This window comes from Bidens hawaiensis, unplaced genomic scaffold, assembly GCF_021521415.1.
Source record: "Bidens hawaiensis isolate Kalapana, Puna unplaced genomic scaffold, B.hawaiensis_p1.1 tig00005307_1, whole genome shotgun sequence".
NCBI classification, from domain to species: Eukaryota; Viridiplantae; Streptophyta; class Magnoliopsida; order Asterales; family Asteraceae; genus Bidens; species Bidens hawaiensis.
The window spans coordinates 1,185,892-1,257,980 of record NW_027491338.1 but is presented as its reverse complement, the minus strand read 5'-3'; the positions used below and the strand labels follow the sequence as shown (position 1 = coordinate 1,257,980).

The window sequence follows — 72,089 nt, the reverse complement described above, 5'->3', positions numbered from 1 at the left end:
TAGGAATAAATATTGCGGTTTAACAATACTTGTACCTTTTGTGGTTTTATATTTGTACATTAATATAGTAAACAATATATTATATTAGGTTTGTTATGCTGACGGGAAATAATTGTAAGTTAACAGTTTGATTATGTGGTATATATGTATATTTTTTGTTTGTAAGATGTACGCCAAAGCAGTTGTGTAGGTAGATTGTAGACATAAGTATGCATGTGTAGGATGTTTATGCGAACTTCAGTATGTTGTATTCAACTGCGTAGTCATTACTTTTGGTTTTCCCTTACAAGGTTTTGTGAATATATAACTGTGTAAGGGTTTAGTTTACTAAAAAGGTTATTTTTATGTTAGTGTGTGGTATGTTATATTCCATTGCTTGTGAGTGTGCTACTGTTTAGGTTGGTAAAGTTAATGTGTAAGTTGTTAAGGTTAATGTGTAGGTTGTTAATATTACAATGTAGCATGTTATAATCTATTGTTATATTACTGTGCAGGCTTATAGGTTATTATGTAGGTTTTTAATTTTTTTGTTTGCTATTAAATCAAAGGAAAACAAATTTGGCTTTACAAAATATTACCGATAAAACAAGGGAGTATGTGATTAGAAACAGGATTATACGCGTTGTGAAGGGCGAAAAATGAAAGAAGCAGTCTAAGAACATTTGCTATGATTTTTTTCCAATTAAGTTGGTTGACCATTATTATCTCATATTTTCGATTGTAGTTCTCGGCAGTGTTGATCCAGAAAAGAAAAAAAAGAAGGCCGTAAGCAGAGAATTCAAAAAATACCAAGTATTTAAAGACTTTCATGTGTAGGTTGTTTTCTATTTAATGTAGATGAATGTTTTACGTTGGTTGTTTTTAGTTATTACACTTTGTCAATCTTATAATCGTGTACGCGATGAAATACATATTTATATTTAATACCTGGTAGTTATAAAATTATGAGCAAAAAAAAAAGGTCTTCACAAACGTGTATAATGAATGTGAATTTTAAATATTTGTATAATCGTACGCCTCATTACAACACACATATAAAATGGATGTGCAATTTTAATGTGTTATTATTTTGAAAAAAAAAAGGTTGGTATTGACACATGATTAATATTAATCGATATAATTGTAACCATATTTAATTTTAAATTTAATGTATAAATAATTTAGAACAATTTTGATTTTTCATTTAACTAATATTAAAACAAAAATAAAATAAAAACATAATCCGATATAAATTATCATGCATAAAACCAAGCAAGTGTTAATTTTGGGGATCTTTTTCGATAGTTCACCCCGACATGTTTTTTATTTTATTTTTGTACTTAATTAACAAATAGATAAATTAATAATAAAAATAAAGTTAAAACTTCCAATTAAAAACATTAATAGTTATCATATATAAAAATTATAACATTTACCATTATGCCCTTGTATTTAATTAAATGGAAAAAGAAAAAGAAAAATCTGATTGGTTTGAATTATTTTCTCACACTAATATGACTTCTCACAAAGTATAGGGGATGATTCAGTGGAGAAGTCATCTTAGTACGAGAAGTGTGAGAAATGAATTTGTGTCATTGGTTATATTTGATCTATAGTCATTATTAAAAATGACAATACTGCAAATTTGAGTTCTTTATTTTAATTGATTTTAATGCTTAAACTATAGTTTTGTATTTTGTTTAGATAATCAAGTTAGGAAACTTCATAAATTTTAGCTCTTCATTTAATTGACTTTAACACTTAAAGGTTAATTTTATCTTTTGTCTATAGAAAAAACAATGTGTTTACTAGTTTTTTTTAATCCATGTGCGTTTGGATTATTTTGTATGGATAAATTCTGTTGTTTGATTCTACCTACATTATTTTATATAATCCTACACACATGATTAAATATGTGTAGAGGTTCGGTTATATATGGATGTTTTCCTACACAAACTAGATAACTTCCTGTACTTACTAGTATATTGAAGAAACAATTTTTCCTACACATCTATTGTTATTACTGAAAAAAATTAATAACTACATGGATTTAACAACCAAACTATGTAGATAAATTTTTAGTTGAGTAGGCTGCTAAAAGTTTGTGTAGGTATATGTTAATATGGTTCTCCAAATACATATTGGTTGAGTAGGGTGCTTAAAGTTTGTGAAGGTATATTTTAATATGGTTCTCGAAATACATATTGGTTGTGTAGGATGTTAAAAGCTTTTGTAGGTACATAAATGTAACATTTCGGGTTTTACCATTTTCGTATTGGTTTCATTTTATCGTTTTACAAACTTTGTTCGGATCCTAAACCCTAATTATACTTTGCATTTATGAATAATCAAGTTGTCATATGTTCAATTTAAACCCCTCATGTTTTATGTAGTGTTTATTCTTATTTATCTCATCAAAAGTTCATTAAATGACCAAGATTCAAACCATAAGGACTAAAAATGAAAAATTGTGAAACACCACACCCTCACCCACCAGAGCACCGCGCAGCGCGATGGCTTACCTGCACAGCTTATGTTGGCCGATTTCGTTTCCTAGTTCGTTTATGGTATAAAATCGGTTATTTTAAGTATCTTTGAGAGAAGTAAGGACCAAGTAATCATAATATAACTAAAATACAATTCCTAAATCGTTTATTACAGACCAAGATCAAATCTTTATGAATATTTCGATGATTCTTTCCTTTAAATTATATATTCTTACTTAATCGAGTAAAAAGCCCATAATTAGTTCGTTATTGCTTTTGCTATATAAACAATCCCTAATCTCCTGCCATAACACTTTATGCAAACCCTAGAGGAGCCTTCTCAGCCATCCTACATCTGTTCATCATCATTCTTCTTGGTTTTTGCTTATTTGGTTGAAAACATACTCTTAGATGTTTGACTTTGCAGGCGTGTGGACCGTTGACTCGTCATATCTCTTTATTCTTTCACTTTTCGGGTAAGTTGTAAAATGTAAAATCATTCATATATATTCTCTGGTCAATAAACTTCAATCAATTTTGGTGGTTGAAGGGTGTTGACTGGTCAATTCGCTTAAAACTCGTTAAAGGGCAAAATAGTCAACAAGTTTAACTATCTGTTTTCTCATACTTCTGGTCATATTCAATATTCGGTCTAGAAGACTTTTATTCTCGTAACGTAATTTTAATGATACTGACCAAAACCCAACTTCCAACTCGCTGTTCGGATTCTGGTCAGTACCAACTCGCTTAAATCTTAAAACAAACATAACTAAAGTTCTAAACGTTCGTTTGGATTGATTCCAGCGGCCACAAGTTCGTTTTTAATTGTATTATCTTATCTCACAGATTCATATTCTGATCGTTTATAGCATTTGACGTGTAGTGGACGACTCGCTTATTCATATTTATATTCGTTTGTCATTAATCTAAGGTGAGTTTGATCATTCCCCTTTTTATATACTATTTTCAAACGCTTAGGGGACGTGTGCGTACTTATCATATTTTTCTATCATATATATATACACAAATTCGCAAACATAATGTTTGTGTGTATATCAATTAAATGCTATTTGCTAATTGCTATTTGATTATGTGTATATTCTATCATTGTCGGAGAGGTCCAACGTATTCCCTAGTATAGGGTGCTCATTAGTATGATAATACGATCGTCTTAGTAACCGGAGCCTGATTCACTTGGCGAAGGTAAAACGACAACTTTAGTCATCGTAATCAATGCCTGATTCGCTTGGCAAATATTCATTGGCATACTAGCAAGACTTGGGTTAGTCTTTGGTTGTGTTTATGGTTGATATATGCTTTGTTATGATTTGATTGATTACTATCACATGTGTTGTTTGCGTATTTAATATTTATCATTTATTAATTATTTATTATATAATTATTTGTTGTGCCAAAATTGGTGATCATCTCACTCAACTTTATGTTGACAAACTCCATTTTCTACGCATATGCAGGATGCTTCATATTGAAGATTGAAGTTAGACACTTAGACAAGACCTTAGAATATAAACAAGATAATCATTATTTGAACTTACATTCATGTGTTTAAATTGTTTGTTATATTTGGATATTGTGTGTATTCTTTCAATAAAATAATTAATTAGATATTGTCACCTTTTATGTATGATAGTATATTCGAGCTGTGAGCAATCAGATCACGCCCCGACATTTCCACCTTAGGTTGGGGTGTGACAATAAATAATTAAAACTAGAATTAGAGAACGAAACCAATTTATGATCCCATACATTAGAATCAGTTAGATTAATTTTGCTGAGACACAAATTTCAACGTGGAAGTACAAATTAAAAGAATATGCATATGCTTGGTAAAATAAAATAAAAATCAATTTAATAAATAATATATTGAATGTAACTTACTATTAATTATAAATAGTTACCAAAAAAAGCTTGATATTTTACTAACATACCCTTCTATTTAATTAATTAGAAAATAAAAGGAAATTATATAATTGGTTATGTTTTCTTCTCACACTTCTCATACTAAGATCATTTATCAAATGAACTTAGCCAGATATATACACACACACATGCATGCGTGTTTGTGGATGTGGAAAGAAGGATGAGATAACAAAGTTTAAAATCACGAGAACGATAAAAAAAACAAGTTGTTGATCAAGTCTAATTAATTACAAAGATATGTTACAATTTTGTGGTTAAATACTGGTTACTAGGATAATAACCCGTGTTACACACGGGTGGAAAACATATCAAGAAGCAATATAAAATGTAAAAAACATATTCAATCAACACAAATATTTGACATAAGTTTTTTACCAGCAGATATTACAAAAGATGTTAAACTATGTCTATAACATAAAAAGAATAAATAAATAATTCAGTAAATAAGGAATAATATAACATAAATGAACCGTTATACCTTAAAAATAAAAAAAAACACATTAGTAACAAATTTTGTAATACTATTTGAAAACTAAGCTTACAAATACATACCAGGTTTAAACTTATATTTTCACCCGTGTAGAGTTTTCGCTCAAAAACCTTTTGAAACAAAAAATGTTGGGGTTTAAAAATCGTAGCTTGCATTCGATTCTCCTGTCATGAAATAATAATAATAATAATAATAATAATAATAATAATAAGAATAATAATAATAATAATGATAATCATCATCATAAGAAACATGTGTAGATAATTAATGAAAAGAGTAGTATAGAGAAAGGAAAATATAAAATAATAAAAAACTTACAGATTGATCCATGAGGACCATCTCCATCAAGAAGTCCTCGTTTGGAGTGTTTGTTATCCTTGACGGTCCATACTCTCAAAACACTAACCTTAACTGTGGATGGAGAGGTTTTGAGAACATCAATTTCATCCAACATTGTAGAGCTTTGACCTTCATTGTAATCTGTTTTAAATCAAACGATAAAAGACTTTACTGAAATAATTCGTTTAAATATAAAATTTATAATTAACAGTTGAAGAACTAACTTTGTAAAAGCTTCAAAGACAGAAGATTGTTTTAATGTGGACAATGCATCTATGAGCGGATGTTATATACTACATATGGAGATGTTTATATTTGATAAACACCGTAAGTTCAGAAACCGTTGTAATTAAATAATAAATACAATAAATCGAATTCAATATATATAATATACATCCTATAAATAAAACCCTATAAATAAGCCTATAAATGACGCATATAATTTCTAATAAAATCCGGGGCTTGATTTTTGGAACTACCAAAAATTACACATCTAACTATAATAATAAACTAATTTGACCTGCTGACTAATTTGGAAACCGTTTTAATTAACCCATTTTATTTTCTTTTATTTTTATTGAAATGTTTGTCGGGGATCCATCCCCTTTAAAAAAAATTCCTAGTGTGCATTTTGTAAAATTATTTTAATTGTTTTTTTTAAGATTGTTGTTGCAGGATTGTTTTAATTAAAAATAATAATTTTTGTAAGCTTGTGAATTTCTAGTCAATATATAACTAATTGATTAACTATATTAAAAAAGATTTTAGTTTCCAAAAATAACAGTTAATGTTACCAAAAATTAATTGTGAATATGTGGAAAATAATTATATGAAAATGTGATGATGTGGAGTCCTATGTGGACATCCTAGATTAATGACACGTAAATAGAATTGAGTTGCTTTATTATATTAGTTATATTAGATTATAAAAGTTAGGTTCCTATCCATATATAATAAGATTTTCAAATTTTAAATTGATCGGTCATAAAAATAAATTAATATTAGTCAAACTTGGAAAAAGGCGTATTATGAACAAAAAAATCACAGTATATAAACATAATTTTAAGTAACAAACATATTAAACATCATATCGATTAATCGATAATTTAAAAAAAAGTAACATATCTTTAAACCCTAAATAGATTAAAACATAAATCGATTAGTAAGAATAGATTAAATATCAAATCTATTAACCGTTAGTATAAAAAAATCATGCGGTTAAACCCTAAATCCAATAACAGTGAATCAATTTGATGTTGTTCTTCACAAAAATCGATTAAACACTAAAATATAAATCATACCTGATAATTGCAAACGATGAACATATTTAATGTTGTTTTGTTTATGAAACCGACAAATCATGAAGAACCGGTTATAGGTGAGGCGAAGAATCTGGTTACAAACGATGGGGAGCGTTATGATTTTTGAATGAAGCATGTACCTTTTAAAGAAGAAACAATAAACAATTTAAACCTACTAAATTTAATAAGTTTTTTAATTCTAACAATAATTAGAGTAATTAATATCATAATTACATTAATAAGTTATAAAAATATAAAAGTCAATATCATTGACAAAAATTTTATTGTGAATATGTGGAAAATAGATTTATGGAAGGTTGATAACATGGAAGCCTATGTAGACAACCTTGATGAAGGACATGTGGACAAAATTGTGTTGCCTTAATATATTAGTTAGATGTTGTTCTTCACAAAAATCAATTAAACACTTAAATATAAATCATACCTGGCAATTGCAAATGATGAACATATTTGATGTTTTTGGATTATGAAACCGATAAATCATGAAGAACCGGTTATAGATGAGGCGAAGAATCTGGTTATAAACGATGGGGAGCGTTATGATTTTTGAACGAAGCATGTGCCTTTTAAAGAAGAAACGATGAACAATTTAAACCTAGTAAATTTAATAAGTTTTTTAAATCTAACAATAATTAGAATAATTAATATCATAAATTAATAAGTTACAAAAATATAAAAGTCAATATCATTGGTTAAAATTTTATTGTGAATATGTGGAAAATAGATTTATGGAAGGTTGATGACATGGAAGACTATGTGGATAACTTAGGTGAAGGACATGTGGATAAAAATTGTGTTGCTTTAATACATTAGTTAGATTAGATTTTATTCTTCACAAAAATCGATTAAACACTAAAATATAAATCATACCTAGTAATTGCAAACGATGAACATATTTGATGTTGTTTGGATTATGAAACCGACAAATCATGAAGAACCGGCTATATATGAGGCGAAGAATCTGGTTACAAACGATGGGGAGCGTTATGATTTTTGAACGAAGCATGTGTCTTTTAAAGAATAAACGATGAACAATTTAAACCTAGTAAATATAATAAGTTTTTTTTTTAATTCTAACAATAATTAGAATAATTAATATCATAATTACATTAATAAGTTACAAAAATATAAAAGTCAATATCATTGATTAAAATTTTATTGTGAATATGTGGAAAATAGATTTATGGAAAGTTGATGACATGGAAGCCTATGTGGATAACCTAGGTGAAGAACATGTGGACAAACTTGTGTTGCTTCAATACATTAGTTAGATTTTGGCTAGGATGGGAAAGTAAATGAGAAAGGGAAAATTCCAAAAATAAATATTTTTAAAAGAGAGAAACAAAACAATAGCCTAAATACCTTAGAAGGTTCTCAAAATAACCCAAAAAATTCTGACCCTCAGGGCTTAGTAGACAACGATAGTGTCCAATCAATCAATCGATTTCACATTCAAACGACTTCATCAATTTACTTGCTTGCTTCTCAGCTTCTGTTTTGACTTCTGTGCTGAACCTCATAATTCACACAATGGGCATCGCACAATGGAACCACCATTTGTTGTGTTCAAACATTAACCATATGATAGGATTGCATTTTAGGCTTAATGTTTAGTTTTTTTGTGAAGTGTATTTGGGTTTGGGGTTGGTGTTATGGAGTTTTATTTCTTAGCCTTCCTTTCTTTATCTTTACGTTTATTTCGTAAACAATTTCTGATCTTCGGCTTCAAACAAACTTTACATTTATAAAAATTTAAGCCTGGCCCGGTGTAACATCTCGGATATTTCGTACCCATATTCGTTTATATAAAATCCGATCCGGATGCATTTTCGGATCTTTGATAGTAATCAAATTAAACAAATTTAAGTAATAAAGATTTATATTTACAATTAATACCCTTTAAGTTCTTTAAGTTGTTTGTGTTTTGCTTAAACTTTAAAATAAACAAGAAATGGATTTATACAAAGTACAGGGATTAATAATGTCAAAAACCCAAACATGCCCTCCCTTGGCTAGAGCACCGCGCTTTGGGTGGCCTAGGCCCACTGCGCGCCACCGTGGATGTGCTGTACAGATTTCAAGCTCCGAACTTCCTTCCTAGTTCGTTTCTGGCCTGAAATCGCCTATTTTAGAACACAATCGAGTGTTTTAAGACCCAAGAAGACTAATATAGCTTAGATACATGTCCATACTCATTAACCGTTGTTCAATAACGAAATTTACTAGTTATAATGTTGATTTGATCATTAAAAACCCATCTAGTTCTAAAACAAGTAAGTTACCATATTTAGTTTGTTTTAATGAATCCTATATAAACATATCATATATTCTCTACCAAAAATCATCCCTAAACCCTAACTCACCTACTCCAGCCGTCCTTCGTCTGTTCATCACCAATCTTCTTCGGTTTTTGCGTTATTGTTGAAGATACACTCATAAAACGGTTGACTTTGCATACATGTGGACCTTTGACTCTTGTTTCTCTTGATTATTTCACTTTTCGAGTAAGTTGTAAACATAGAAATTGTTCATATACATTCCCTAGTCAATAAACTTCATTCAATTTCGTTGGTTGAATGGTGTTGACTGGTCAATTCGTCTAAAACTTGTTAAAGGGCAAATCAGTCAACAAGTTTGACTTAACGTTTTCTCATACTCCTGGTCGGATTCAACGTTCGGTCCAGAAGACTTTTATTCTCTAACATAATTTTAAGTCTACTGACCAAAACCTGACTTCGGACTCGCTGTTCGGATTCTAGTCAGTGCCAGCTCGCTTAAATCTTAAAACAAACATAACTTGAATTCTAAATGTTCGTTTGGATTGATTCTTGCGGCAAAGAGTTTGTTTATATTTATATTATCATATCCTTAAGTCTCACATTCTGAATTGGTTATATCATTTGACGTGTAGTGGACGACTCGCTTATTCGTTAGCTCGCTTATTTGTATTTATATTCGTTTGACTTTAATCTAAGGTGAGTTTATCATTCCCCTATTTTACCAACTTTTCTAAACGTTTTGGGGACATATGCGTACCTATCTGTATTTCATACTATATATATATATATATATATATATATATATATATATATTCAAACAAATACATACATGTAATTGTGAGTGACTTAATCAAATATACGTGCTACATGCTTACTTGTGTTAATATTCATTCATTCGTGTATTGTGTTAATACTCATTCATTCGTATATGGTGTTAATATTCATTCATTCATATATTGTGTTGATATTTATTCATTTGTATATTCGGAGAGGTCCAACGTATTCCCATATTTTTGGGTGCTCATGCTATTGACCAACGCCTGATTCGCTTGGCAAGGGTCTACATACTTGTTTATGGTTTGATTATATTTACCGCATTTACTACGTTATGCTAAATTCTTTTATTAAATTTTATCATATACTATATATACATACACTATTATTACTTTCATGAAAATTGGTGGTAAACTCACTCAACATGTGTTGTTGACAAACTCTGTTTTCTACGCATATGCAGGTTGTTTGAAGTTGAAGCAAACACATAGAAAGACCTTAGGGTTTTAACGAAGACAAATATGGATTTAAACTTATTGTATTTATTTACTTGAATTGTTTTGTTGAATTTGGATATTGTGTGTAATCTTTGAATAAAATAATTAAATATATATTGTCATGTTTATATTATGATAGTATCTTCGAGCTGTGAGAAATCGGATCACGCCCCTGCATTTCCGCCTTAGGTTGGGGTGTGACAGATTGGTATAACAGCCGAAGGTTATAAGATAGGTTGTTAGAAATTGTCCTAGAAATATGCTTTGGACCCTATACGTGCTTATCTAAACTGCCTTATATGCTATTTAATTGTTTACAGCTTAATTAGATTAATTATTTTATTGTATTGTATTCTATTATTTATTGCACACACACACAAATTCCGAGGCTATGCCTCACATTCAAAATATTTTTCTAAATCTCTAGTAGATTATCTTTTATTGTGGGAAATTCCTTAAGAATTCCCGTGTTTTGTTTTGCTCCTTTGTCACACCACGGCTCAGAGCCTAGGCGTGTGACCCAACGTTGGTACCTATTTTGTAAATATATAAGAGTTTAAGGTTGTAAAGCGGAAGACTTTAATAAAATATTATTATATTTAAAAGACGGGACTATAAAACACCCATTAATTTGTACATAAGTGTTTGGATTACAAAACCATGTTTCACATTATTTTAATAATAAAACATCCACTGAGCCATCAGATCGTCTAACGGCTATCCATCTTCTCCAAACACCTATTCTCTATTACCTGTAAAACAGTTATAAAATACGTCAGCAACACATGCTGGTGAACACGCTGACACAAAACATTTAAGTTACTTAGTTATCCCCTCGGGTATCTTATGACCCGGCCCATCGTGGCTTAGGAAACAACCAAGTTAAATTTACTATTATAAACCTCCAGTTATACTTGAAACCTCTCAGCGATACCGCAGCATCAAGCTCTTAGCAACTATCAATATACACGAGATAATCCCCTCTCGGATATTACTTAGGTCCGGCCCAACGTGGCGGAGGCATTAGCAAGTGTGGTGCGGTGTGCCCACTGTCTACCCACATATGTAAGGATCCAAACAAACGTATACAATAGCCTGAGGGCCAGCATTATTTTTGTTTATAAAGTTTTAGGGATATAATCCCATGCAAATATTCACACTCATTTTATAAAAAGTTGGACGTATTCACCTTTCTTCTAGGTTGGTGTTTCTCACCAATTTGTATAGCCTTGTTACCTCGGACCTATAGTACGAGAATAACATTTTATAAGTACTAGATCAATGATCTAGCTTCACACCTTTAGTCCGATTGCATAACCTTTACCTTGACATTTTATCTCTTTATAAATATAAAGACCTTTAGTCCTTTCTTTTGTTAATCATTTATAAACCACGTTTCTTCTTCATGAAGAAACATACATTTCAAATTTCTTTTATAAGGAATATATAATAATAAAGAAACATTATTTCATAATCTCAACTTTATAAAATCTATTTTCTCACTTTATTATATATTCAAGGTATGGGTTATATCCCTGACTAGGGTCTAAGCCATTTATAATATAATAATCAGACAGAATCCCTACCTTGTGTGGCTTATTATACGAAATGCATATGCTCTACTTGGACTGCACTTCTACTTGGACCGCACTTCTACATGGAGGGAGGTCGAGAGAGTAACTAGGTAGAGTTATGGCACGCACTTCGAGACAAAACTTGTCGGGATATAGACATATCGGGGTGATGGCACGTTTTTCGAGGTAATGTATGTGTTTTTGGAGTGTGTGAGGATGGATGAGAGGTCCCCCATGGCTGGCCTATTTATAGAAAATTTTTTGCAACTTCGCGTATCGCGAAGCTGCTTCGCGTGTCACGAAACTGTACTAGCTTCGCTGAGTCGCCGCGTAGGCTTGCTATGTGTCGCCATGTATCACCTAGGCCTGCCACGTGTCACAACGTGGTGACACGTGTCCCGTGGCGTGTTTTGCATCTTCGCATGTCACGAAGATGCAACTTGGATTCTTTGCGTATCGCGAAGATGCAAAACTTCAAATCTGTTCATTTTCAGTCCCAGATCTTTTGATAACTTGTCATATCCTGATCTCGTCTCACCATCCAAAAATACAAAGGCGTCTCACGGCGATGCGAGCATGCGAAGTGCAAAGTGCGCCATCAAAGCGACACATTGCGCCCATCGCTCGAGCCCGTGCCCGTGCACGTCGGGTGCTTTGTACCCTCCGCTAGGACTAGGGAGAGTGGTTGGCCACATAAGAACATTATCATGGGAAATGCCCTCCTTATAAAGTGATTTCTTTTCTTTACCACTTTCCATGTGGGATGAAGTATCCTTACTTCTTTCCCTTAACATAAGCTATTTCTATTCTTTGTCTTGTTTTACCTATTCTTTATACCATGATTATTTTTAATCCTTAAGTTTTATTAGTTTGTCAAATTTGGATCAAATTTTCGTGATGTTACATCCTTCACCTTGAAGCATGGGGATATGACAATGTCGTACAACCATAACTTTAAGTGGTACCCGTAATCGGCTAAATGGTTGCGTGGTAAACATAACCAGTTAAACGGTTACACTCCCAAATTAGGTTTTTTATTTATTTTAAATTTATTTGATTCGTTGATTCGATATTTAGTTGGGTCGGTTAAATGTCATCTAACGCTCATGGTCCAAACAACTCCATTAATTTGATAATTCGTTAATTAGTTGGGTCAGTTAAACGCCATGTACACGCTCATGTGCTGAACAACTCAATTGTTTATTTCTTGTTATTTGAATTGGGCTAACAAATTACCATGGAACGCTCATGGGAGGCCAATTCACAAACTTTATGTTGTTTATTTAGTTGGGCCATTCAAATTGCCATGGAAAGCACATGGGAGGTCAACTCGTTTGATATGCTTGATTATTTTATTCTTGGGAAATTTTATAAACATTGTTCGTTTACTTAAATTCTTCTAACTTATACATATTATTTTAAATCCCGACTCGTCCTCGAGTCTTCACTAACACTAATTCATATTCATACGCATAGCTATTATTTCACATCAACTCATTCCCACAACTCACCTATCATCTTACACATTTTCATTGTTGATCCTCGTAGAATGTCTTCTCAATCTCATCATCATAATCAACGTCGTTCACCTATTTCTCGTGATTGTTGTTCGACTACTAGAATCGACAAGGAGTTTGCTGTTGTATTCCATTAACCAAACGATCGCCAATCTCGACAAAACTAAAATACACCAAACAAGAAATCTTATACTAACTCATATCCGTTAAAATATTATTTAATGCATCTTTTCTTATTTATATCCACATTCTCAGGCTATAAATTTCTTAGTGCATTTAAATCCTTACCCTCAATTTTAACTATACATATTTTATTACTTCATGTCTTTCGTCAACTTCATGTTAGTTTTCATAACTTACTTTCCATTTTATAAATCTTTATTATTAAAATTCAATTATGGTAAATTTTATTATTATCCTCTAAATTTAATTTTCATTTTTAAATTAAAAATCTTCCATTAATTAATTTAATTTTATCGTTAAATTGACTTTTTGATTAAATCCCCATAGAAATCCATTTAGAGATTAAGTTTCGTTATTTAGTTAAAATTAAACGATGGTTCATAAATACCTCAACTCCCCACTTTGATTTTTGATATATTGAAAGTTTTGAACGTTTTAATGATGAATTCGTAGTTGTTAGAATAGTTATGGTGGTTCATGCATTTCTAGCCTCGCGCTTATCTTATATACTTCACATCTTATTTTTGGATACACGATTAATTTAAAATTTGTTATTTACTTGAATTCCCATTATAAATCATAAATAACTCAATTTACTTATTGTTTTGGTCAAAAATTGGTCTAAGGATCAAGTAACCAAATTCATATGTGAGGATTGATGCTTGTATGACAAATATGATCAAAGTAACTATATCAAAATATGAACACCGAGATTTGTACGAGGAAAACCCTTGGTAACTAGTATCCCGCCGGCATAAAAACCTCGGATAGTGAAGACTATCACTACCGATTATATTGAACTTGAAAATATTACAATAGGTGAGAATATGAGCTGATCGTGAGTACAAAGTGTTTGCTAGTATGATTCTCTGTATGCTATGTGTTGTGTGTGCACAATATAATCAGCTCATATATATAGTTACAAGAAGAATAATTAAATAATAACTAGCCATAAAGAGCATTTATTGTCCTTGCGAGAATATTGGAGCGGTTATGACTTGTATAAACGAGTTGTAACTCCTTCCAACGTCTACAATCTTTAATGCTTTGACCAAGTCTTCAGCTGTTGAGGATCCTTTATCCATAAAGGATCCTTATTCCTGGAAACAATCACCAAGAATAGCTTATCCAAAAGGATCAAGAATCCTGGTCCCAACAATTGCCCCCAAACATGATAGATGTGAATGGATAACAGCTGTCATGTTTATCCCGAGAATTCGAATCGCAACAGTTGGAGAGAAAATCATGTGACCATTGCCTACTGACTCATTATTATCCCTAGGTTATAGCATTGAGGCGCATTATAACCATTCTTCATTCCAGATTAAAAACATTATTCTGACGATATGTGGAGATCAAGGATGTTGCTTTTAATTTCTGCATAGACATACGATAACTTGCTTGACCCGGGTGGATGGTCCACCTGTTGCTGAAGAAGCCCGGGTCAACTTTTGGTTTGCTACTTGATAATATAACTCTTTTGATTTCCGTTTTGTCTTCTGTGTTGCTAGGATAGAGGATCTTGAATCCTTATAGTACTTCTTGAATTGCTTACCTATTAAAATAAGTAACCAAAAGAGAACAGAATAATTGAAAAAGTTGGATCTTAATCCAACTATCTCGGGGACAAGCCCAATAGAACGTGGGGACAAGCCCAAAGAAACGTGAGGACAAGCCTAATAAAACGTGGGGACAAGCCCAATAGATACGTGGGGACAAGCCCAATAAAACGTGGAAACAAGCCTAATTAGATACGTGGGGACAAGCCCAATAAAACGTGGAGACAACCCCAATAGATACGTGGGGGCAAGCCCAATACGGGCGACGAGCCGATCCTTGGCGTTGGCCCAAATAAACATGGTGACGAGCCTGACAGGCCCAAATAAACGTGGTGACAACCCAACCCGGCATTGACCTTAACTTGTGCATATGGTACGTCTACCATTTAATTTGTAGGATCCAAGATATGATTTTTAGCCATGAAATTGTCAGCCACATATAGTGTACTGGTCCCACAGCCTCCAATCATACCCGGATAATCGTGCGCTCCAGGCGAGGGTATCAAAACCCTAATTTAATGGCATAAGGTGAAGACCTTATAAACCTGGCGACAAGGCCGGTTAAACTTAGGAGAGAGTTGGTCAACCCGTTTTTTCCACTTGAGGGCCCTATTGCTCGGCATTTCTGCAACATGACAAAAATCTAACATAATTTATATGGACATAAAGTAAAATTTTTCCAAGTAATGGACTGAAGAAGTTTTTAGGATCCAAGATCCTGATCAGCAGAAATATCTTTTTAGATGAATTGCATTCCAAGCTCTTGGGAGCATGTCACCTTCCATATTCATCAAACGATATGCCCCCTTTCCAACTTTGGCTTCAATTAAATAAGGACCTTCTCATTTAGGTGCTAACTTTTCGTCAGCAGGATTAGCTGTATTTTGGAACGCCTTTCGAAGAACTAAATCCCCAACTTCAAGTCTTCTGATTTGATATTTTTGTTGTATGCACAGGCCATCTTCTGCTGCTAGGCGGCCATCCTAAACCTTGCTTGATCTTTGAGTTCTTCCACAGTATCCAAATCTTGAGCAAGACTTTCTTCATTTATCTGAGGATCACGGATGCTTCTTCTGGCTATTGGATACACCATTTCAGTGGGGATCACTGCTTCAGCTCCAAAGACTAATGAGAACGGTGTTTGTCCAGTGGCATTCTTTGGAGTTGTCCTATCTGCCCAAAGCACGTAGGGTAGTTCCTCAGCCCATTTGCCTTTCTTTATTCCAAGCTTCTTCTTCAAGTTGTTGATGATGATTTTGTTGCTTGATTCTACTTGGCCATTCGCTTGTGGATGGACTGGCGTTGAAGTAATCATCTTAATTCCCCAGCTGTCACAAAAGTTAGTAGTTCTTTTTTCCCAATAAATTGGGAACCATTATCACAAATAATTTCAGAAGGGATACAAAATCTAGTAATAATATTACGCTTAATAAAGGATATAACTTCCTTTTCCTTGACTTGAGGAAATGCCTCAGCTTCAATCCATTTAGAGAAATAATTCGTCATAGCTAACATAAAGACTTCCCCCCCTGGAGCTGTAGGGAGCTTGCCCACTATGTCCATTCCCCATTTCATGAATGTCCATAAGGAGACAATAGGGTATAAGGGTTCTGCCGGCTGATGTAGGATGTTGCCATGCCTCTGACAAGCATCGCACTTCCTTGAGTATTCCATAGCATCTTTCTTCATAGTAGGCCAGAAGTATCCGGTCCTTAGGATCCTGGAGAATAATGCTCTGCCCCTTGTATGATTTCCACAATCTCCTTCATGGAAATCCTTTAGTACTTCCCGGATCTCGGATTCTTCTATGCATTTTAAGTATGGACCTGCAAGGGATTTCTTGTATAGCATATCATGTATAATAGCATATTGTGATACCTTGGCTTTGAAAGCCCTGGGGTTTTCGACTTCCGGGATTTTTCCCTTTTGGATGTACGCCATTATTGGGAGGATCCAAGATGAATGATCCCGAGGATGATCCTCAGGATCTATGAGCATCTTCCCTTCTACTTCCAATGCCTTGTATTCCTTGATTGCCGGAGATAAGACATTAATAATGGGAATTTTTGTATTCTCAGGGAGCTTCAAGGCTGAAGCTAGGTTTGCTAAGGCATCAGCCCCGGCATTTTCTTCTCTCGGTACCTGTGTAATATTGAAATAATCGAAGGATCCTGCAAGATCCTTAACTATATCTAAATATTAAACTAACTTTTCACCTTTGACTGCATATGAGTCATTAAAATGATTAGCAATTAATAATGAATCTACAAAAATTTGAAGATACCTGATTCTCATACCTTTGGCTAGTTGTATACCTGCAATGAGTGCCTCGTATTCTACTTCATTGTTAGTGGCATGGAACTCACAAGCTATTGAGTGGGGTAGTATGTCCCCCAGTGGAGATTTTAGTAGTATTCCCAATCCTGTTCCTTTAACGTTTGAGGCTCCATCAGTGAAGAGTGTCCAAGGATCCTTGGTTTCTTCAAGCTGTTGAACTTCAAGATAGGCTTGTTCCTCTATGTCACTACTGAAATCAGCCACAAAGTCTGCTAGGGCCTGTGACTTGATTGCATCTCTTCGTTGTAAGAAGGATACTAGATCCTTCTTGATGGATTCTTGTATCTCAAATCCGATTAGTACTTTGCTGTCAGGATCCTCTGGGTGCAAGACCACTTCCTTAGAATTTTTTTCCCTAGTCTCCGTGACGTTTCTTCTTGCTTTCTGTAATTGCTATGCTTCCCTTAGCTTTTTTGTAGGCTTCATGGATGAGGTATAGCAATCCTTAGCATCTTGCTGGTCGCTTTCTATCTTCGCTATTCCCTATGGGGTAGGTAGCTTCACACATTGGTGGTAAGTAAAGGGAGCTGCCTTCATTTCGTGTATCCAAGGCCTGCCAAGAATAACATTGCAACAAGACAAAGTATCGATAACACAAAATTTTTTAATAGAATTTACTCCTTCTATATATATTGTGAGTTTGATGTCCCCCAATGTATTCTTCATTTCTCCACTGAATCCTACAAGAACTGAGGATCTCGAGACGATTTCCGATTCTGGAATATTCATTTTCCTGAACACTTCTAATTGTATAATGTTGACTTAAATCCCGCCATCAATGAGGATCCTGCGAACATAATGGTTAGAAATAAACAGAGTAATGACTAAACCGTCATGATGAGGATCCTGGACGGTGATCCGATCATCCTCATCAAAAGAGATGACTTTTTGCTCGACCGGTGTAGAAGTCCTGATCGGCCTTTCACCATTCTCCAATTTGCTTTCTTTGGCATGTTTTTTCGCAGTAGAATACGAAGTCCTGCATATGTCAAAACCTCCAAAGATTACATTGATAACTTGAGCGTCCGGAGGAGGTGGAGCAGCCTTTTCTGGGACTGGCTCAGGATCCTGGGTCCTTGATTTCTTTCTTCCGAACAGCTCCTTGAGGTAGCCTTTGCTGAAGAGGTAGCCGATCTCTCTTCTCAAGGCGATACAGTCTTCTGTCATGTGGCCGAAGTCTTCATGGAAAGCGCACCATTTGGATTTGTCTTTGGGAGGAGGCGCCTTCTCATTCTTCCTCGGCCATCTCGCTTTGTCACCCAAGCTCCTAACAGCAAGCATTACTCCTCCCATATCTATAGAGAAGCAGTAATCAGATATCCTTGGGCAATCTTCATCGTCCTTTTCATCCTCCACAACGTTGATCTTCTGGCCATTTGGTTTGGAGTATGGTTTGGAGCCGTTATTCCTGAAGTAGGATCCTTGTTTCTTGTCTTGAGTTTCACTCTTTTCCGGAGTATTCAATTGATCTTTGATTCTTTGATCCTCCTCTAACCTGATGAATCTTAAAGCTTTGTTTCGGACTTCATCTAAGTTCCTGCAAGGGGTCATAACAAGATCTTGGTAAAATGGAAAGTCCTTTTGTAATCCTATTTTGAATGCCTAAACAGCTGTTGGGACATCCAGATTTGGAATTTCCAAGGTCTCTCTTCCAAACCTAGTAAGGAACTGTCTAAAGGGTTCCCCACGAGGTTGGACAACTTTATATAAATCACTAGTTAATTTTTCAAAGGATCTACTGCATGAAAATTGACTATTAAACAAATTGATTAAATAAGAGAAAGAGGTAATTGAATAAGGAGAAAGACTTAGCAGCCATTTGAGAGCAGATCCAGTGAGTGTTGAGCCGAAGCCTTTGCATAAGCAAGCCTCTTTCAGCCTTTCTGGGATTGGGTTGATTTCCATCCTCTCCCGGTATAAGGCTACATGTTCCTCAGGATCAGTGGATCCATCATATAACTTCATTCTAGGGGAGGTGAAGCGCTTTGGTATCTCAGCATCACAAATTGGTGGAGCGAATCTGGATATGTTATGGCTTCCTGCTGATAACTCATGGATAGGTTTGATGACTCCTGGCACACTGGATATCATATCCTTGAGCTTCTGTAACTCACGGGCTATACTTTGATTGCCTCCTGTATCTTGCATACCACCATGATTAGTACCAAAAGATAAATTATTGTAAGTGTTACCTCTTGTGTGATCAAAAGATCTCCCCCCATAGCTGTTTCCGGGGTACATTGTTTCAGCGTCAAGAGTTGGTCCAACAGGAGCAGTGGTTTGCATAGGTACGAAGTCCCCTTCGTGGACCTCAAGTGGCCTTGATATTGGTTCCTTCAAAGGTTCTTTCCAGTAAAGATAGTAGGATTCTGGATGCTGATGGATGATGGATTCTGTCTGGAAGTCCAAGGATCCTGGTTGATAGACAAAGGATCCTTGAGGCTGGTGAGTAGAAGGTCCTTGACGGAAATCTAAGGGTCCAGATTGGAAGGCGGAGGATCCTTGCGAATGGTGGCTGGAGGATCTTAAGTGCTGACTTGAGGATCCTTGTTGAAGGAAAGATGATCCTTGCGAATACTGGGTAGAGTATCCTTTCTGGAAGAAATCCGAGGATCCCTGTTGAGGATAAGAGGATGCTGGGCACCTTTGACCAGGAAAATTTGGAGTGCTGAAGTCAAGTATTTTCGGGATGATGGGACTTGCGTCTTCAGTAGTCTTCCTAGTTCTCTTGATTTCCTCAATCTTATGAAGGATCCTCTAGTTGGTCTTGTTCTGCTACTCCATATAGTTTTTCATCTGTGCACATAAAATAGAAACATCATTGTTAGCAGTCACCGTTTGGGAAACAGTATGGGCTTTTGTGGCTTCGTAGAGATAGGTAGTGGTGGCAAAGATACTTGAGTCGTAACACTTGATGCTACGGTTGTAGAAACAGCTTTTCCTTGAGAGGCCATTGAGTGATAACTTGAGTATAGGGATTGAATAAAGGTAAGAATTTTTGGGATTAAAGCACCAATGCCCCACGGTGGGCGCCAAACTGTTTTGGTCAAAAATCGGTCTAAGGATCAATTAACCAAATTCATATGTGAGGATTGATGCTTGTATGACAAATATGATCAAAGTAACTATATCAAAAGATGAACACCGAGATTTATACGAGGAAAAGCCCTTGGTAACTAGTATCCCGCCGGCATAAAAACCTCGGGTAGTGAAGACTAACACTACCGATTAAATTGAACTTGAAAATATTACAACATGTGAGAATATGAGCTGATCGTGAGTACAAAGTGTTTGCTAGTATGATTCTCTGTATGCTATGTGTTGTGTGTGTTATGTGATATAATTAGCTCATATATATAGTTACAAGAAGAATAATTAAATAATAACTAGCCATAAAGAGCATTTATTGTCCTTGCGAGAATATTGGAGCGGTTATGACTTGTATAAACGAATTGTAACTCCTTCCAACGTCTACAATCTTTAATGCTTTGACCAAGTCTTCAGCTGTTGAGGATCCTTTATCCATAAAGGATCCTTATTCCTGGAAACAGTCGCCAAGAATAGCTTATCCACAAGGATCAAGAATCCTGGTCCCAACACTTATTTCCCACTATTTATAACGATTTTGTAAAGAAAAAAATCCACGAATTCTCAATTTAATCTAATTTAATATCGTCAATTACCTACTTTATATTTTATCTAATTTTAAATATTTAATTGGAATAGGACTATCTCGGTGATTCGAGAATATCCGCTTCCCAGTTTAATCTATTAACAATTTAATTCAAATATGTATATTTTCGCATTATCATTAATATTTAAATTATTAATTACTAACTATTATAATATTTTAGAATATTTTAATCGAATTAATATAAAGTAACTGTCACACCCTCAAAATCCACTAACGGAGTTTTACCGTCAGAGAGTGTGAACTGGCAGGATCGGAATCATCAGTTATAATCAAACCATAAAATAAAGTTTCAAAACCATGAAAATGTTTACGAGTAATTTAAATGCGGAAGCGTAAAAACCTTTAATCAAAAGTTGCGTCATGCAGGACGACTTAAAACCAAAGATAACCGTTAAAAATAAGTTTAAAGGACAAAAGCGTTTTCAATCAATGCATGTTCCTAAACCACGCGCCCGCCTCGGCTACCTGAGAATAACATACTAAAAGTGTCAACACAAGGTTGGTGAGTTCACAAGTTATATAAAATAAATCGTTTAGCGTTTGCGTTCAGCGTTTTACGTTAAGCGTTTTGCGTAACCACGTTACGGCGTTTTGCGTTAAGCGTTTTGCGTAACCACGTTACGGCGTTTTGCGTTAAGCGTTTTGCGTAACCAGATAGTGTTATGTCAAATTATATATCGATAGGTAGCTAGTCTATACAACAAGTATTACTAAGTGTTCGACACCGAAGCTGACTCGTTTAGTAAGTGCCTTGTCACCAGGTCATCCAGACCATGGTACGTGTTAGCCAAAATTACACCCGCTCGACCTCCAGTCGAGTTTAGCGTTGGGTGGGGTTTGTCAAACCCAGTAGTACTACTCAACAGTGACTCGCTATTCTAAATATTAACCGGTTCGATGTGTAGGACTTCAAATATTTCGTTTGCCACTTAGCCTTTACAAGTGATATATAATTTATAACAAAATCTTAAATGCGTTGTGGAGTATGTTATCTCCCCCAAGTGAAAAACGTTTGAAAACAATTTAAAGAGGGGAAAGTGAAACTCACTGTTTGCGAAGAATTTCCCAAAATAAATCACCAAGATGCGCGTCACCGAAAAACTCTCTCTAACGTTCTAAAACAACAAAGAGATTTTTCTAAGTGTCGGAATATTATCGAGTCTCTAGACCCGGCACATAATACCTATGCACATAACATGTTTCGTGTTTCGTTTGTGAATCGTGTGTGACTTTAACAAGTGTTTTTGTGACACATCACATCTGTAGCAACCATATACGTGTCATGTATTCATAACGTACATTACTAGCAGTTATTCCCCGCAAGGGCATTTTAGTCAAAACACGACAATTATCTTGCAATCATTCCCCTCAAGGGCAATTTGGTCATAACACGATAATAAATTAGCAAGTATCATATTTCATGCATTTTCACAAAACTCAGCAGCTAGTTTCACCGAGACAGAAATCCTACTAGAAAGATTGTACTATTTCACCGATCATAGCGTCTCAATTAATTTACCAAAAATCATCACAGAAGCACATATGTCTTAGGTTTCCAGAACATATTTTATTACATTTTTATTCCTCATAGTTTTCTCACAATCATCAAATCATTACAGCAAACTCATAACAGTCAGATTCATGCACAACAGAATGTTATTTGCAATTCCCGTTAAACGAAAAATCCAATAAATGCAAGACCACTTGGGTTTGGTTCCTAACTCAATGAGTCAACTTCCAGAAGTGGAACCAACCCAATTGGTCTCCTAGTTCATGAGATATAACATTTACAACATAACCTAACAGCAAGTCTAACAGCTCAGCTTTGCACAACGTTTTTGTAAAATCATAAAAGTTAACTTCTACTTGTCCAAAAATTACAAACTTATACTTTATAGAAACTAGACTCAACCTAGTTTACTGCAGTACCAATAATCTCAACCAATTTTCACGTTTACACTTTGTTACAGTCACTTAAACATCATATACACATTCTGTCCAGAAACTGTTTGCATCCAAACTCAATATATTAACAACCTATGAACTATCATGCATTCATATGACCCTCTAGACTCCATAAACACCATCCATGCACATCAATTACATATTACATACTTGATTAGGGTTTGTGTTTGAACTCAAATCAAAGACACAACAATTTACATGCAACAAGATTCAATCTAGTTATCAAATCATCATCAATCAACAACAATCATGTTAACTTCATACATACATGAAATCGGCTCATCTAGGGTTTTCAATTAACCCATTAAACATCAAAATCAATCAACAAGAATGTAAAGGATGATCAATGATACCTTCCTAGCACTTAGTTCTTCAATCACAAGCTTGATTTCTTGATGTCTGTGTGTGCAAAGTGGACGGCAGCCAAGGTTTTGGGGTGGGAGGGTTCCGATCGGGGTTGGGTTTATAATAATAATAATAATAGTTAGGGTTAAGTTAATGATATATTTATAGATATATACAAGTTACACTCAAGTCCCTCTACGTTCAAGTGTTGTTTTTCTAACTTAACTAACTTAGTTCTTATTTCTTGTCTAGCATTACACACAATATAATCAAGTAACACATATGTTAACACATAATTATCACATAATTATTGTTTTGACGTTTTTCGTTTATTCATCAATCGTTTGCGTCAACTCGTTTGCGTTTCGGTGCATATCCCGAAAGACTACACATGTAGTAAGTGTTAAGCGTCATTTAAACCCTAGTTTAAATGTAATGAAGTGTGCGTTATAGATTTAGTGATCTTAAGTTTGAATTGACGGAGTTGAGTTAACGGAGTTAACCTGAAATTGACGATTGTCACAGTAACATGTGGGTTACTTTATATTAACTTCTCTTTAAACTCATAAGTACTCAAATTAACTAAACTGGATTCATCAAAATTTTCGTTAACTATGTTTAAACTTATACTCTCGATCTTAAGAACATCATTCCTAAAGAATACGATCTTTAAGGAGTTCGCATGCTATTAACTATTTTAAAATTTGTTAAACCTTTGCGTATTTCATCCCCTGAATAAAATTCCTTTCATCAAGGTAGACTTATTAGAATCTTATAACTATACCTCAATTTCCTTAGTCTTGATTATCACGATTCATAAATAACATTTATTTCACGAAATTTGTTTCCTTCATAAGCAAAAGATATTTTAGAACTTATCTTATTTTATTAATCAAACACGAATATTTATTAATTATCTTCTGAATTTACACTTAAATAATCAAAATGTTTCTTTCTTTCAAAATGATGGTTTTAAATGTTTTATAACCCACATGATGAAACGAATTATGCAAACCATCCGACGATAAGAGTAATTATGGTCGCGAACATAATTACCCGAGTCCTCGCATGAAAATCATAATACGTAAAATTGTGTGTCATGATTTAGAACCTAAGGTAGCTTGGGTAACGGAACGAATGATGAGATGATAAGGACATGGTGGATACGCTACTGGTACATCCTATATATAACTACCCTTATCGGATTGTCATTTGAAGCGTTGCTTTGGTTATTATAAGTTCTATGTTATGATATTTTTCTTAAAAGCTTAAATTGTTTTCAAAACAACGATGTTTTGGTTTTCCTTAATTTCGGACAAACTTCTCTAAAGTAGGGGAGACTGTAACATCTTGGATTTTTCGAACCCATATTCGTTTATATAAAATCCGATTCGGATGCATTTTCGGATCTTTGATAGTAATCAAATTAAACAAATTTAAGTAATAAAGATTTATATTTACAATTTATACCCTTTAAGTTCTTTAAGTTGTTTATGTTTTGCTTAAACTTTAAAATAAACAAGAAATGGATTTTATACAAAGTACAGGGACTAATAATGTCAAAAACCCAAACATGCCCTCCCTTGGCCGGCGCGCCGCGCGTTGGGCAGCCTAGGCCCACTGCGCGCCGCCGTGGATGTACTGTATAGATTTCAAGCTCCGAACTACCTTCCTAGTTCTTTCGAGTTTTTAAAACTCAAAGTTGTTTTTAAAAGGAATTTCCCACACACACACACACACATATATCTATAATATATATAAACGAAAACCATAAAATCCTACGTGTCGCGATGTGGTCGCTCCCCCCTTTTATGGAAGCCACCAGATTGCTTGATTTTTAAATGGAGGCCTCTCATTGATTTAACCCAAATTCATGGGTATGGGTCTTACCAAACCAGATAGCTGTTAAACGGGTTATAACATCTCATTAAATTAAAAATTAATCTTACCAATTATTTGATGGAAATTCCTATAAAATAGGGATATGCTAAAATTTAATATCCAATTTAAAAAGAAAAAGATATTATTTATAATTAATAAACAATTTTATAGTAAAAAACATAAGCGGGTCATGGGTAAACAAATCCAGATAGCTTTTAAACGGGTTATAACATATCATTTATTTATGAAACCCTTTCATCATCAAACCCTAAGTATATTCTTAACTTTCTTACAATAAAGAAAATTAAAATCCAAAAAATAAAATATTAAAAAACGAAAAATGTAAAACAACCATTCTTTCAAGCCATCAGATTGTTTTATTTGTAAATGAAGGCTTCTCACGCATTTGACTCGAATTCACGGGTAAATGTCTCACCAAACCCATATAGCTCTTAAACGGGTTATAACATCTCATTATATTAAAATTTAATCTCATCAAATATTTGATATGAAAATCATATAAAATAGAGTTATGCTAAAAATTAATATCCTATTTTATTTAAAAAAAGATATTATTTATAATTAAGAAACAATTTTATAATAAAGAAAATATTTGGGTAATTGGTATCACAAAACCCAGATAGCTTTTAAACCGGATTATAACGTGTCATTTATTTGTGAAACCATTTCATCATCAAACCTCAAGTATATTAATTATTAACTTTCTTACAATAAATAAAATTAAAATCCAAATATAGATATATAAATATTGAAAACGAATAATGTAAAACAACCTCCGTAATACGGGGGGGGGGGGAATCTAGTATATATATAAAAGGGTTCAAATAAGAATAAAGAGTTTCCTAAGAATGGTAAGAACCTATATATATATATATATATTGGTAAGAACCACACACACACACACACACACATATATATATATAAGGGTTCAAATAAGAATAAAGAGTTTCCTAAGAATGGTAAGAACCAATAAATTTTTGACATTTAGCATTAAAAACTATGATAAAAGAATAATTTTAGGAAACTATGTCGGTTTTTGGTAATTTTAAATGTCAACCATTGATTAACATGATCCAATGGCTATGATTTATTCATACTCTTTCTAGAAAACTACTTATTTTTAGGATAACCCTCCCATATATATATGTATGTATGTATATGTGTGTATGGTAAAATTTGGAGATAAATTCATATAGATATCAAATCTTATATAATGTCATGTATATATAATATGCAATCAAAGCCACACTTGCAATTTCCAGTGAACTGAAAACTTCATCTTCTACATTCTCCAACACTTTAATCAACCATATATGATAAGTTGTTTGATAAATATATATATATATATATATATATAGGGGAAGGGTTATTTTAAAAATAAGTAGTTTCCTAGAAAGATTAGTAATAAATCATAGTCATTAGATCATGTTAATCAATGGTTGATATTTAAAATTACAAAAAAACCGACATAGTTTCTAAAATTACCGTTTCATCATTATAACCGACATAGTTTCCTAAAATTTTTCTTTCACCATAGGTTGTAACGGCACATGTCAAAATTTATTGGTTCTTATCAGTTTTAGGAAACTCTTTATTTTTATTTGAACCATTATATATATATATATATATATAATGAAGAATGGAAGAAGAAGATGGTGATGATAAGATACATGGAAAGAAACTTAGTTAATCAAAATATTGTCGGTGTTGATGGATTTTAAATAAATCATGTCAGTGTGGACGAGATTCCAACTTATAAGAAAAAAAAATAAAAATCTCGTCTACTTGGAACAAATTCCTCTCAAATGCGTCTCCCTATACGAAATTAAAAAGGAACATTTTCCAATATTTTGAAAATTTGTACGAATCAGATAGGAAATATAAAAAACCGTCTGGAAAAACTGCTTTATGAGAAGAAAAGTTAAGTCGGAAATATGGCGTGCTCTCTCAACATTTTCAAAAATTTGACTATGTCTGTTAACATTATTCCCATATTTGGCATGCTCCCTCAACATTTTCAAAAATTTGACATGCTCCCTCATATTAAAGTTATTCTCCCTAGGCGACGCCCCAGTCCAACTTTTTTAGGTTATTTTGGGAATCTTCAAGATCATCATCATCATCATCGTACTCAAAAATCCCACCAATAGCAAACCTATGGTAGGGTCTGAGGAGGGTAAGATGTAGACAACCTTACCACTACCCTGTATGAATAGAGAGGCTGCTTCCAGTGAGACCCCCGGCTCGATAGTAGTTTTGCATCAAGCCTTGGACATAAGGCACATAACACTCAACCACCGGGACACCAGCCGATTGGTGCGTGTACCCTTGTCTTTCGGCCATCAACGCCACCACATGATGCCTGATTAACATTCCGCCACTTTTAACGTTATTTTCACGAGATTAGTAAATAACGTCAAAATTAGTGCAATTTCACTTTTGCCCACCCGAAAGTTCACACATATATACATTATATATGGGTGTACCGCAAGCAAGACGTGAGAATATTCAAGATATTTGGGCTATTCTTTTGTTTCTTTATCTGGTTATTTTGAGAATTTTCTCAATAAGAAAATTATAAATTATAAATGTATCTTTTAATCTACCTGTATCATTTCTCAAATGCATATAAATTTTGATAAATTATTTTATTTTTATAAACATTTATACGATAAAACCGAGCATATCGGTCATTAATTCAATATAATATTATCTTTTTTTTTCGGTTGTTTAAAAAAATGTATATCTTTTTGAACTATGCGCATACAATGGTGTGTCAGATGTGTATAACTCCTTCACTAAACCTGGATGTGTCAACATCATAAAATGATATAATGGTGCGTTAGCCCTATGTGCATTGCTACCCAAAACTTTACATTTTCATCAAGCGCATTTACATCTATTCAAATAAAGAGTATTCTCATCCCATCCCTCTTTTTATGTGAGGGGTGTTTTTATAATTTAGTGAGTGATTTAGGGTGTTGTAAGAGAAGAGTTTTTATATTTTAGATAAAAAAATGATTTTTCTGTATATTTGAAAAGTTACTGTTCACCTCCTATAATTTTTTAATATATTTTGAAAGTGGTTGTGAGTGAAGGAAAGAGAAAAGGTAATAATAAAATGTATAAAAAGTATTATTTAATTAAAATGGAGAGATAAAATGTAGTGAGTTTTAGTGTAATTTTTGGTTTAGGGATAGAAGGTGGGATAAGAATGCTCTAACATAAGTGTCGTGTCCCGTTGGCATCTCACGCTTCACATGATTGGTCGTATCAATATTGATGCATGTCGAACTGTCAATTTATTCATTAAAGTTAAGCCCTTTTAATGAAGGGAAATTTTTCAAAATAGCCTCTTTAGAGCATTTACAGTGGTTTATCCAAATTATGTGAGGGAGTTCTCCATTTTTTAGAGATAGTTAAAAGTGATTGTGAGAGGAGGAGGGAGAAAATGTTACTGTTCATGGTTAAATTTTGAGAAACACACTGTTCACCTCTATAATTTTTTAATGTTTTTTAAAGTGGTTGTGAATGAAGGGGAGAGAAAAGGTAATGATAAAAGTATAAAAAAAATATTATTTAATTGAAAATGAGGGAAAAAAGATGGTGTTTTTAGTATAATTATAGAGATGGAGATGGAGAATCGACCAGGAATGCTCTTAGAGAAGGTCCAAAATAGCCCTTTTTTCATCAAAATTTTTTAAAATTTGAACTTTTTAGACGCATTGGAAAAAGATAATAATATAGAGGGAGCAAGCCAAATAACTAAGGGAAGTTAGGAAGGAGACCAGATATGGGAAAATAATGAAGAGAAAGTCCAAATAATTTTGAAATCTTGGAGTAAAAGTTTAAATTTCTACTAAACTATTTTCCTCAAAAAACCGTCTTGAGATGTTGTTTTTTTATGTTTCCTACCTTTTCCGTCCATATTTTCAAATTCTAGGAAAAAGAGATTTTCAAATCTCGTCTTGAGAGACAAGATTCTACCACCACCACCACCACCATCCATACCACCACCACTACCGCCACCATCCACCACCACCACCACCAACACCCACCATTCGCCACCACCACCATCCACCCCCACCACCCACCCATCGTCTGCCACTACCATCAATCACCACCCACCACCATCTCCGCCACCACCATCCATCACCACCACCCACCGTCTACCACCCGACGGTAAAGATAAAGATAAAGATGAAAATGAAGATGAAAAAGATGAAAAAGATGATGATGATGATGATGGAGAAGACAGTGGTAGTGGAGGACGGTGGGTGGTGGTGATGGATGGTGGTGGTGGTGGTGGATGGTGGCGGTGGTAGAAGACGAACGGTTGGTGGTGGTGGTGGTAGAATCTCATCTCTCAATACGAGATTTGAAAATCTCTTTTTTTTAGAATTTAAAAATATGGACAGAAAATGTAGGAAACATAAAAAAATAGTCTCTCAAGACGGTTTTTTGAAAAAAAAAGTTTAGTAGAAATTTGAACTTTTACTTCAAGATTTCAAAATTATTTGGACTTTCCCTTTATTATTTTCCCAAATCTGGTTTCCTCCCTAACTTTCCTTAGTTATTTGGCTTGCTCCCTCTGTATTATTATATTTTCCCAATGCGTCTAGAAAGTCCGAATTTTAAAAAATTTTAGGAAAAAAGGGCAATTTTAGGTTCTCTCTCTAGAGGGGCTATTTTGGGAATTTCCCCTTTAATGAATTATTAGCTGCAAGTTAAAGTGTGATGCAATTTTTAAACATAAAATGACAAGCATACATTTTTTAATTCATGTGTAAATCGGCAAAGAATAAAAGTGCAATAACCATAAGGTCAGCTCAACGAATGTTGAGGCCTAAATCGAAATAAGTTTTTGAGGTCTTTTTATATTGTTAAGAAATAAAATTCTTACTACAAGTTTCGAACTCATGACCTCTACTTTAAAAACAATCAAGCCTACCACCATTGACCATACCAATACATTACTTAGAATTTAATTTACTCGTTATAATATATCTATAATATTTTTTTTAGACTTGGAGACCTTATGATTAAGTATGGACCTAAAGTCCTAATTTATTTTCGTTAACCCACGGGCAGCCCCTAATAACCATCTACTTTATTACCAACATATGTTACCCAGAAGAAGAATAATGTTAAAACTAATGATAAAATAATACGTGATAGTTATTAGATGATAGTTATTATAAATAGATAGTATGCTTAGTTTAGTTTAATGACAGGTGAGAGTTTAATTTACATATAAAAAATATACATCTACCTATATATTAAAGCAACACAATTTTTCCACTTGTCATTCAGTTAGACTTTTCACATAGACTCCAAGTGTACAAGTTTCTATTTTTATAATTTTTCCTTCATGAATGATAAAATAAAAAATATGTTGTTGGTGGGAATTTAACTCAATATCTTACCTTTAAAATGTTTATGACTTATCAACTCGACTAGGATTAATTGATGTTAGTCTTCGTTTTTTATTAATTGGTATAAATTCACAACCTTTCATTTTATTACTTTTAAAATGCAAATACAAATTATTCTTACTAATCTATGTATTTTAGTAAATTATTTATATCTTATGAATCCATAAGATATGTTAATATGTATATTATTAAATTTAAATTTTTTATTTTATTTTTTAACAACCCGTGTATCACACGGGCTCTATCCTAGTTAGAAATATAACAACTGATGAATTACCTTATCGTATTTGAATACTGCATCGATGACATTGGCGAAGCCTCGACGAAAACATCGAGGGGGGGGCTCAAAATTTCAGACGAACGGGTAAATTTACACTGTGTAAAAATTTCCAGACGAAAACACATAAATTTACACTACTAAACAAAACAATCGGGGCACCTCAGGCCACCAATATACTTCGTCACCACTGATCAATGGTCTATTTTATTAACTAGTTGATCATGAAAGAAGTTGATACAAAACTCAATTTCATAACACAATTTATATTTTTACAAAACTCATGGCCGTTGGCCCTAGGTGAGGGTTTTTTCCGGTTCGAAGCGAGTGTATTATGATATGGTGATTTTGCTAGTAGCATATTTAGAGGATTTTGCTAGTAGCATATTTGGATGACTCGTTGCCCGTTAAAAAAATAAAAATAGGTTTCTTTTAATTGTATTTTACTTAATTATTCCATGTTTAAACGTTCTTTTGTAGTAGAAACAAAAAAGTCAAAGAAAATGGTCTAAACCTAAAAATAATCAACAATGGTTGGTACTTGGTAGAGAAATTTGAGTATCAAGTATCAACACCGGCCATAATTCCACCAGAAAAAAATAAATATAAAAATAAAAAGTCAAAACAAAAATTTTATAAAAAAATTAAAGAACAAAAGGTCCCCACAAAATCCAAGCAGTTTGAGGCCGGTGGATTGGTCTGGTCGTCCGTCATAGAACCACCACGTGAGAAGCCAATTGTAGGCGGATTCAACATGTTTTGTAGTGCACAAGGTAGCTTTCAGATCATCAAATATGTATTATTATTGGACTTTCGAATGCCTAAAGTGGACAACGACAACTTGCGGCTGGGAAATGGACGGACACATACATACAACCGGATTTATGCATGTTTTCTCCAAGGAGACGAGCCGAGTTGCTCGCAAATTACTTGAGATCAGATGGATAAATACTCCATACAGCTCGAGGTTGTTTTTATTTTTTATTTTTATTTTAGGTTTTGCCTCTTTTATACTTCTATGTATTAATCTGACACTCGAGACGAGCTTTGGCTTGTTTAACAATATTACACAAGCTCGAGCCGAGCTTAGGCTCGTTTCAAGGTTTAAAATTTATAGAATAATAAAAAACTTATATAATCTAATTAATGAATAATATACAAGCTGAGCCAAAGCTTGAAAAATCAACTCAAAAACCGAGCTCAAACTTTAGGAAAAAAAGAAAAGCGAAACGAGCGAAGCTCTCGTAAGTCAAAAATAGTAGAGGTTGGACTCGGCTCAACTCACTTACACCCCTAAACGAGCCCATGTATTACTAAATAAAATTTGTTTGGAATTTAGGTGAAAATGATTTACTTAGTTTAACCAATATTTGGTGGGTGAAGATTTGGAATAGAGGCCGTAAAGTCTCAAGTTCGAATCTGATTCCAGCTAGGTTTTATTGCAGTAGGATACGTTGATCAAAGGTCTCTTGGCTCGACGGTGGCTACAATGATTTCCAAATATGGAGAATGTTGAATGAATTGCAATTCGGAGGAACCCTCGCTATCGGTAGGAAACTTGGTTTTAAAGGCTGTGAGGCGCACCAAGACGATTGTGTCTTGAGCCGAGGGGCAAAACACACGTTTCATTTACGTGAGGTGTGAGGATTTTTAGGTTTTATCTGACTTTGCTAACAATTTTTATACTTTTCTAACTTTCTTTAAGCACGTATCTTATATAAAAATTAAAGTCTATGTATGATATAATCTATAAGCCTAACATGTTCAATCACGAAGCTTGAATGAAAATGCAGGAAGATATAAACATTTTTCGTGCAGTTAGGTGGTGTTTGTTTTTTGTCTGGAGATCTTCCTGGTCTCTTATGTCTGCACAGCGCAGACCTTTAGGCTCGCAAACTGTTTGTTTTTCCGAAGATATTTCATTAAAAAACATCTTTGCACCCTCTTATCCTAGAAGACATGGACCTTCATATTTTCTAGTCTTCTGCATCTTCTATCTCATTCAAACCCTAGCCCCCCTTTCATTCTACCATCTCCTCCCCTTAATCTCCTCCCCTACCATCTCCTCCACATCCGGCGCCACACCACCGCAACCTCCACTGCCGGCGCCGCACCACCGGTGACCGCCGCTGCCTTTCTCCCAACATCACCGCTGCCGCACACTGCTCTGCCACCTCCAGCCGTAGCTGCCGCACACTGCTCCACCATCTACCATCTACCTTAGCATGTTTATTTCTTCAAGATTTGATAGTCTATTCACCATTATTGTAATTGTTCTATTATTAATAGTTTGTTATTGAATTAAGTTTGTAGAAGGTTTAGATTTATGAATGTGTTGTTGTTTGATTTTTTGTTAAATTGTACAATTATTACTAGTTTGTTGTTGACTAAAATTTGTAGAAGGTTTATGAATGTGTTGTTTGATTTTTGTTTTAAAAAATCGGTTTATTTAATTTTCTGTTTATTATAGCAGTGTGCAAACGTTAAAAAACAAACAGTCTTCTTGTTACAGACTACAGAGATTTGGTCCACTTCTTCTGCTGCAGATGCTTGCAGATATGGTCCGCAGACTGCAGACATTTTACCTCTTAAAAAACAAACAGCGCCTTAGTCTATATTGTTTGACATATACATACATTGTTGTTATGCACTTTGCGTCAATATATTGTTTAACGGCCTAACGGGAGACCAAATATGTTTTCACAAGGGACTTTTCAAACTTCAAAGGTAACACCTACTTTATTTTATATATATGATTCCACCACCAAGTTGATTATTTTGATTCAAAACTTTTAATAATTTTCTGATGTATTGAGTTTTCATTATACGGTAATTTAAATATTATACATAATATTAACTCTCAACTATATATATATTTTAGAGGTAAGAATATATTTATGTGCCACTAGAGGGGTACTCATTTCAAAACTAAATACTTGCAAACCGCGACATCACTTTAATCTTTATAGACTATGTGTAGTGGAGGTCTACAAAATGGAGGCGATCGTGACATCACGTCAGCAAATGGGCGATTTTCATTTTAAGAGTGTACTAGTATTGTAGGAACGATTTTCATATGTGGTGTTGTAGGGGTGATTTTCACACGTGGGGTGGGGGTGGGGGGGGGGGGTTCATTAAAATTTATGGACTTAACTTGCTCACGTTTCATCTCTTTATAACACAAGTTATTGGGTGTGGAAGGTGAAACACTCTCACTTTTTTTTTTTTTTTTAACTAAACCAGAGGGTAGTGTTTCGTTTTCTCTTTTGAGCCATCTCTTTCCACTATCCTCATACAATTCTTTCTACTCTCAACATAATATTGTGTATGAAATAAATATGTCCATGTGTTATGTATACCTTCAAAATATTTAATCATGTACGCATGCAGTACTTTATATATTATAGGATAGGATTTATTCTAAGAAGACTTGTCTGTATATCTATTGCTTTTGTACCAATAAAACGATTGAGGTATTAAAAATTCGTTACAAAACCCTATAAGCTATATATATATACACACATACATAAATATGAATATTTTTTGGTATAATAATGCTACAATTATCTGATTTTTTAATAAAGTATTCACATTATACTATATTAAAATTAGGTTATTCATTCCATCAAGTAACATGACATGTTAAAATAATCTTGCACTTGCTATTGAGCCCATTGTATTGATATCTTATATGAATACGTCAAGGCTGATGAATGTTTAATAGGGTGCACAAGTCATTGCCAGTTTGTCACACGAACTGAAAAAGGTGGCCACGACCTCATTAACCGGTATATAAGTTATAGCCACATACAAACCAATTTATTTATAAGCATTTTAACATGACAGAACAGTTTAGACTAGCTCACATTTTGGTCTTTATATTGATAGAAGTGAAACATACGTGTGTAGACCTAACAGGAGTTTCTCCACTTGTAGTCTCGTGGGCTTGGGAATATAGTTTTCATGGTGGTTCAAACTGCATTAAAAAACTACTTCATGAAAGTTTCATTAAATGTGCCTTGAAATGTTTATTCCAATGAGTTATGCATAGTAATGTCATGACTCTAAGATCAATCAATGTGGTTTATATAAGACTTGGTTTTGCGGTCCAAAAGGGGGTTAGCGTCTGTCCGTCTGCTTTCTGTTTTGACGTAAAATAATATATTTTCAAGTTTATAATTAGTTTTGAATATTTAAAAACATACCAAATAAAGGGTTTTCAAACTTTCAATGTTAACCATGGAAGTTACTTGGAACGCAAACAAAATAAAGCTAGTTTGATTTGAACTTGACTTGTTTTAGTTAAACTAACTCAAATTAGACTTGACTCGTTTCGTATATATAATTTGAAACCATAATTCATAGTCTAAGATAAGGCTTTGTAATAATAGTTAATTATATTAATCCCAACTATGGGATTTAACGAGACAGCCAACTCTTATTATACCACTACGTAATCACTAGTCACCAAAATAACTAACTCGCCATTATTTATTTTTAAACGGCTTCTAATATGTTTTTATTAAATATCTATAAATGTATCTTGCATTATTTGAATCCTTGATCTCTTAAATAGACGGAACACCTTACCACTAGAACGCCCATTGGGAACAACTAAATCGTGTTTATAAACTAACTATATCCGGTTAAAATTTGCAAGGATGAATCATCACATGGTATAATTTAGAATGATCGTTACTTCATTTGTCAATTGATCCTCATCAATATATCGAAATTATATAAATATTTAGTAAAACTGTCGTGAGAACGAAAGGGGAAACTAGGAGGAGGTCTCCTAACACGTTAAGCACGTAGGTTGTTACTAATAGGTGTGCATAACGCTATCATTATATTTCCAAATTGTCATAAAAAACTACTATAATCAATGTAAAACAAAACTTTAAACATGACCCGTCACTTAGAAAAGATTTGGTAAAGGTGCGAACACACCTACAAATGTTGGAAGTTCAGAGTACCATACGACATTTAAGGATAGATGTAGACACACGAGACATGGATGATTGTTCATTTTGATCCCTAAGGTGGTGACATTCTTACCTTACAAATACAAACGAGCGATGAAAAAAAATATATATATATTTTGTTAACACAGTTACACAAGCATTGACGAGTCTAGAAAATTTTTCATGTGTGTCGGAATTTTGTTTGTTAACATGCCCATCATTCAATTTCACATTTTTTATCCAGGTCAACTCAGATGTAAGATGTCTATTGTTCATATAATAAAAATATAGTATCAAATTCATTATAAAATGTCAAAAACAAAGTTGTTTTTGACATTTTATAATGTCAAAAACATATGAAAACCATAGCAGATTTAGTTTATTTTTAAAATGTAAAAAACAACTTTGTGAAAAACATGTTGATCAAAAAATAAATTTTCTATTTAAATGAATGTGTTTATTATCTTATGGTTTATTTTACAAACTAGATTTATGCCTGACCTTGGTATGTCCACTTGGACCAAGGAAATACTTTCTTGTACGTATTTTATTAAGTCAGTTATTTGGAAGTCTGATTGCAAATTTCTGGTAGCATTTCACTTTGTTCATCTATATAATTATTTATATTTTTATTGCTAATATTCTTATTGACGTTTTTGTTTATTTCTAAAGTTAACTAATCTTATAAAATTCTTAAAAGTTTAAAAAATTAAAACAAATTAAATTACACCAATCTTTCGTATGTATAACAAAGTCTTAGTTTTTTGCCTTTTAGTATAAGAAATTACTGCTATAGTTTATATTTTATATTGTTCACTCCACCTCACAATTACCGTTATATACATGGGAAACTGTTAGGTTTTTTACGATGATTTTTCCAAATAATCATTTTACGCTTGCAAAAACATGTATAAAGAAAAAAGTATTAATAAACAAAGGACCCAAGCTCCTCCCCCACATCCGGTCACCATCTAGCTCCTGTCACTGGTCACCATGTCCGGCCACTTATTTGGCCACACCATCTATGGTTATTAAAGTTGAACTCTCTAAATCATCATAATTATTAATTGAACATGAATCATTAACACGAATCAACAAACCTTTAACACGAATCGACATAAAGTTTAAACATGAAGTATGAATTCTCATGAAATCGACTAAGATCAACATAAACAAGGGTGGATTCAACATGTTTTCAATCCAAGATCTTGAAAATTTATCCAATAAGTACAACATGAAGGTTTGTATACATGACCAGACTTTGTTTTGTCGATGAGCAATTTACTTAATATATATAGGGGTAATTGTCTACATCCTTAGTTCGAATGCCGCACGACTTAGTAAACATATAAATAGAGGCACCGATCCACCAACAATTACCTCAATAAGCAGGTTTAAATGCCTCAACAAGATTGAGTTGTGCCTTACTAGTCTATTTTAGTAGCAGTTGTGATGGCTTATAGAAGTTGGTTGATTGACGGTGATTTTAACCTTTTAGGGAGAAAGCAGTCTTTGGAGTTTTAATTTTTTACTTGTTCTGCTTTCCATCTTAGGGGGTAAGTGTAAGAAGGGAGAGAAAGATAATGATTGAACGAAGAGAAGAAACTAAAATTTTAATCCATATAAAAGTTACATACGAAAACTGAAATTTTGATATATCAAGTATCAAATGAACAATTACTATAACTTTACTCAAAATAATACTACTTACAATAACAATAATAAAGAGAGTTTGATATTTTATCAAGTAGACAACTAAACCAATGAATCACATACTCACCTTCATCATTTCATTTCTTAATTTACTAGTATCTATTATTTTTCAAATAAGGTAATGACCCCACTATCACTTTTAGAGCAATAGTAACTTCATTTACCATTCTTATGAAACTAGGGACGACAATATATGGGTCCAAGTGTCCAACAACTAATTCATTGTTGAGAAAATTACACTTTTAGTCCTATAGTTTTTAGCATTTTTTATTAATCGTTCTTTAATTTAAAAAATATCCAGAAACATCATTTACGTTTTAAAAACCTTGCACATTTCATCCTTTTCATTAACGGTATCACTGAAATCTTGTAATGTTTCTTTCACTTGAGAGAAATTTAGTAATTTTATTCTTTCGGTAAAGAATAAAATTACCAAATTGCTCTCATGTGCGAGTCGAGCTACTCGCGAGCTACTTAAGCTCGGATTAATAAAAAGCTCATATAAGCCGAGCTTTTTCAAACTTGAGCCAAGCCGAACCTCAAATAAAACTTGTTTAGTTATCGAGTCTGAGCTCGAGCCAAGCCAGGGCCTCAAAATAATACTCGTTTAGTTATTGAGCCTGAGCTCGAGCCTTGTATGGCGAGTTTGGTCTCGTGTAACCTTAACGAGTCATGTGTGTCTCTAAGTTTACCTCTTTTGGACTTCTATGTGTTAATTTCACAATGCTCGAACCAAGCTTTGGTTGTTTAAGTTGCTACACGAGCTCAAACCAAGCTTACGCTTGTTTAGCTTTTCTTTTCTCAAAATATATAAAAATAATTAAAAACATATATAATCAATTACATAATATTAATCGGGCCAAGCTAGAGTTTTAGAAAAAAAAATGCTCGAAACAAGCCGAGCTCGAGCTAAGCTCTTGTTAGTCAACGGGAACTGAGCTTGTTTACACCCTATGCCTTACGTGACTAGATCTAATTGCCAATTTAACGCTCGTTAGTGGAAAATACAAGCAGACTTTGAGATGGAGGGGGTCGTCCTCCTTGTCACCATCACCCAGTAGGCCCGAATATTTTTATATAATAATATATACATTCTTAATGATTAAACCGAAATACTCAATTTTATAAATAAAAATTTACACAACCCAAATTATAACCCAATAAGCCACGGTTTATAAAAGTTTAATTGTTTAAACCTAATTAAAAAAATCCTTTTACTTAAGGCCACACACATTCTACCCTAAAATTTTTAGCAGACGACCATGCGTACAAGGTTTTCAAATTTCTTAAACTTTAAGAACCATTACTAAAAAAACTACAAACTACAAGGACGGAAAGTGTACTTTACATTTCAATGTAAAAGACTAAAGGGCCCCTACCCCACCCACCTTCGTGTCAGCCTTCCCCGGTCCGCGTTTTGACTCGGAAAACCCGAAACTCGGTTTGACTCACTTCCCCTGTATATATGTATATGAACGAACTCACTCAAAACGATCGCACTGTTATTAGTTTTAAACGTGGGGTGTTTATTTGTACTTGGCCGGTGCAAACCATTCATTCTTCTTGCTTATATAATAAACCCTTCATTCATATCTATCTACTACTCAATCAATAATATTAATTAATATTCCATATGGCACTCATGACTAATGGTTCTGTGATGGATACAACAAAAACGTCGTCGTTTTTCGGTACTAATAACACTCGGTTATGCAGTTCAAAGCCTGTGGTGATTATGCCACAAAGGCGGTTGAGAAAAGCGGATGTGGTGGTGGCGGCGATAAGTGAGGATTTGGTGAAGCTGGTTAGGGTTGAGAAGGCGGTGAGGTTTGCGGTGAGAGGTGTGCTGACGGTGCGGAATAAGAGTAAGGAGGACATTAAGGAGACGCTTATTAGGAGATTGGACTCTTTTGCTGATCAGATTGGGAGGAATGTTGTGCTGCAGATGTTTAGTAATCAGATTGATCCAAGTAAGCAACCTGTTCCATCAAATGCCTCAAAGGTTAAAAAATTTTATTTATTACATGGTTATTATATTAATCCATGTATACAACCTGTTCGATGAAATGCCTCTGAGAAACAAAAATGTTTTATTTTTATTATTATTATTATTTTAGCAATTTGATGTTTATTAATCCAAGGCTCCAAGTAAGCAACCTGATTCATGAAATACCTCTGAGAAAAAAAAATGGTTTTTAAATTTTAATTATTTTTACTAATTGCATGCTTAGTAATCCAACTATAGCAACATGTTTGATGAATTGCCTGAGAAATAAATTTATTTAGTTTTGTACTAATTGCAAGCTTGTTAATCCAGTAAGCAACCTGTTCGATCAAATGCCTCTGAGAAAATTATTTATTATTTATTTTACGAGTTACATGCTTATTAATCCAAGTAAGCAGCATGTTTGATGAAATGCCTCTGAGAATTAATTTTATATTTTTGTTTATTAATTACATGCTAATTATTATTGTTTTATTTATAAATTTGGTGTTGAAGAAACAAGAGCTCCAAAGAAAAGCAATGAGGCTGTGTTAAAGGACTGGTCAAAGAAATCAAATCTCAAAACTGAAAGGGTTAATTACACAGCTGATATTATGGTGGATTCTGAGTTTGGGATCCCAGGAGCAATCACCATCACTAATAAGCACCAAAAAGAGTTCTTTTTGGAAAGTATTACCATTGAAGGATTTGCATGTGGCCCGGTTCATTTCCCTTGCAATTCTTGGGTTCAGTCTACAAAAGATCATTCTAAACCTAGAGCTTTCTTCTCTAATCAGGTAATTTCCCACATATTTTTCGGTCAAGTCTTGAAAGTCAAAGATAATAGTTTGAATATTCCTGGTCTTGAATCTTGATTCCTAAAGTTGAAGCATACATGATATGTATTCCAAGTCGTTTTCTTGCGTAATATTTTGTAGCAAGATTCATTTTAACCAACATGTTCGGTTAATTGCAGCCGTACCTGCCTCATGAAACTCCAGCAGGGCTGAAATACTTAAGAGACCAAGAACTTAAAGATTTAAGAGGTGATGGTAACGGAGTTAGAAAATTATCAGATCGAGTGTATGATTATGATGTTTATAATGATTTGGGTAATCCCGATAGAGGAAATGAATTTGTTAGACCTTCACTTGGAGGTGATAAAATACCATATCCAAGAAGATGTCGAACTGGACGTGTACCTAGTGATACTGGTATGCATCTCTATATATGTTTTGTGGTTATATTTAATTGGATCATGTATGAACTTTGTATAATTTTGTACCTTTTTTTATTTATAGATATTTTAGCTGAGAGTCGGGTGGAGAAGCCATTTCCATTGTATGTTCCTCGAGATGAACAATTTGAGGAATCAAAAGCAAATGCATTTTCAACAGGGCGGTTAAAGGCGGTGCTGCATAATCTGTTACCATCAATGGTGGCCAGCATTTCTAAGAAACATGATATTAAGGGGTTCTCACAACTTGATAGTCTTTACAGTGAAGGGGTCCGCTTAAAAATAAAGCTTCAAGATGATCTCATAAAGAAGCTTCCATTGCCCACGTTGGTTAGTAGGCTGCATGAATCTAGCCAGAGTGGTGGTGGGCTTCTCAAATACGACACCCCGAAGATTCTTTCCAGTAAGTGACGGATTATTCACATATCGATATTAAGTTCGATTTTAATTTCAAATACACAAAGTTTTAATGAAAGTTTTGTAATTTGTAGAGGACAAATTTGCTTGGTTACGCGATGATGAATTTGCGCGCCAAACAATTGCGGGGGTGAACCCGGTCAGCATAGAGAGGCTTCAAGTTTTCCCGCCAGTGAGTCGACTTGACCCTGATAAATATGGCCCAAAAGAGTCTGCTCTCAGAGAAGAACACATTGTTGGCCATCTTAATGGCATGACTGTACAACAGGTAACATACTTGAGTTCATTTAAACCTTTTAACCGTTTTCTAATAATGAATGTCTAAAATATGAATACCGAAATGATATTTCTTCGATAATAATTGAGCATTAATGATGATTGTTTTGGTGATGTTAACAGGCGCTTGAAGAAAATAAGCTGTTCATAATAGACTACCATGACATATACCTACCATTTTTGGACCGAATAAATGCACTCGATGGGCGTAAGGCATACGCGACACGTACTGTATTTTTCTTAAATCCAGCTGGCACTCTAATGCCTGTTGCAATTGAGCTTAGCCTCCCCCAAGCATTACCCAGTTCCGATTCAAAACGCGTGGTCACACCGCCAGTCGATGCCACTGGCAACTGGCTGTGGCAACTAGCCAAAGCCCATGTCTGCTCAAATGATGCTGGGGCCCACCAACTGGTGCACCATTGGTTACGCACCCATGCGTCAATGGAACCGTTTATATTAGCTGCTCATAGACAATTGAGTGCTATGCACCCTATATATAAACTTCTGGACCCACACATGAGGTACACTTTAGAAATCAATGCGTTGGCTCGCCAAAATCTGATCAATGCTGATGGGGTTATTGAGCAATGTTTTACACCCGGGCGATATTGTATGGAGATGAGTGCTGCTGCTTATAAGAACTGGCGGTTTGATTTTGAAGGTCTTCCAGCTGATCTCATTAGAAGGTGCCTATAATTTTTTATTATCTAAATTTGATTAATGATTATTTTTCAAAATCTCATGATTAAACAATGTTTTTAAATATCTAAACAGAGGTGTAGCGGTTCGGGACCCAAGCAAGCCACACGGTTTGAAGCTTTTAATTGAAGACTACCCATACGCATCAGACGGGCTCATGATCTGGGACGCCATCCAGACCTGGGTTCGAACCTATGTGAACCGGTACTACCCTGACTCAACCCTAATCTGCAATGACCGGGAGCTGCAAGCATGGTACGCAGAGTCAATCAATGTGGGCCACGCGGATCTCCGCCACGAGGACTGGTGGCCGACTTTAGCTGATGCGGATGACCTCACAGGCATCCTAACCACCATCATCTGGCTCGCGTCGGCTCAACACGCAGCACTTAACTTTGGTCAGTACCCGTATGGTGGCTACATTCCGAACCGACCGCCACTAATGCGGCGGTTACTTCCCGATGAAAACGACCCCGAGTACCAGAGCTTCCATGATGACCCGCAAAAGTACTTTCTTTCTGCTTTACCGAGTTTGTTACAGTCAACAAAATATATGGCAGTGGTGGACACGTTATCCACACACTCACCTGATGAGGAGTATATCGGGGAGAGACAACAAACCGACACATGGACCGGGGATTCAGAGATTGTGGAAGCGTTTTATGCGTTTTCGGCTGAAATTCAACGAATTGAAAAGGAAATACTGAAAAGAAACAGTGATGCAAGTTTAAGGAATCGGTGTGGGGCCGGGGTTTTGCCTTATGAGCTTCTTGCACCGAGTTCAGAGCCCGGCGTAACATGTAGAGGTGTTCCGAATAGTGTGTCTATATAAGTAATTAGTACTGTTTAAGCTCCCAATAGAGCTTGTTGAGAGATGTAAGTGTAGTAGTATTATATGCCAATAGTGTTATTAAGTAGATTGCATATATGTATGTAATGTAAATCAAGATTATTAGATGCACATTTACTGTGCATGTAGCTGTAAAAATCTTGTATAAGTTATGGAATAAAATGGAAAATGGGCTTATTATATGATGGTCGAGCGGGTCAGACTGAAATTGATGAACCTGATGTTGAGATATGGTGCTCATTTGTGGTTTTGGAGCGATATTGCAGTGAGAAAAAAGAGGCGAGATCTATGCACAATGTTTCTACAATGTGATTCACAGATATATATGCCTGATGTCAGATGGATTTTGCCAGATTCTCATCTTTCTCTCGGTAACAATGATTATGAAGGTGTGTACATTGTTATGATTTCAACTTCATTAAGATTTATGGTGGTTCAATTTTTAGTCATCATGCTTAACATATATGAATTGCAGCGAGGGGTGCAAACAAGCCGAGCCTGTGCTCGACTAGGCTCGAGCTCGGCTCATGGTCGTTTTTTCAAGCTTAAGCTCGGCTCGTTTATTATTTACTAATCAAATTTATACAATTGTAACTATTTTATATGTTTTGAGAAAACCTTAAATGAGCCTAAGCTCGGATCGAGCTCTTATGCAGTTCTTAAACGAGCAAAGCGCGGCTCGGGCTCTGTTGGGCACTGTGAAATAATAAATAGAAGTCCAAAATAGTTCAAACTTAAAAATACATATGGCTCGTTAACGCTCAACGAGCCTAAATGATCTTCCCGTACAAGACTTGAGGTCAAGTTCGATAACTAAACAAGCTTCATTTGAGGCTATGGTTGGCTCGTTTCGGGCTTTTTATCGATCCGATCTCGAGTAGCTTATGAGCGGCTCAGTTCGTTTGCACCCTATTTGCTGCTATCACCTTCATTCAACTCGAAATGATATTCTAGTCTTTCTACTTTTCAGTGTATGGAATGATTATCAAATCATTATTGGCATGAAACTGTTATTTTTAAAATGCTTGTGACAAAATTCAATACAAGTTTATGTTTTAATTAATAACACAAGGGAAGTTTTTTTACCTCAATGGGACTGGTAAACTACTCGTTTGAAGAAGTTACTACTGTTTTTTCTTTTTTAAATCTTACACACAATACATACATCACAATATCACATTACATATATACACTTTCTAGACCGTTCAAATATGGCTTGTGAGTTTTGATTTGTTTTCTGTAGACTAAAAACTATAAATAGTTAATAGGAGAAGATGAACAATGAACCAATGTGTTTAGTGATTAATCTTTCAACATATTTGCATAGTCTGTATCTAAACCTACTGGTCATCTCGTGGACACACCTGGAAAATACGGTTTCAAATCACGACCACTTCCCTTTTACTTGCACCGGCTTACCTTTACGTGCCTATAGACCACGCTTTAAGCCCATGACAACTGATTGCTGCAGCCTGCGAAGCGTTGCCTTGTAAGTTGTTTAAAAAACATCTTAAGCATGTAATTTGGGAAACTTTAAGCCCATGCCACTTCTAGTCCATACCTTTTTTTTTTTAATTTTACTTTCATAACAATAGTGTGAACAAAGTTGAGTTAACATATGCATAATTTTATTTTTATTGTTACATTACTTGGATGTATTTTTTTGAAAATCATCATAATATTAAGCCAAAAATTAAATTACAGATAGACTCAACCCCAAAAGGCCCATTTGCAAGATCCTCACACAAAGTAACTCAAAAGGCCCATAGGCCATAGGTTAACTGCATTAAGTTTTGTCGAAACTTTAAACAATACAACTTTTTGATAAATTTCTTTTTCCATATAATTAATGTTAATGGTGTAAACGAGTTGACCCGACTTTCCCTAAGCTCGAGCTTGGCTGAATCTTATTTAATGAGAGCTCGAGCTTAAACTTATTTATTGTTTATTAAATTGAACTAGAATAAATATATTTATATATAACAAAATATATGTTTTCTAGTTTTTTATCATAGTTTTGTAGGTTATAATATTTTTATGTAATAATACATTAGTCAAATAGTGTGTGTGTGTGTGTATACACACACACACATGTATACACACATGCATACATAATTAAATAATAGGCTCACAACTCTGGTCAAGCTCGGGCTCGAGCTCGTCCAAGCGTGGCTTGTTTCCAGCTTTTAGCGAGCAAGCCGATCTCGGGTAGGCTTCGGCACGTTTACGCCCCTACATACGATGAGTTTGTTTTAAGGACTGGCTACAAGATCATATTGGCAATGGATTTAATAGAACAACCCAAAGTAGATCATTGGAAAATCGCAGTTTTTTCCTTTTTCCATGTAATTTTCTCAGAAGAGATGGCTAATTTAGACTGTCACTTAGTTATGAATGGGTCATTTCGGGTTGTATTGTATCTCTAATATGTCAAACGGGTAAATATTATTTTTTTTATATAACTAAAACAGAAACAGGCTGAAAGGTTTCTGAAATGTGTTATAAAACATTCACCTCCAAAATCATTTCACCAAATATTTTGATTACTATTTAACAAGTATGATTTTCCAATCTTAATCAATGCACTAGTTGTTCACAAGAAGTTTAAAAAATCTTGTAAAAACACCATTGCCCCTCTATCGAATCAAGTAGGTGTGGTGAATATAACTGATTGGGACTTATTGAGCAGCCTCATGGTAAACTGAATCTTATGGGACAGGTTACAACTTAAGTTATTTTATATTATCACCTAAACTGATGGGAGTTGTTATTAACCTTTTTCTTTTTCACCAAGTTTCAAAGAAGATCTAGAAAAGGCGGTTTGCCTGTCGCTATTAAACCGAATTTGATTGCAGTTTCAACTAGAGTTGTTAACCTGTAATTATCGTTATCGTTCCTTTTTAGGTTCTGCATGTAGATCATTATAAACATTTGTTTGATTTGTCCTTTTCTACCTATATGATTATGACAGTATACTTGTATTTTTCTGTACTAATTGTTTAGTACATAAGAAACTGCATGTATCTTGATGCCCATGCTCTTGGTTCTATTTCATTTGCTTTAGTTGATATTTTTTATTCATCATATTATTTAAATGCAACCTTTTATTTAAATTTTAAACTATTAAGCCTTGTTCTCAGGTGACTTTGAATGTTGACTTTTGCTTCCAACTTCTAGACATCTTTTGAGTTTGGTGTAGGCTTGTTTAAGAAGCAACTTAAATCTTAATGTAAAGCTTATGTTTATTGCTTCTTTTTTTTTTTGGGTATTATGTGAAACCTTTGTCCCATTTGCATTGAAGAATTGTTGTATATCATACATGTGAGACAAGTTGGGATACAAAAAAAAGGAAAACAATATATCTTAGCTCGTTTTGCTTAGCGCGTTAAGTTTTATACGAATCGAATGGATCATATTTGACTCAGTATCGTAAGTTTGATAATTAGCTAATGGTATTCAAATATCTATTAGTGGATGAAAGCCATTAGTTGTTTTCATATCTATTTTCAAATAATAATATGTAAAAGCATATGGATCTTGTACAAGTTTTATCAATAATGCTTCTGTGTGGCATTTGCAATTGCTATGAAGATTCATTTGGAATTGACCAGCTGATGAAAACCAAATTGTATGAAACCATTTAATCTCTTAAGTCCTTATTTCCAAAAGGTCTTCTTTTTGGATGCATTGCTTTGAATTCACATTATTGAATATCAAGAATGAAACAAATACTTGGAATAAAAATTGCAATTCTTAATATCTTGTGATATGATTATTTAAGCAGATACTATGTGTATTTTTAAATAAAATAAATATAAATAATTTCATTAACTTCCTTAATTTTTTTCTATGATTTATTAAATATTTTGCACAAAAATTTAAGATACAAATCTTCCTTTGAAGATGAATTGCTACTAAACATTGATACAAGAGATCAAATAAACCTCTCAAGCTTCAAGTTTTCAAAATACATGTAAACAAAGCAGAAAACTAGCCTAAATAAAATCAACATTTTAACAAACTCTCACCCCATTTTGTTTGGATTGTGGTACCAATGGAGAATTGGTACCCTTTTTAAAGTTTTTATACAAAGCTGTATCGGAATATACTGCTCGAGACCTCATCGATCTAATCCTATGTTTATGTCTATGACCTTTCCTTTCATGGTCCCGTTTGCGGCTACTTTCCTTCTTCTCAACCGCCACCGTCACCACCATCAACTCCACCTCGTCAGCGCCCCTATCCTTTTCGTCATTATGTTGTTTTTTCTCTTGTCCATCATCCTTTTCTTCAACGTTTTGTACTTCTTTAGGAGCAATATAAACAAATGTATCAACTGGAAAATCATCTAGTTCCAAAACATGTTCCAAGACCTTAACCACTTCATTCATGGTTGGTCTACATTTTGGGTGATGGCTCAAACACCGGCTAGCAAGAACCGCGGCTCTTTTCGCCCCTAAGATAGGGTACTGACCGTCTAGCTTAGGGTCCATCATCCGGACAAGGTTGTTTGAATCTTTCAAAAGCGGTCTAGCCCATTCCACTAAGCATTGTTCTCTACTTGGTCGTTTTTTGTCCATTGATCTTCTTCCGGTTAGTAACTCTAGTAGAACGACCCCAAAACTATAAACATCACTCATGGTTGTCAGATGACCCGTCATGACATATTCAGGGGCAGCATAACCGTGTGTTCCCATCACTCGTGTACTGACATGTGTCTCGTCTCCTTCAGGGCCGTCTTTTGCTAACCCAAAATCAGATAGTTTTGCCGTATAATCCTGTTTATAAAACAATTTCATAACATTTAGTAAAACATACTTAAAAGTGCACAAAAAAACAAAACAAATAAACTCTTAAATTATTTTTTTTATAAATTTTTGTAATCATAACTAACGCATTAATTAGTTATAACAAAGAGACTTACCGATCCCAGTAGAATATTCGAAGTTTTGAAATCACGATAAATAACAGGTTTCTCCTCCCCATGAAGAAAGGCTAGTCCTTTTGCAGCACCAAGTGCTATTTTAATCCTGGTCAGCCATGGCAAAGATATTGAATATCCTGAATCCACAAAATTAAAAACCACGATCAATTTTAATCTTTTATTATGCAAAATTTAAAAATTCAAGAAAATAAGAAAATAATAACAAATTACTTCTAAATAGTTGATTCTCCAAATTGCCCCTTGCCATATATTCATAAACAAGAAGCCTGTTTTTGTCTTCACAACAATAACCAATTAACTTCACAAGGTGTGGATGCCTCAATTGCCCCAAAAAGGTCACTTCAGCCTATTAATAAAAAAAACCATATATTAAATATAAGTAAATTAAATTAACAAAAAAAAAATTAAATTTTTGGTTATTGCAAGCGGTTACTACTTACAAGCCATTCATTGTGACCTTGACCACCATCCAAATCCAACAACTTAACTGCAACAGGTTGCGCCTCTAGTCCTGGTCTAAGCTTATCATCAATAAACCCTTTATGAACGGTCCCGAACCCGCCTTCACCAAGGTAGTTACTAGGAGCAAACTCATGTGTGATCATACTAAGCTCAGCAAAAGTAAACTCATGAAGGTTCCACCCAACAATCGAATTCGAAAGACCGTTAACGCCCGAAAGTGATGAACTAACATCAGATATCGATAACCTTTGCGACAAACCGGATTTAGGAACAAGAGTTTGAGGGTCAAAAGTTGGTGTCTTGTTTGTGAAACAACCAAACAGAATGTCTTGCCATGTACTTGTTTTTTTGGGAGCCATATGAGAGAAGTAGAAGAATGTGTCAAATATGTTACAAATGAAGGTGTTGGTTGTGAGTATATGTAGGTGCAAAGTGGTTCATGTGTGGGGTTAATCTGGTCAAGTTTAGGGGTGAACCAACAAATGATTTGAATAAGAAGAAGATAAAAGTTGGTGGTAGCATGGTTTTGGTTATGGTATGGAAGATTCTTGGCACAAAAAATAAATAAATAAATAAAAATAAAAAAGTCTAAAGGCTAACTAACTACTTATTATTTTTTCAGGCTTAACACCTTAATATTAATATATTATATTAATGTATATTTAATATTAATATATTGTTATAATTAATTAATTATGCATGTAGATTTTGTATATTTCCAGAGTAAGATACAACTATTGAAGAATAAAGTACAAGTTTTAAAGGGCTTTGCTTTTGGCTTTGGAATTTTTGATCTAGGTAAAGTATTTATCTAGAAGGATGGAGACATTGAAGCAGTATTTTTTTTATTTTTTTTAAATAAAATATTATATTTTGTGCCAAACACTCAACCGTCATTGGATTTGTTTTTATAGGGCTTCTCATGGTTTGATTACACGTTTAATTGTGTTTGGGTTTAGTTATTTGTTATTAGAATGCATAGTTTTGGTAGATTACAAGGAGTATATAGAAAAATAATTTAGATAACTAACTTTTACGCTCATAAAGTTCATTGTTACGTATAAATGTCTGGATCAAATGCAAATAGTTTTTAATATGAGAAATACATTAATTAGTAGGATAATTACATTAGCATTAGAATATTTGTTATTACGTTATAGTTTTTGAATTAGAACATTTATTATTACGGTACTTCATTTTATTGTAGCATTATAGTAATCATTTTACTTTAAAAAGAATACTATAATGTAATATGAATTACTCTTGTTAGCATAATTATTTTAGTTAATTATGTGATTCTTATATTAATATCTATTTGTATTTTGTATCGGATCTCACCCCAGCATATAAATAGCTTTTAACTTTTAATAAGTAATAATCCAAACATTCGTGAAAATTATTTTCCAGATTTTTGTTGTACTTTATTCCAAAACAATTTTTTATAATAATTTAAGTAAAAGATATAGTTTATCAAAGTATAGAATGAGTAAAAGTTAAAATTACTTTTAATATAAAAAAAATAGTTAAATGTTTTTTTGTATTCTTATCAATTGATGATTTCGAGTTAGAATATTATGTGTAGATAAATTGGTGGGTGGGCCCTTCACTTGACTTTGACAACTTGTACAAGAGCTATCAAAATAAAATAGTCAACAAAACTTTGGCCCGAAGAGGACATGGGCCCCATTGACACGTCTAATATTGAAAATTTATGCAACTTATTTTGTTGGTTTTATAATTATTATAATGAATATAAAACATTTTGTTTGAAAATATATTCCATGTGTGACATTGTACAAAACGACTCCAAAGCCAATGAATTAACGTAGATGCTTGTTTTTTTTTTCAGAAAATTTCTAAAATAAGCATTTATGAAAACAAGTTTCTAGTTTTAGATATTATTTGCAAAAAATTCTAGAAATAGGTATTATAAACAAGTCATGACAAGTAGTTTGTATAACTAATTAAAACTTGCTACGCGCCTTTAAAGTAACATTAACGAGCACGTTCACTAATCATTTACTCGTTACGACTAAATAAGTTCCATGCCTCGCAATCAACGCCCATAAGTAATTCATAAGTCTTTTAGTCGCGACGACTAGTTTACCCGGTTTACATTTCCTGCACGAGTAGTTTATTAGTAGTTAATTCATCGCGACTCAATTATAAGGTTAAACTAGTCGCGACGAGTTAACTACTGATAAACTACTCGTGTAGGGAATGTAAACCAGGTAAACTAGTCGTCGCGACTAAAAGACTTATGAATGACTTGTGGGCGTTGACTACGAGCCATGAAACTTATTTAGTCATGACGAGTAAATGATTAGTGAATGGGTTCGTTATGGTTAGTTTAGGACATGTGGCAAGTTCTAATTGGATTCTACAAACTACTCGTCACGACTAGTTTATGATACCTATTTCTAGAATTTTTTTCAAATAATACCTAAAACTATAAATTTGTTTTCATAAATGCCTATTTTGAAAAATTTCCCTTTTTTCTATGTTTCTTTTTTTTCTAAATTAAATAGCTTAATAACTATCTATAATCATTATTACTATTACTATCTATAATATAGGGTTAGGTTATAATAGGAAGTATAGTTTTTGTATGAAGGATAAGAAGTAATTTGTCCATTGATTTTGAATATGGATGGTTTAGATTAGTTTAAAGAGAAATCAAGTGTGAACACAAGGTAAATGGCATAAAAGGATAACACATTTGTTGATTTTCTCTCTCCACATGCAACACACATGCCAAATTCTCCCATCATTTTAAAACGTCCATAACTTTTTTTTACGACGTTTTTATTGAAAAACAAATTCACCATAATAACGAGTGTCTTTTATCTTTTATATGAGTACCATATTGTAATATAAAAATTAAAAAAAAATTAGTGGGTTCTCTACAAATTGTGTTTTACCAAATTGTGTTTTACAAAATTATGTTATACAATAGTATTTTTCATTGTGTTTTTTTTTCATTGTGTTATTTACTTTGTGTCATACAATTGTGTTTTTTATTGTGTTTTTATCATTGTGTTTTTTTTTCATAGCGTATTTTTCCATTATGTTTTTTGGGACTTTTCCGGCGAGGTGGTGGCGGTGGGCGGTGGAGTGGTGATGGTTGTAAGAGATGAGTGAAGATGTAATTGAGTTTTATGTAAGTGGGTTTTTAAAATTAATGTAAGTGGATTTTGATATTAAAGTATTAGACTAAAATACCCTCTTTCCTAGCCTTTTTAGGAAAATCAAACTTCTTATTTGAACATAACCCCTTAATATAATCATGACATAATATCAATTTTTTGTTTTATGGGATTATTTGTTTGCTTGCTTACGAAACAAGGGCTGCATATATGGATAACAAAAGAAACTCATATCTGATTAAAACCAAGCATCCGAACTCTGTTTGACGGAGGAAAGTGACGAGGAATCCTTGAACCAAAAATTTTTAAGCTATGACTCACGTAGTTTGTTCTTATAGTAATTAGTAACGAGTAAGCATTTTTAGTCTATATAAGTTTGGATTTTTATATGGATTAATTAACTTTAGTTAGTCAAACCAACGAGCTAGCATGCGACTGTGTGAGCTCGCCTTTGCTCCATGTTTAAACTGGTCAACTTCGTTTGACATGTTTATTTACGAGTTGTTTTTGAACGAGTTTTTTTTATCTATATTTGAGATCCATATATGTCATTTGAACATTCATAGCATCCAGACGTGAAAGTTGAGTCTTTATTTTGATGGTGCACGATTTCAATACTCAACATGTTGTATTATAAGCCAATATTCTAATTGTTAAACCTTTGATGATAAGAGTTTATTTGAGCTATTAAGCAGGTCGGTCTTATGATCTTCATTAAGTTTTTCTAATTTGTGTTAACTTTACTTACAGAAAGAGAAAATTCCATGAATCTTCTTTTGGGACCACCAATCCACAGTTGGGACAAGATAGGAAAGAGAGTGACAATCATGGACGAGGAATACGATCTAAAGTATTCTTCGATCTGTTGTCGTTCTAATTACATAGTGAGATTGAATTTATGAAATTGAAAAACTGAATTTGATTTACCTATGATTCATTCGGTTTGAAGAGTTATTATAAATTGGTGGAATTTTTAAAATTAAATCATTAGATCATGCAAGATTATCTTACGTTTTTATTTGTATACACCATAAATCGTTAATTTGAATGGTGTATTTAACATACAAGCACGTGCTCACTCTACTTTTAGCAATTATGGGCTTATTCTTTAGAATAAAAAAGTACATTTAGCATTTATCTTTTTCAACAACACTCGTATGGGAAATGAACACAATGTTCCTAGCAATCTAAAGTATTATCTTGATAATAATCTAACATAAGAATTAAATTTGAAAATAAAATTGGTAAAGAAGGATCCTGGAAGTAACCATAGTCATGATCTCATAAAGTCTTGAACCTTTTAAGTCTATCCCTTTGCCTTTATTCTTTTTCAAAATGCCATCATTTTTTCATTTTTTATTATTTTGAACTATCATTTAAATTATTGACGAGCCACTGACCTACTCGATCATCTTCGTTCCACTTAATATTAAATTTGGTTCGATAGCTCGTTGAGGACATTAAATAGTATGTCCGTATTTTTGTTTAGGTCACTAGGGTTGAGAAATCATGCATTCGATTCTTCCTGTTTACTCAAAGATAACACATTTGATCATCAACATTATTTTTAATTTTTCTATTATATATAAACCCAAATACTTTATCGAGTTTTAAAACACGAGTGTTACAACATCCATGCTCATCCTTCATGTATGATATATTATCTTTACCACATCTCTCATTCTCTTTCATGATACTTCTATTTTTTTCATTAAATAGAAAATACCCAGTTTTAGTTCTGCCACATATTTTTAAGTTCATTTTACGTCTTCAAAATGATTGAGTCAAATAGGGCTGTAAACGAACCGAACGAACACGAACAAGGCCTTGTTCATGTTTGTTCGTTAAGAAAATAATGTGTTCACAAACATTTACTGAACGAGATTTTATGTTCGTGTTCGTTCATTAAGGAAATTAATGTGTTCATGAACGGTTCACGAACACAAACGAACACAAATAAAATCGGCAAAGCCTAGAGATTGAGACTGATGTATTCATTAGTGTGAATAATGAAAGTCTGTAAACGAATCAAATGAACACGAAAAATGACATGTTCATGTTCTTTCATTAACTTTAAAAGAACACAGACACTTAATTGAACAAATATTTATGTTTATGTTCATTTATTTAAAAAGGGACATTTGTGTTCGTTTGTTTAAAATCTAAACGAACATAACTGAACAAAGATAAACAAACATACATGAACAAATGTAAACTAACACAAACATAAACGAACTTAAATGAAAACACCTAAATGAACACAAATTAACAAACATAAAGCATTTAAACAGATGACCTATCTAGATGATATTGAATTATTTTCTATTAATACATAAACGAGCATAAATAAACAGACATAAATGAACATAAATAAACGAACATAAACGAACATTCATGAACATAAATGAACGAACGAAACATGTGTTCATGTTCGTTCGTTTAATTAAACGAACACACGTTTTTTGTTCATGTTCGTTCATTTATTAAATAAACAAACATAAACGAACTTTCCGCCGAACGGTTCACGAATAGTTCACCGAGCGTTCAGTTCGTTTACAGGCCTAGAGCCACCCCTAATGACATATGGTGATACACAAGCAAATTGTTAGAAAAATCTTATATTTTTATTGTTATATGAGTCCTTAATGTCACATTTACATGTTTAAATATTGTTATATGAGTCCTTAATGACATCATACTTAAGTTATAAAACGAAGATGTAAGAAAAAGAGCGACTGCTTTGTTAAAACAATTTAACAGCATGTTTCATATTTTTGCAAGTTAAAAGATTTGCATTAATAATATGGGTAAGCAATAACCAAACTAAACCAAAAATCGACGAAACTAAGCAAAAATTAACCGAAAATCGGCTATCTGATATTTTTATACCATCGGTTAACCGAAATTAACTGAACCAAACTATTCATATTTTCAACTTTTATTTCATATATTTCATGTGTTTATACATTTCATTTCATATATGTATATCTCCATTCATTTTATGTATTTCTATGTAAATTTTAGTTCAAATTTGGTTTTTATTATTAACCGAAATTAACCCAACCGAATCTAAAATTAAAAAAAATAAAATTAACCAAATAAACAGAATTAAAAACCGATTAATTTGATTGAGACTACTAACCAAACCGACCCGAACCTTATCTAATGGTAATAGCAAGAAGTCTAGAATATCATATCCTGCGACACACAGCTGGCAATTTCTATGGTCCTTGTGCTTTTGGTTTTTCTAGGGAGAAAGACGCATTCCACAAACATGTACGGATGGTGATTAGATGGAGCGACTATTTTTCTAAATATGAGAATAATTAAACGTAGGTACATATTGCTAATTTGCTAAAGTATTTATTTATTTATTAGCTTGAGACCCGTATATTACACAGGTAATTGATGAAAAAAAAATTTAATTATTAAGCGAAATACCAAGAAAAAAAAATAACTTATCATACATGTTAACAAACAATCGTTGTAAAATAGTGTTTAAAACAATCTAGATATTTATTCAGTTATTTGCATCCTTCAAATGAGTGTTTAATAGTTATTAATTAAATAAATGGTAATGAAGGATTTTAGAGATTTAGTTGATTTTAAATTGGGAGGATTAATGTGGGAGTGACAAGTGGCAAAACATGGTAAGTTTTATTAGAGAGTATAGATGTTATTTTTTTCTGTTAATAAAAAAATATACGTTACTTTTTATACAACTCGGTTTCAGCATAATTTTTATCGAAATATAACAAAAAAGAAAACAACCTTATTTGGAATTTTGAACAGTGTAACATATTGCATGTTATTAAAAGGGGGCAACTTCATAGAATAGTAACCAACTTTCAAAAGTGTTCCAATTAGGTCACTTAACTTTAAAAAGTGTTCCAAGTAGATCACTCACCTTTCGTGTTTGATTAAATTAAAAGTTTTAACATGTTTTTTTAGCCAATTTCTTTTCTGATTCACATAGGAAATCTTTTTATCTTTTTTTTGAAGTTGATGTTGAGTGGCGACGTGAATTTTATTTTTTATTTTTAAATTTTAATATAATTAACGTTTTTTTAAAATTTTTAAATTTAACTATATATATTGCAAATTCTGACACCCACATCTTATCATCCATTTCTTTCTTGACGTACACAAAAATCAGTGAGACTTGATTTGAAGATTTAGTGACCCGATTTAGGAAAAATATGCATTAGTGACCTAATTGGAACACTTTTGAAAGTTGGTTACTATTCTATGAGATTTTCCCTATTAAAAAAAACTAAATTGCATATTAAATGAAGCCGAAGAAAAAACAAAATATTGTGTAGATGTTAAACCGAGTCATACTCTATGAAAATGTTTCGAAAAACAGCCCCATGTCATATGGGATTTAAAACTACCCACTTACGAGTTATGAAACTACTCAACTAGTTCAAGATTATGACTAAATTTGTAATTTACTTAAGAGTTAAAATGAATATACGTATCACTTTAGTAATTTAGTTTAACATAACTATTAAAAATTAGTTGTTTGACGAAAGAAAATATAATATTAATTGAAAATAGAGGCTTGGTTACTTCTATAAAACGCGTCCTTTTTGTTTGTTATATAGTTTTAATAAGTACGAATATAGACTATTGAATAATACAAGTTCTCGGGATTGGGATTATTAATTATTGATGAATATGATGATGGACAAAGTTCACTATCATCACTTCATGTCACACACCGCGTTATAGCAGCCACCTTGATTTGAATTTAACATTCTAGCGTCTTATATTTTATATTAAGATAACTTTATATTATGGCAAAACATGTAGTTCGAGGTAGGTAACATTCCAAAATAACTTAAATAAGTTCAAGTTAAATTGGATTCGGGTGGGATGGTTGTGGTGTAGCAACAATAGTGAGTGGTGGTGGTGGTAATCAAATTACAACAATATAACTATATAAGTAATGTAAGTTCTATCTATGATTGTAACGTTATGATATGTTAATTTTCTTTTTAAGAGAATGTTAACAAAACGTATAAGCCGATTTTAAAATCCATTATTTACATCATACCATTCCATAATAAAATAAGACCATGTATAGTTATTTAATTAAAAAGTGAAAAATAATTGTCACGTCACTTACACATAGGCTTGAGAGCTTTCACAAACTTTTTTATTTAAATCACATAATGATTTTGTCATTTAACTAAAACATGATTATTTTTTAATCTTTTTTTAATAAAATTATGAGTTTGACGGTTTGACTGGTTAGAATAGAGTCTAGCCCCACACCCATGTCCCTCGCACTGTTAAATCGATGACGCCCAAGCCCCCTCACGCCCTATGTGTTTTGGTGCTGAATGCTCCTTCTAGCATGGGGCTCTATTCTAGTATACTTGATCTAATCAATATAAGCAATACAACATTTTTCAACTTCATAATCCTTTTATTTTGTTTATTCAACATATATTATATGGAAATTAACTTCAGTGTCTATCGCTTTGAACTTGTTTTAAAACTGCTTTTACTTAATACTTATAATTATCAAGTGTTTGTATCATTCATTAACTTTTTTCTTAACTTATGTGACATACAAATGAGTAAACAAAATTTGTAAAACATTGTAGCTTACTCATTAAGAAAATTATACACATTCTAAAATAATAATACTCTTTAGTTCAGACAATATCTAGAAGACTTGTTACATTAATTTAAGGATGAAACAAAATGAGGTCAACGCATGCATACCTCAATCAAACAAAAGACATTGCATGGTGGTTGACGTGGTCGTGTGGCGCCCAACATTTTGGCTTCTTATGTTCCCACATTCAGTCTCCGAAGATGATATTATTATTGTACTGGTTTCAGTTTTAATGATTAGATTGTGTGAGCATATTATCTTCACCAACTTGTTTACTTAGAATTTGCTATCTATAGCATGCATATACATTGAATGCTTCACCTTAAAGAGCCATTCTAAGTACATGCATTGTGTGCTTACAAACTTACAATGCAAATACAGATGCATCCTAATTATCTTTATTTTCAGCAAATATTAGGTTCTACGCAATAACAATAATAACATTCGTCTTCTTAGTTAGTACACAACTTCTAAACGCATGTCACATGTTAGACTTACATTTTTTATTAATTTGACTCTCGATACATGAAGCTAGCTCAACCCGTAGCTGTCAATAGCAGTCGCTATAGCGCGCTACATAGTGAAGCGGCAGTTCCATGCTATGTGATGTTTAGCGACCAAAATGAATCCAGTTTTTTTTTTTTTTTGAAATATAAACTATGTTTGTGTCCATTGTATTGCGACAATGCATTAATGTGCATTCGGTTGGTGGGGGTTATGCTCTTACGATACCGAGATATATCAACGGAAAAACCAATAGTGACACTTGTATAACTTATAATAAAAAGAAAAAAACACGCATCTTATGATCAAAGCCACACAAAGTATCTTTTATCCAGTAGCTTCGTTACGATACTGATACTAAACTGGAAATTAAATTAGTAAAACGCATAGAATACTCTTATAGCTGAAATAACGTGTTTAATACATTTATTCGGTCAGCAAAACCAACCCAGGCGTTTCAGCAAAGAGCCGACGCAGGTCAGCAAAACCCACCCAGGCGTTTCGGCAACGAGCCGACGCAAATATGGTCAGCTTCAGTTACGTTCATTACCATACCAATCTCCATATAGACAGTAGCAATTTTTATTTTTCAGATTTTTTTCCCACCAATCTCCAACAACTAATACCTTGATTCCAGGTTTAGTGCTTTCTTTTATGAAGTATGAACTTGATCATAGGTTTGGTTTTTCTCAAGTGTTTCTTTTGGGTAAACATGAGGGCGTTATTTCATCACTATTGCTACGTAATATACAGGTAGCATGTCGCTATTTACCGCTAATTGTTATTGACAGCTATTGCTCAGCCACTAAAATCAACTATTGTCGCTATTAGTGACGTTATCTGAAACTTCAAAAAACTTATTAAAAAATATCTAGAATCTTCTTAATCTGCATGGCTCATGAATACAACCAGAAAACTCATTCCAAGAAAAAAAAACCAAGCATTCACATTAGCAACAAAAATAACATTCTAGAAGATCCTAAGCGCGTTGACTCGATTGTGCACACGAGGGGGTAAAACAGTAAAAAAATTGCTTTGTTCCCAAAATTTTAATCACCCTCAACTCCATTAAAAAGGATTTGAGAACATAACACGGTTTGCAATTAACAAAACAGATTAATCTAGGAAAACATAGATGACCAATCGTACCACAAACTTCTGATCTTTGGATTTGTTGGGACGGACAAACTGCTGAAAATTTACACCTGCTGGCCAAAAGTAAGCAAAGTCTTTTATAAAATATCCGATCAGCTGTTTAACAGAACTTGGAACAAATACAGGGATTGTTAACAGAAATTGGAACAAATACAGGGGGTGTTTGGAATTATATTTTTTTAGATGAAATAACCGGAATCAAAATAGTCGTCTCTAAAAGGGATGTAAAAAACCGACTATTTCATCCTGAAATAATCAGAATGAATAAATCACTGATTAGCCAATATTTTGACTATTTGACAGAAAATAGACAGATTGCCTACATCCAAACACCAAAAATGGACAAAATAAGTGTAAACGCAATCCCAAACACCAATCTAAATTAATGGTTTCTCACTATACTTACCTCACTGTGATGGAAGAGCAAGATAAGTGTTATATACAGAGCAAAACCCTGCAAAAATTAGCAATTGAAAAAATAATGCATCGGTTTGGATGAAGAACCGTGATACAAATTTTACAAATAGAAAAAAATATGAAAACCGACCTCTTGAGAACAAAACCCTCAAAAATAGAAAAAACACATGAACCATTGGTGATCAATTTCAAATGTCGGTAATGCTATCTGAAAACAAGGTTTCCATTCTGTTGTCTTCTCAAATTCTCGATAAGAGACTGGTAGAACGACTTCAGCGATTTCATATCATTTCCCTGGAAAACATCATCCAAACCCATATTAAGAATCATGAGATAGATAAGAACCTAATCGGCTAATCCTTAAAAGCAAATATAGGAACATGTAAAAGTCCAGTCAAATTGATATTACAGAATCACTGTCCTGGAGAAGTATAGAAGAATCTAAGATGAAATTTATGTACCTGCAATTTCTGACAGTATTCCTCTTTAACATTTTGAGGGCAATGTGCAGCGAGAAAACCTTTTGACACGAAATTAATGAAGAAATCATTTCCGAGTTTCTCATACATCACCTTCTGAGCAAGCACAATTTCTCCAAACAAAGAAACCTGCAATCATCCACAATATTACAATACTTCATTGCTTGCCAATACGGTGAGATAGTTTGCACGAGACTTGCATGTTGCACAACCCCAAGAATCAAATTTAGTATACAATGGTCATGTGTCCTGTACTCGATGTTTAGCTTTGTTGCATGTGGTGGATTAAATTGAGAACCACCAAATATTTAGAAATTTAAAAAACATTTGCCGCAAAAATACATTATTTGAAGCACCATTAAAAATTCTAGTGTACTTAGTAGTCACTAGCTGATACCATGTATTCACCGCTGAATAAAATGCATCCTAAATATTTAGCGATTCTCATTTGAACCAACCACTATATATGTAACATTCAGAATAGCGTGTAAAATTAAGTCTACAAATATGTGTGTACATACCACGCAGTGGCGAAGCTTGAGCTTAGTCATAGCGGTGACCGAAGTCACGGGCCTAAAAATTTTCAGTTCAAGTCGGGTGGTGATTCGGTTCGGGTGGCCGATCTGGGTTGGGTCGGGTCAAACAATATGATATCTAAATATATAATTTTTCTTCATTCATACAAATGATTGTTCTTATAATAAATAATAATAATAATAAAAACTAGATGATTTTTTAACCAACAAAGACATAAAATATTCATGATAATGCGAGAGGAAGGGTGCGGTTACTCGATGTTGCGGCGTGTGTGGTGTCTCCAAGATCGAAGGCGTTGTCCTGTGTGTGGTGGCTACTGGTCTCTGGGATGGTGGCCGACAACGGCGGACGACGGTGTGTGCTTAGTGGTGGTCGGTGGTCTACAGTGACTCGGTAAAGCAGTGAATTTGAGTTCTGAACCGAATGAATGGTAGATGGTTTCCAAACCCTAACCCAATGACAATCCCCCTTTTTTTGTTGTTGTTTAAACAAGTGTATCATCATTATTACAAATTAATAGCCCACTTCAATAAGTTTTATAAAAACAAAGCTTTTAGTATTCGACTAGCATTTGTTTATAAAAATATGAGGTTTTATATATATAAAAAAATCAAACACTAGGATATTACAAAAAATAAAGTTCAATGGTGACTGGTAGCTTTTTGGAGAAACACCTCGGGGGTGACCACGCTCAATACCTATAAAAATTTTCGGACAAAAATCACGAAATTTACCTATTAACCAAAAAAACGGCAGTGACCGGGGTCACCCCCGGTCCCCACATAGCTTTGCCCTTGATACCACGCATAGCTCTATTCATGCATTGACAAATATAATGTATATAAATACAAACAAAATTAAGGTTTTGGTAATTGGAATTAATTATTTTTGTCGTCAATAATAATATGTTCACTAAACCAAACAAGGTCAATATATTTTCTCATTGGATCAAAGCAAGGTTAACCAAGTTTAGTTTGATTATCAATTCCTTTTTCCTTGATGCAAAAAGTATACAAGAAATGAAAGAAGAAATTCAATATATTTCTTCAGGCTAAAAAATGGAAACCACTGAAATACCAAAAAAATATAAATTTGAAAAAAGAAACGATATGAAACTTACAGTATTTGCATCACGAAACTCAAAGGACTTGTCGAGCACACTGTACAAACAACAGTTTGTTGCAAAAGCTTCTACTATAAAAGTTTGAAAACCAGGTACCTGCATACTTGACATATTAGATGCATGAAACGATGATAATATCACCACCATAGAAGAAAAATAAAGATGATATATTACCTTTTCTGGCTTGGTGCACCAATCTTTGATCAGTCTAATAAATATTTGTACACAAGCCTAAAACAATCAAAACAAATTTTCATCAGATCCGAATGTTTGGTTCAAAAAAAGAGGCAAAGCCCTGAAAAATAGAAACAAACTTTTCGACTTTGCACTTTTACCCAATTTAGCAACCAACTTGAATTAGTCACTAAACTAACCAGCTTTTCTGTACTGATTTAAGACAGTTTATTAAAGATTGGTGCAATTTCAACTGATAGCAGGTCATCTTGATTTTTCAAAAACTGTGGTTATATGCCTCTTGACATGGATGTGACTTTTATTACTAATTAGTTATAAAAAAACCAAGATCTTTTGTTCATGCTAAAAATTTAGAAAAAGGAAACAAGAACAATAATTATATATATAGCATCGATGTGGTGGATGGCATCTCATCAATCAGTACCAAGTAAGCAATTTACAGATAAAGGCAGTTAAATGTGGTTAGTCAATAATAAACAGAAAAAAAGAATGTAAGGTTTGTTTCTATTTTGTGCATTTTGCACAAAAAAAAATAAAGAAATAAAGTTTTACCTTTCTAACAACAAGATCCTTGTGATTACAAGAAGTGAACAACAATAACTGCATCATTGGATCCAAGTAGACTTGACTTTTGGGAGAAAGAAACACTGAAGACAAATCATGTGTTGCCATCACATGAAGAAAGGTATAGAACGTTCTTTGAAGCTCTTGTAATTCACGGATTTCCTAAAGCAATTGTATATCCATATCATGTTACTACATATAGTTAAGTGCAAATATCCAATGAAATTTTGTTAGCTGGTTTATGTACCTCGGTGTTGCTACCTGGCCCAGATGGAATTGTATCCCTTGGCAGAATGCTAAATATCCTGCCAGCTATAACCGGGTATACATTCTCCAAAATATCTTGAACGGAAGTATTGAACTTGCATATAAGTTGATTTAATAGTACAAGAAATCCGACGAGTTCCTTTGGCTGCATAATAAATTATCTTTAGAAACCAAAACCCTCATTCATAGAACATGCATGTGTACTTACGGCGTATTATACATGACCATAAATTGACCCAACCAAGTACCAAGTACTTCCTCCCTCCCAAAACAATTGTCCACAAACAAAAAAAAAACACACTTTAAGATATGCACATTCAAATTAGAAAAATGCCAATTTTACCCTTAATGCATTCAAAAAAAAGAAAAATTGTTCAGCTAGTCATCAAAGATATACTAAAAAAATGAATTCTGAAAAGAGGAAAATGAAATTCACCACTTGTGCGTCTTGAAATGGCATGCAATAATATGAAAATGAAGAATACATTATTAATACCTCACTTTCAGCAAGTAACTGCTCCAATGCCTTTGGAAGGTAAGGAAATACAGATGATCCTAAAGTCTCCACCATCCTGTGGATAAATGCAGTAACCTGAGCAAAAAAAGGCAAGAAATCAGATAATAAGAACAAACTAAAAAAGTACAAACAACATAAGGGAAATTAGACTGGAAGTCCTTATGGGTCATGAACATTTGGGATTTTGTGCTTTCTATTTCAGAAACACATTGATAGCCTTAGTCCCTTACTGTAGATATTCATAACACAAACTGTCCTTTGTTTGGATGGTCATCAAAATAGCTCCTTCATGTGATGTGGGAAACACGTGAAGCAAAATGGCCATTTCACATGTGCCTCGCATATGAATGGGCTTGAAAGAGCTATATACCAGCCATCCAACTAAAAGACTGCTTGTGGAACAAGTTTCAAAAGTAAGGTCCATTGGTGTATTTCTAATGCAAAAGGAACTAAATTCGTAATTCGCATGAAACCATAAATAACATTCCATGTAATTTACTCTAAAACAAAATAATAAATTAAATAAAAAAATATCTCCACCGTACCTTAGAGCGCAAGGTATCTACTTTCGGGAAAATTATGAGGATTTGTAGAAGCACATCAAGCGTCTGTAGCACAAAAAAAAAGTACAGATAACAACACATTATCGAAGTTGCAGCTTAAAAGTAAATGTTGGCCATTATTTAGATCATGTGCATCAACAATAGGATATACACACTTACACAGTAAAATCCCACTCATAGCAAACTATTGGTAGGATCTAGGGAGAGTAGGATGAGAGCAAGCGTTGAGACGCCCAAGATATACTTAATTAAAATTTCAACTTCCCTCATGAGAAAATATATAATTACAGTATGTATAAACACTGATAGCATATGGTACCTAATGTGCGATTACTTAACTTCCTTAGGGGTGAAATCGAGAGATGCGATATTATTAGTGAGTAGTGACCAATTAACCCTACTTAGAGACAGGTTACAAAAATTTCAACAAAAATATGCAAAAGTCACAGCGTTAAAATCCCAGTTGAAGTAATTAATGCAATATACCAACAAAATAAATAGTATTAAAATTAAAATGTAATGTGTAAAACGACAAGTAGTCCTGATTACTAACCTGCTTGAACATGAGGCCAATTGCAGGGCGACTAGCAGTTACAAGGCGCTCACTGAATCCCTGTGATATTGGGGTAAGCATTAAGTTATAGGTCACAAAAGTAAGAAATAGAAAAATTAAAGTACATGTGAGAATGACAGTGTGCTTTAGCACCTTGCTCAGTGCATTAATGGCCATGATGATTTGTTGAATGTTGGCAACTTTTGATGGTGAATCTTCTGAGTTTTGAATTCTAGCACTCGTGATCAATATCTCAACCTAGTTCATCACAACATTGAATATACTCACAATTATAATTGTGTACAAATAAAAAAACTTGGTCTACATCAATATCACATAACATGAAATGGTTTTATGTATCATAAGTAAGAGTAAAGCTTTAACCTGCTGACAAAGAGGAGTAAGCAGAGATGACAGATACTCTGATTGCTTTTCTAGTGGCACATCTTCCATTCCAATTAACAAACCAATTGCCTGTAAACAAAAAGTAGAAATAAATTGCATGAACAGGATAGGAAAAATAAGGACCTCCAAAATTACCTCAAAAATGTGACTACCATCTTCAGATCCTGAAAGCTCTTTGGAAGCAGAATCCATACTTGTGAACTGAGAAACTGTGTCATGCAGACTCTGCACGAACATGTACCATATTGTTTATATTAACCATTAAGACCAACCAAGTACAGCTTTCATTTCATTTAGGCCACGCATACACTGAAACTACTTAATGGTCGACAAGTGTGTATTTGGTTTCAACTTTTATACAAATTCTTACTAAAAACCATTTCAACAACAAAAAAATGCCCTTAAAAATTATGAAAATGTGAATATACCTTTCATGAGGTGTCAACATGTTAAACATCAAAAAAAGTTGCTTTCTCAAAAAAAAATGTAAGGGCATTAATCATCATTTGGCATCCAAATACATACTGGCTGATAAAGTAGTTTAAGATAAGAGTGGCCTTGATATAACAAAAAATAACAAAATAATAATAAAAGTGAATACTTCGGTGGCGACATACGTTATCCCTTTACAGTTAAAAACAAGCATAATTTTCAATACCTGCAAAATTGTTTCTATGAAAGGGACAAGCTTTGATTTGAGAAGTTTCACAACCCTCATAAAGAGATAACTTGCTCTTCGACTCACTTTCACTTTTGAATGGTGTATACCACGATCATCAAGAAATGCAGCCAAAACCAAAGGAATATATTGATTATTTTCAAGAACAAACTTCATGTATCTTGTTATTGTATCAAGATACACCAATGCAACCAGCCGATTAGAATGGCAAGGAAACTTGGTTGATAAAAGCATTGGGACAAGTTCTCTCAAGATCCCACTACCCGTTTTCATTGCTTCTTCACTTAAAGATTCCCCGTATGCATAGAATAGAGACAAAGCAGCCTCAACTTCTTCAACATTAATGTCAAGAGAGGACCCCACAGCACTTGAGAGTGAGTTTCTTATAAATATTTGGGTCACATCTGGTGCTACTCGGCCTACACTGCGTAGCAACACAAGCAGGTCTTTTCTATGCTCTGCCATCCTATCCTCCTCTTCTTTTCCTACTTTATCCAACACATCAAGATTATCACGGTAGATCGGATCATATCTGATTTGCATTCGGATCACCTCTAATATCTGACCCAAATGGAAAAGTTGGCTTTCGGTCAACGGAGAAGGGGTCTTCATCGTGGCAACGTATCCTGACAGAAACTGCACAGTACTAAATGTCGTGTCAATTTCACAGTTCTTCATTATGTAAAAAACAGATGGCAAAACTTCATTCAATAGATCAACCGAAGCACGTTTAAGATCTCCACTGTTAAGATGCTTTACACAGTCTAAAAGCTCAGATGCATAACCCGTAAGTAAAGATGATAATCCTGACACAAACTCAGAGTCACCATCACCGGCTACCAACCCAAAAACCCGACTCATTTGAAGGTTCTGCAGCAACGTTAATTTCGCTTGGGAATCCATCCGTTTCGAAACCACAGCAAGAACACATCCGGACGCAGCACATCTAAGTTGATCCGGCAATCCTTCTACCAACATTAGTTCAAACAACAACGGGAGAAAGGTATTATTCGCAATCAAACCAATCTCAATCCAAGAAATGTATCTCCGCATCGTATCCAAAACAAACGCACACAGTTCAGAATCCGAGTTTTTATACAACGACACAATCTCATACCATGCATGCACAATCTGTCCAACACACTGCAGTCTCATCGCATCCTTAATTTTCCCGGACACAACCCCCTCCTCCGGCACCCGTGGATAGTCCTGACTAATCAACTCATCATCCAAAGCATTCAAAACACGACAAAACATATCAATCACCACACCGCCTTTACTCAAATTCACAATAAAGTCAATAAAAACCGAAGACCAAATCAACGGATACTCGAAATAAATCAAAGTAACCAATATCTGTGCTAGTTTATTCTTAACATAAGGCGGTCCATCCAAAACCTTAACAGAAACGGCATTAACATTACTATCCACCGCCTCGTAACACGCCATCGAAAACATGGACTTCCGAATGAAATTCAGCTCGTCGGTGCTGAAACCGGAGTAGCGAGCACGAACGACGTCGTGCAGGCATTGCAAGCACCAGAACTGAACCTGAACAAGGTTGGAGTAGCACAATCGGTCGATACAGATGCTGCAGATAGACGGATTGTCATTGATTTGGTGGCAGAATGCAGCTGCTTGTGATTTGAGTTCAGGTGTTACAGTTCCGGATTCATCGAAGATGATCAGTATCGCCTTCTCCAGATCATCCATTGATTGATAATAAGTTCAATCACAATAACAATAACAATAATAATAATAATAAGCACTAACGCATGAACGAATTGAAGTACCTAGGGTTTGACAGATGAATAATAATAATAGAAGTAGAAACAACAAGAAGTAATGGATTACGGCGTCTAGGGTTTAGATTGACTGAAGATGAATAATAAGTACGTACAGAGAGACTTGTCTATGATGAATTTAGATTTAGGGCTGAATCAAAGGTATTTGGGGTTTTATAGTTTTATTATTATTATTATTATTATTATTATTATTATTATTATTATTATTATTATCATTATCCACCGCCACTCATAAACCCATATTATTTCGACATTTTGGGTTTTGACGAATTTCTTGGAATGTATAAATTTTCATATCTGTAGTTGCATAGTATGGTGTACCGGGTGATTCAATGGCAAAAGGTTGCCATGTCAACTGGCATTTAATAGGCGTAAGAAGCCCTTAAGCATCTTTAAACGGAGGGTAATAACTGGTTCCAGGTATAGAATCGGGTTGGATATACCGGGTATTGGTAATACTCAGGCATAGTTCGGGTCCAGGTATTGTTTCTAAAAGCTATACCTTATGCATAGGGTTCGTGTCGTGTATAGAACTGGGTATTGTAAAACGGGTATTAGAATACGTTATTTATGGATATTAAAAATACCCTATATTCGCGTGCGCGGGGGGGGGTATTATTTTTCTGGTACAGATTGAGTTTTTTAAGGGGGGCAACACTTTTTATGGGGTGTTTTTCAGGTAATTTCAAGTGTGAATTGGGTATTTGAAAAACCCGGTTTCAGGTATTGGAAAGCCCCGGTTCCGGTTTTCAGGTATTACCGGATACAAATTAGGTTTGGTTTCGGTTACGGGTTTTGGTACTAAAATGCATACTCTATCCATATCATGCGGGTATGGTCGAGTTAAGGTAGTAAAACCGGTATAAAAAAACCCAAAACCGGGTTTTTTTTCAGGTCCGGTTTCGGGTTCAGGTTTTTTATGCACCTTTACCATCAAGTTATCTCTAGTTCCGGAGAAAACCCACCGGTGGTAAAACCCGGACGCCCTCATGATCAAAATGAAGATCACAAAGATCTCAGTCTTCCTTCATTGAGTCACCCATGCCCCCCAAAGTGTTTGTTGATACATCTTTAGTCGTCCCGTTCTTTGTTTATTAGTTTTTTAATTATGTAATAGTCTAAGGGCTTGCTTGCAATTAATGTAAAGGTTCATTCATTATGGATTGTATAGCTGATGAACATAGTTTTGTCTCCCCATTCGCTAGAGGAATGTCTAGCAAATGGCGTAACGAATGAGTCGTCGTCGCCTATATATAGGTTGTAACCTATTGATAAATTAACGGTCTGATTATTTTGTTTAATTCTCTCTCGTTACGCTGCCTAACTTCTTACTCAATACACACACCGTAACCCTACTCCGTTAACAATTGATTATATCTCAAGACTATATCCGAGTTTATATGAATCATGAAGATCATCATGCATTCTCAATGTTGTCTGCGTGGATTAAACCTGGATCTCCATTGAGAAACCCAGGTTTCCTATCACTACACCACATTGGAAAGCACAATGTGTAATATTTTATAGTTATTAATGACTATGTTATTGTCATCAATATGTAATATATTCTTGAAAACAGGTCAGACATGATAGAATGAGATATGATTAGTTATGAAATGTACATGAGTCGATAATTAACTGTGTTATTTTTTTTTCAAATACGAACCTGTTTAGGATCATGTTACACGACTCAACTTGCTTATGGATACGATAAACATCACATATATAGTGAAACTTGTGAATCCTATCCTTCATTGCCCGACTTCATCTCCAGCTTCGTAAACTCGTGAATGAACCCAACTACCCAATGACCCAATCACTCAACTTTTAACGATGTTCCCACCCAGAACTGGCCACTACTCGTTGCGAACCCTTGGGGTACCCAACCACCCTAAACATATATTATGTTGGAAAATTTTTTGTGAAAAAAAAAAACTTTGAATTATTTTATTCAAGGTTGTTAATCAATTAGTCAAATCCATTAAAATGTCCTTTAATTTGGTCAAAAGATTAAAGTTTTGGTTAATGGTTTCTTTAATTTGGTCAAAAAATTAAAGTTTTGGTTAATGGTAATTGAAGTTTCAACTCATGTGGTTATGGTGAATGAGTTGGTTTTTCAACTATAAATACCAAGGTATTCCTTGGTTGAAATACGCACCAAATAACACATTTTCTCTTGTGTTTTCTCCAACTTTCTCCCTAAAGAATTCCAACATTCTTGATCATCTTCATCATTTTCTTTAAGCTACTATTCGTGTAACAACTCGGGTTTTCCACGTACAACTTATATCCATAACCCGACTCGTTTTAAATTCGGGAAATTTATCACTAAAAAGTTTCGCGTTTATCGAGAAAATATTATACGATTTATATTCGATTATTATATTTATTTAATATATATAAAACTTTGGAAAAAGTACATATTTAACCCAAACTACAAAGTTTAATCATTACTTGTTTCCATCACAATTCTTCAGGGACTAAAGTGAAATTCTAATATATTATCTTTATAACCCAGTTACCCAGACTCGTAACCCATGACCCGTTTACCCAAAACGTGACCCGTTTAGGCTACTTGAGCCACAATTATCGATCTAAACTATGAATTGAATCACGTTTATGATCATTCTTACCATGTGCGGCCTAACCGTCATAGTTAATTAGGAAAACAAGATCAAATAGGATACGAATTTATGTATACACTAAACCGCCGTGACCTAAAATTGAATATATAACCTAGGTTTGATTATACTTCAATTGCTCATGTCTGCACTGTAACAACTCAGGTTTTCCACATACCACTTAATCTAAGACCCGACTCGTTTTATGATTCGGGAAGTTTTAACCTTGAAAAGTATCACGTTTATCGAAGAATTTTTATAAAAATTAAATTTATATAATATATTTATTTAATATATAAATAACTTTGAAAAAATATACATATTTAACCCAAAATACAAAGTTTAATCTTTATTGTTTCCACCTCAAAGCTCAAGGGACCAAAGTGCAATTTCTGCATATTAGGTTCCTAACCCATTTACCCAAATCCGTAACCTATGACCCGTATACCCAAATCCGACCCATTTAGATTACTTGAAACACAATTCTCGTTCTAAATTAAGAATCGAATCATGTTTGTGATCTTTCTTGCCAATGTCGGCCTAAACAACATCAATAATTAGGAAATAAGATCCAAATTGATGTATATTGATATAATTATGAAACCGCCTTAACCTAAGAATTGGTTATATAAGCTAACGTTGATTGTAACTTAATTGATTCTTCCTGAACCTGCTTTATGATCCGACGAAACAAAACCCTAATCTTAATTACATTATTTTTTGTCGTAAACCCCTGCACGATTCCTATTCTCGCCGTCGCGAAGGGTGAGCCGTTCACCCTGATTTCATCATCAGCTGAGGTAATTAAAATATGTATTATGATCGGCTATCTGCGATAAACATAAGCCCCAACGTTAATTCAATGAACAATGAACAGATCGATCGATTTCATATCCTAGGGTTCTTAATCAGAGTTGGGTTTTTCTGGTTCTGTATATAAATAACAGTTTAGAAGTTTTATACAGCTTAACCACCAGCATAGACGGCTAGTGTGTGTGTGTTTAAAGCTTCTGTGCCGGCAACGACGCACGTTCGAGTTTGGACAGCTCTATTGTTTTTGGTATTCTTTTATTTGGATTGTTTTAAATGTTTTAATTACTTATGGTGTATTATAATTAATATTTAATATTAAATAAACAATATTATTTAAACCGACATCATAAAATTAAATGGTTCGTGTCAATTTGTCTCGATACAAGTTTTCGTGTATATATATATATATATGTATGTATATATATATATGTATGTATGTATAATTGACACAATATTATTTTATTAAAACCCGACACTAATATTGATATCTCGTTGTAAAAATGTCTTTATAAATTCGCTCGTGTTTATATAAATATATATCTATCTATATATATATATGTATGTATGTATATGTACGTATTATTTTTAATAAACATGTTAAAACGTATTAAAGGTGTTAATTATATTTTTACCATCGAAATTCGTTAAGGATTCTAAAATATAAATTTTATAATAATTATACACCTAAACGTTTATTATTATATTAGGTCTTAACTCATATTTATTTAACTAATTGTACGTAGACCAGATTTTATGACAAAAAATGATTTTTATAATTAAATAATAATAATCCGTAGAGATCAATCGTTCAATCCATAATATACCAAACATAATTGTAACTCAAATCACATCGAATCCTAAAGTCATCATATGTGCTATATCATCTATAATTCACTCATCATATTATTTAATTAGGATCCTTGTCGGTAATTCTCGAGGAGTGTGATTCTCGTTCTTGTCGTATTCCATTTGGCTTAATCGATGTCACACCCTCAAAATCCACTAACGGAGTTTTACCGTCAGAGGGTGTGAACTAACAGGATCGGAATCATTAGTTATAATCAAACCATAAAACAAAGTTTCAAAACCATGAAAACGTTTACGAGTAATTAAATGCGGAAGCGTAAAACCATAGAAAACAATGTTACGTCACGCAAGACGACTTAAAACCCAATGATCACAGTTTAAAATAAGTTTGCATAATTAAAAATGTTTCAAGCAATGCATGTTCCTAAACCGCGCGCCCGCCTCGGCTACCTGAGAATAACATACTAAAAGTGTCAACACAAGGTTGGTGAGTTCACAAGTTTAAATAAAAATAAAGCGTTTAGCGTTTGCGTTCAGCGTTTTGCGTTAAGCGTTTTGCGTTACAGCGTTTTGCGTTAAGCGTTTTGCGTTACCAGATAATGTTATGTCAATTATATATCTATAGGTAGCTAGCCTATAAAACAAGTATCACTAAGTGTTCGACACCGAAGCTGACTGTTTATCATTTGCCTTGCCACCAGGTCATCCAGACCATGGTATGTGTTTAGCCAAGATTACACCCGCTCGACCTCCAGTCGAGTTTAGCGTTGGGTGGGGTTTTTCAAACCCAGTAGTACTACTCAACAGTGACTCGCTATTATCCAAATATTAACCGGTTCGATGTTATGAAGGACTTTAGTTAACG

At 33.7% G+C, this 72,089-nt stretch overlaps 3 protein-coding genes across 5 annotated transcripts; 1 reads left to right on the top strand and 2 right to left on the bottom strand.

Annotated features, from left to right (window-relative positions):
* The first annotated feature begins 39,455 nt into the window (after window positions 1–39,455).
* On the top strand, window positions 39,456–43,228 carry LOC143629584 (lipoxygenase 1, chloroplastic-like). The gene is made up of 7 exons (XM_077098825.1): window positions 39,456–39,542; window positions 40,073–40,353; window positions 40,533–40,770; window positions 40,858–41,196; window positions 41,285–41,478; window positions 41,610–42,175; window positions 42,264–43,228. Exons 1-7 carry the CDS (start codon window positions 39,518–39,520, stop codon window positions 43,018–43,020), a joined length of 2,400 nt encoding a protein of 799 aa, XP_076954940.1. The 5' UTR covers window positions 39,456–39,517; the 3' UTR covers window positions 43,021–43,228.
* A 3,689-nt stretch (window positions 43,229–46,917) lies between these two features.
* Window positions 46,918–48,874, bottom strand: LOC143629583 (EPD1-interacting receptor-like cytoplasmic serine/threonine-protein kinase). The gene is made up of 4 exons (XM_077098824.1): window positions 48,424–48,874; window positions 48,194–48,329; window positions 47,963–48,099; window positions 46,918–47,816 (listed from the first exon to the last, which is right to left on the bottom strand). The coding sequence occupies exons 1-4, from the start codon at window positions 48,802–48,804 to the stop codon at window positions 47,052–47,054; spliced, it is 1,419 nt and encodes a 472-aa protein (XP_076954939.1). The 5' UTR covers window positions 48,805–48,874; the 3' UTR covers window positions 46,918–47,051.
* Window positions 48,875–59,238: 10,364 nt separating this feature from the next.
* On the bottom strand, window positions 59,239–66,928 carry LOC143629582 (exportin-T-like). 3 transcript variants are annotated; one of them, XM_077098822.1, is made up of 14 exons: window positions 65,158–66,928; window positions 64,635–64,724; window positions 64,479–64,568; window positions 64,248–64,352; window positions 64,095–64,154; window positions 63,524–63,586; window positions 62,958–63,053; window positions 62,442–62,606; window positions 62,183–62,356; window positions 61,610–61,666; window positions 61,433–61,531; window positions 59,758–59,904; window positions 59,427–59,590; window positions 59,240–59,333 (listed from the first exon to the last, which is right to left on the bottom strand). In XM_077098822.1, the coding sequence occupies exons 1-13, from the start codon at window positions 66,889–66,891 to the stop codon at window positions 59,501–59,503; spliced, it is 2,970 nt and encodes a 989-aa protein (XP_076954937.1). In that variant the 5' UTR covers window positions 66,892–66,928; the 3' UTR covers window positions 59,240–59,333; window positions 59,427–59,500. The 3 variants fall into 3 exon arrangements, with proteins under 3 accessions (XP_076954936.1, XP_076954937.1, XP_076954938.1); XM_077098821.1 differs by having other exon boundaries at window positions 59,239–59,333; window positions 61,433–61,666; XM_077098823.1 differs by lacking the exons at window positions 59,240–59,333; window positions 59,427–59,590; window positions 59,758–59,904; window positions 61,433–61,531; window positions 61,610–61,666 and having other exon boundaries at window positions 62,219–62,356; window positions 62,456–62,606.
* Window positions 66,929–72,089: the final 5,161 nt, after the last annotated feature.

Excerpts from the sequence above, each read along its gene's own strand:
- LOC143629584 (XM_077098825.1), top strand. The coding sequence starts at position 39,518 with ATGTTTAGTAATCAGATTGATCCAA. Across the intron at positions 40,771-40,857 it reads ACGTGTACCTAGTGATACTG|ATATTTTAGCTGAGAGTCGG; the intron begins GTATGCATCTCT and ends TTTTATTTATAG. Across the intron at positions 42,176-42,263 it reads CCAGCTGATCTCATTAGAAG|AGGTGTAGCGGTTCGGGACC; the intron begins GTGCCTATAATT and ends ATATCTAAACAG.
- LOC143629583 (XM_077098824.1), bottom strand. The coding sequence starts at position 48,804 with ATGGCTCCCAAAAAAACAAGTACATGGCAAGACATTCTGTTTGGTTGT. Across the intron at positions 48,100-48,193 it reads GGAGAATCAACTATTTAGAA|GATATTCAATATCTTTGCCA; the intron begins GTAATTTGTTAT and ends TTGTGGATTCAG. Across the intron at positions 47,817-47,962 it reads CGAATATTCTACTGGGATCG|GATTATACGGCAAAACTATC; the intron begins GTAAGTCTCTTT and ends TTTTATAAACAG.
- LOC143629582 (XM_077098821.1), bottom strand. The coding sequence starts at position 66,891 with ATGGATGATCTGGAGAAGGCGATACTGATCATCTTCGATGAATCCGGA. Across the intron at positions 64,725-65,157 it reads TCATAGAAACAATTTTGCAG|AGTCTGCATGACACAGTTTC; the intron begins GTATTGAAAATT and ends ATGTTCGTGCAG. Across the intron at positions 62,607-62,957 it reads AGTTACTTGCTGAAAGTGAG|CCAAAGGAACTCGTCGGATT; the intron begins GTATTAATAATG and ends TTTATTATGCAG.